This window comes from Anabrus simplex, chromosome 1 (genome assembly GCF_040414725.1).
Source record: "Anabrus simplex isolate iqAnaSimp1 chromosome 1, ASM4041472v1, whole genome shotgun sequence".
Taxonomy (NCBI): Eukaryota; Metazoa; Arthropoda; class Insecta; order Orthoptera; family Tettigoniidae; genus Anabrus; species Anabrus simplex.
In genome coordinates this window covers 858164296-858236384 of record NC_090265.1, presented here as the reverse complement: position 1 = coordinate 858236384, position 72089 = coordinate 858164296, and the positions used below count along the sequence as shown (strand labels likewise).

Below are 72089 nucleotides of genomic sequence, written 5' to 3'. Positions count from 1 at the left end.
GGAACAGTGTGAGTCTAGGCATGCCCCCAAGTTCAGTGTGTGAGTGAGAGCGTCACAAAATGGAAGTCAACAAGCAGGAGCAACGGTCGTGTATTGAAATAGCACTTCTCCGCGGCAGAAATGCACGTCAATGCCATGCAGAGCTGCGGGAAGCATTAGGAGTGGATTCCATGCCCTATAGAACAAAGCCATACTCCTAACCGATAACGCGACAGCTCACACAACAGCTATCGTTCAGCGTCGCTTACAACGGTGGGGATGGGAGGTTCTTCTACACCCGCCTTATTCGCCTGATCTGAGCCCATGTGACTATGATCTGATCCCCAAAGTCAAGAAGCCATTACATGGACAACATTTTGCTAACAAAGAGGACATGGTAACAGCATTCACATGTTAGCGATACACGTGCAGCGAATGGTTTTCAACGCCTGCCCCATCGCTGGCAACGCACATTGGAAACCTTGGTGATTATTTCGAAGGTCTGTAACCAGTGCAGACCTGTCCTTTGAAGGTAGTCTTGTGTATTTGCTGTCTATACCAGTATAAAACAATGTTTACCAATGGCCTGTGTTATGTCACTTTCCTACGAGAATCTCCTGAAGTCAGAATTTGTCTTCAGGCACTATGCATAAGTACATGCCCTGTATTTCCAAATGCATATCTTAGATTTTCCGTGTTGCCTCCTGTTCGCGAGAAAAAAACAGTTGCCATGACTTATGACTCGACCCTCGTATTTATTTTCATGTCGTATTCCTTCTCCAACACTGTGTCCATACCATTCAGCATTTTTTCTAGATCTTCTGAGGATAGATCATGTGAGATTACTGACTAAAATGAGGGCTACAGGACTAGACAAATGAGTGGTTGAATGAGTGGTACTAGAAAATAGAACTCAGAGAATTAGAGTAGGTGAAGCGTTATCTGATCCTGTAATGATTAAGAAGGGGTGTAACATTTTGATGGATACTGATAAATATCATAATAAAATATTTAATCGAAATAATGTATCGAAATGTCCGTAGTATGGGCGCCAGAGTTCACCAGAATGGATCCCTCGAATTTTGATAGAGCATGATAAACTTTATATCCCAGGGTGTGTACATAATGCTGCGTACTGGTACATCTGCTGCAGGCCTTACCTAACCTCCTGAAAACGACTAAATTGGTAGGAACTGCACCTAGGTTCATCAATAACTCCACTGATTCTAAAATAGCTAACTATATTCTTAACAAAATCCGTGCATGAGCACCTCATCAACACACAAAATTATACATATAATACACACATAAAATATTGCTGGAAGACCCCATATTTACAACAACAATGAAAACAGTGGGAAAAAGAAAGCGAGAACTAAGCTACCATTTGTAGATAGTCCGATGAACAATGCACATGTATGAAGACAAATACTCTTCACTGTCTCTGCATCAATACGACTTGTCAATTCTCACAATCGGCATTTATGACATCACACAGATACTGTACCTCGTAACACTGTGTTCACAGACTTTAACACTTGTAAAGATATATACATTTTAGTAACACACGCTTGTCGATCCTCAACATAATTTACGGAAAGTCTGAGATAGCTTTCACCAACATGTAATGCCAGACCACCACAAGTACTACAACACTTAATGCGTACGCCCTCCACAATTTGTTGATCAGCCACTTTCCACGAACGTAACAAGACTACGCTCCACGAACGTTTGAAGTCCAGTCCATTGCAGCCGTGCCACTCGAATACCGTATATCCAGCACTACTTCCTTCTCGTACAGTGTGTCAGTTGTCCTTCTTGTCCGTACCGAGTGGTTTTCTTATACAGTGTTACTGCTTGTAGTTGTAGTAGTAGTGGTTCTGTGGTTCCCGCCGTTTGATCAACCTTTATAGACATCAGCATTCCCCTCCTCTCAGATGATACGTCTGGATTGGTGCTTGCCAGCCAATCATGAGTGAACCTCTTGTCAAGACCATGCCCTGAACTTCTCCTTGCTCCCAAGAGATAAACAAACTCTGGGGTTTATTACATGAGTCAACGAACTTCCCTAATACAACAACAAGCTCATCTCATCAGGCTGGGATACATATATGACTCATGGAATTTCCCGACACAAGTACATAACAACAAACACTGGGGTAGCCACATGACTCATCCAAATTACCAGAGTTATTAAAGCAATGTTTTCCCACTCGTGCAAAATAAATTACTCATACCTACATATGTGGATATCTTCCAGCTTACAAATATAAATGGAAAATATACAAATGAAATACTGATAATAATAATAATTATAATAATAATAACAATAATAAATCGAATACTGACAATAATATTTCTAACTTCTACATATAATTCGGGGGTGTGATATATGTACTATTACAGGGGGTCCCGCAGGGAAGTATATTGGACCTTTATGTTTTCTTATATACGGTATATAAATGATATGAGTAACGATCTGGAATCACAGATAAGGCTATTTGCTGGTGATATTATACTGTATAGAGTAGTAAATGAGTTACAGGATTGTGAGAGACTGCAGGGGGACTTAAACAATGTTGTGAGATGGACAACAGACAATGGTGTGAATGCAAATGGGATGAAAAGTCAAGTTATAAGTTTCCTAAGATGAAAAGTACTCTTATAATTAATTATTGAGTTGATGCCATGATAATAACTCATGGAGAACAATATAAGTACGTAAGGTGTTATATAAGAAATTATCTTCGTTGGGGTAATCGTATTAACGAGGTTGTTAAGAAAGGTTACAGATCTCTTCACCTGGTTATGAGTTTATTTAGGGGTTGTAGTAAGGATGTAAAGGAGAGGGCGTATACGTCTCTGGTAAGACCGCAGTTAGAGAATGGCTCCAGTGTATGGGAACCTTACCAGGACTACTTGATACGAGAACTGGAAAAAATTCAAACGAAAGTAGCACGATTTGTTCTGGGAGATTTCCGACAAAGGAGTACATACATACTGTCCCCTTCAAATTTGGCCTACAATAAGCATTTATTGTATGTGCGTGTGTGAGATTTTATTTCATTAGCGCGAGAGATATTCTCCAGCCTTGTATTACAAAGACAGCTCCAACAGTTCGAAACCGGTCTTATTGGCAGGGGAGAAATGTATTTTTTTTTCTCTGCGGAGATATCAGCTGGCCCACTTGACACACTGAGGGAGCAGGCCAAGGTCGCCTGGACACGCGGACAGCACATGTCAAATCTCAGGCAGGAGTACTTTCGAGAATTGAACGCTAGACGTCGACCAATTACGGACAATTATAGTGCCACGCCCCTTTCCCTGGATATGCATAAAAACCCGTGTTTCCAGAAGAAACTCTCTCTGCTCTTCGATTCTTCGTCTGTGCTCTTATCTTGCTGTGTTGCGCTGCGAATTTCGACGTGATATTCACTGTCTACTCCGGGATGGTTACTTCTTAAATCAATTATTTGACAGTAAAACCAGCCATCCTGCGCTTATAGTTGGATCAACGAGCTTGGCAGAATTCTTTACCTTAAGTTACGTATCTTTCCATCATTAATTTCATCACGCGTGTGTGTGTGTGGAGCATATCTTAAAACTGTTTGTTAGTTTCAGCCTCTACTCCTCGAGAAGAAAGAAGAAAATTGTCATGTGTTGGAACGAGTGTCTCAAGATGCTGTTACATTGTGAAGAGGAAGCATGCCGCAACTTTATTTGGAACATCGAGGCTACGATGACCTGCTAAAAATGTAGGCAATCTCCGGCATGGGGAGATAGCGACACCGGGCAGATAACTGACCACATATTCCAGACCATCGGCGAAGATCCAGTTCCATCATTCATTTAAGTACACTTTAATAATGTTTATCTGTTCATCTTTGTAGAAATAATGCTTTCTTATTCATTAGTGGTAATATTTCTTCTAGTCTTGTAGTAGATTTGAATATTTACACTCTTCTTTCATATGGGAGATGGTAGTTTGCCATTTATGTGTGTGGATGATTATTGATCTCTATTAGTTTCGCTAGAACGTGTGTGTGTCTTCTACGATTATTCTAGCTGTCCCATTTAATAGCCTAGTGGGTTTAAAAATCATTGCCCTCACCGATAATTAACAATTTAATTTTAAAAATATTTTTTGGAAGTCGTGTGGAACAGATTTACGGCATGTTGTGTTACGCCGGATTTCTATGTAAGAGTTTCTTCATGTGTGATTTAAGTCGTGTTAGTGTCATCTGACATATTGTCGATCCCCAGTTTCCGCGAATTTGAGATCTCGCACATCTAATAATAATAATAATAATAATAATAATAATAATAATAATAATAATAATAATAATAATAATAATAATGAATTTTCATCTCGGGTTAAATAAATGAATAAGGGTCATGAGTTTAAATATTGCTTGATCTTGTGGGTAGGATGTTAATGTGTGCTCAATTAGGGTGAATATGAGCCTGGAATATGGCAGATTCTCGTCGGATCATTTATTATATTTTATTGACTTGAGGATGGATTATGTACTGTGTGTTTGTAACTTGTGAATCCATTTATTGAGTCTTATTTTGGAGAATACGTGTCGTTGAACGTAATTTCTTCAGGTGGAGCACGTGTTAATTGATAGACGTGGAGTTGAGTAATAATAATGTCGTGACTCATGAACCATGAAGGCTAATGCTTGTATTTGACGTGTTCTATGTGCGTTTTTGTAGTCGACAAATTTCTTCAGACATCAACCGCCGCTATTATCATGATCAACGTTGTTAATTTCATCTTCTTTAATTAAGTGATTATCCAGACTTCATCATATTCCTGAGGGACGTAAACTATTTTTCTTTGCCCGATACCGTCATCAAGAAATTTCAAATATTAGAACTAAAAATCAAAAATTAATATTCAAAGGCTAGAATTCGTTGTAAATAGAGCAAATAATTCTCGTGCGCTTTAATGTGAATGCTGTGTGTGTGATTGACATTATTTCAATGCATTGTAATATTTTCTTTGACCATGATTTTGACCAGACCACGTGTTCGTTACGCTGAGATCTAATTGTCAGCGTCGTTGTTTGTTTTGGCATAACTTTTTGAAATTTAAATCTTTAGTGAATTTTATTTGGTATTTAAGTAAAGGAAGGTTCAGAGTATCACACGGTAATGAATAAGGAAGGATCATTTCCGTAAATCATTTTGTAAAGCCTACGATGTTAAAAAAATTTCTTTAGAAGTGTCAAATACCAAAGAAAGACTTTACGTTTGTCAGACGAAATATTAGAGGAAGATTAAGAGGAATAATTATTGTACAGGCACAATGGTGCAAAATATAATTCCAATGGAGACATTTTTGAGTAATATTTTGGATAAGATTTTGGTTTAATTAATTTTCAATTTTATTGAGATAACGCTTTATTCAGCATATTAAGGAAGGAAGGATTTAATTGAGATAAATGTTAAAATGAGTAAATCTAGTAATTACCGGGCGAGTTGGTCGTGCGCGTAGAGGCGCGCGGCTGTGAGCTTGCATCCGGGAGATAGTAGGTTCGAATCCCACTATCGGCAGCCCTGAAGATGGTTTTCCGTGGTTTCCCATTTTCACACCAGGCAAATGCTGGGGCTGTACCTTAATTAAGGCCACGGCCGCTTCCTTCCAACTCCTAGGCCTTTCCCATCCCATCGTCGCCATAAGACCTATCTGTGTCAGTGCGACGTAAAGCCCCTAGCAAAAAAAAGTCTAATAATTCGACATTCAAGATAAATAAGAATCAGACAATTTTCACTTTCTTTTAACTTATAAAGAATAATATCATTATTGAGAGGAGGTCCGCCTACAGAAATTTTATTTTGTTATTATTTCGTTGAGCCAGAAGTAGGCTAATAAAGGTTATGTATACTTGCAGAAATATTGTCGACCGAGAATAGTGGAGATTATATGCAGTTAAGAGGAACTGGCAGAGAAGAAATTTAATTTCTTATCAAGATTGTTAATTAAATTTGTTATTGTTAAATGTGTTAGGTTACAATAAATGTCAGGACCTGTTGTTTTATATTATTGTGTTATTGTTCCTAGTCCTTGTCTCTTACCCTGCCTTCGAAAATAAGTAAAGCCAGACAACGAACGGTTCACCCTCGGGACTCTCGTTCTCCGGCTGAGCTATGCCCGGTAAAAAGGGGCAATACATACATACATACATACATACATACATACATACATACATACATACATACATACATACATACATACATACATACATACATACATACATACATACATACATACATACATACATACATACATACATACATACATACATACATACATTATCATTATAGACTGTTATACCTTTCAGCGTTCAGTCTGCAAGCCTCTATGAATTTACTAAACGTCGCCACAATCCTCGATTTGAAACTAGTGTTGTGGCCTCTTAGTTCTATACCTCTTGAAATCGTTAGAAACTGAGTCTAACCATCCTCATCTTGGTCTACCTCTACTTCCCTTACCCTCCATATCAGAGTCCATTATTCTCACATGACCCCACCACCAAAGCCGGTTTATGAGTTCAGCTTAATCCATCGAGTTTAACCTAAATTAGCCTTTATCTCCTCATTCCGAGTACCCTCCTGCCATTGTTCCCACCTGTTTGTATCAGCAATCAATCTTGCTACTTTCATGTCTGTTACTTCTAACTTATGAATAAGATATCTTGAGTCCACCCAGCTTTCGCTCCTGTAAAGCAAAGTTGGTCTGAAAACAGACCGATGTAAAGATAGTTTCGTCAGGGAGCTGACTTCCTTCTTACAGAATACTGTTGATCGCAACTGCGAGCTCACTGCATTAGCTTTACGACACCTTGATTCAATCTCACTTACTAATTACCATCCTGGGATAACACACAACCTAAATACTTGAAATAATCGACCTGTTCTAGCTTTGTATCACCAATCTGACATTCAATTCTATTGAATTTCTTACCTACTGACATCAATTTAGTCTTCGAGAGGCTAATTGTCATGCCATACTCATTGCACCTATTTTCAAGTTTCAAGATACACTGACTGACAGAGCAAATGCAACATCAAGAAGGAGTGATTCGAAAGGGATGAAAGTTGGGGAAAAAACAGAGACGGCACGGACGAATAATTGATGTTTATTTCAAACCGATATGCAGGTTACACAATGCGCACGGCATCGACTCAGTAGGATGTAGGACCACCGCGAGCGGCGATGCACGCAGAAACACGTCGAGGTACAGAGTCAATAAGAGTGCGGATGGTGTCCTGAGGGATGGTTCTCCATTCCCTATGAACCATTTGCCACAGTTGGTCGTCCGTACGAGGCTGGGGCAGAGTTTGCGAACGGCGTCCAATGAGATCCCACACGTGTTCGATTGGTGAGAGATCCGGAGAGTACGCTGGCCACGGAAGCATCTGTACACCTCGTAGAGCCTGTTGGGAGATGCGAGCAGTGTGTGGGCGGGCATTATCCTGCTGAAACAGAGCATTGGGCAGCCCCTGAAGGTACGGGAGTGCCACCGGCCGCAGCACATGCTGCACGTAGCGGTGGGCATTTAACGTGCCTTGAATACGCACTAGAGGTGACGTGGAATCATACGCAATAGCGCCCCAAACCATGATGCCGCGTTGTCTAGCAGTAGGGCGCTCCACAGTTACTGCCGGATTTGACCTTTCTCCACGCCGACGCCACACTCGGCTGCGGTGACTATCACTGACAGAACAGAAGCGTGACTCATCGGAGAACACGACGTTCCGCCATTCCCTCATCCAAGTCGCTCTAGCCCGGCACCATGCCAGGCGTGCACGTCTATGCTGTGGAGTCAATGGTAGTCTTCTGAGCGGACGCCGGGAGTGCAGGCCTTCTTCAACCAATCGACGGGAAATTGTCCTGGTCGATATTGGAACAGCCAGGGTGTCTTGCACATGCTGAAGAATGGCGGTTGACGTGGCGTGCGGGGCTGCCACCGATTGGCGGCGGATGCGCCGATCCTCGCGTGCTGACGTCACTCGGGCTGCGCCTGGACCCCTCGCACGTGCCACATGTCCCTGCGCCAACCATCTTCGCCACAGGCGCTGCACCGTGGACACATCCCTATGGGTATCGGCTGCGATTTGACGAAGCGACCAACCTGCCCTTCTCAGCCCGATCACCATACCCCTCGTAAAGTCGTCTGTCTGCTGGAAATGCCTCCGTTGACGGCGGCCTGGCATTCTTAGCTATACACGTGTCCTGTGGCACACGACAACACGTTCTACAATGACTGTCGGCTGAGAAATCACGGTACGAAGTGGGCCATTCGCCAACGCCGTGTCCCATTTATCGTTCGCTACGTGCGCAGCACAGCGGCGCATTTCACATCATGAGCATACCTCAGTGACGTCAGTCTACCCTGCAATTGGCATAAAGTTCTGACCACTCCTTCTTGGTGTTGCATTTGCTCTGTCAGTCAGTGTATTACACTGCAGGCTTTCGGCACAATCTGCCATTAAGACCAAGTCGTCAGCATAGGCCAGACTGCTTACTACATTTCTACCTAACTGAATCCCTCCCTGCCATTTTATACCTTTCAGCAGATGATCCGTGTAAACTACGAACAGCAAAGGTGAAAGATTACAGCCTTGTCTAACCGCTGTTGACGTACTTGTGGTTGTAGCTTCAACTTTGACGTTCTTGTAGTTGTAAGCTTTAACCTTGACGTGCTGGCAGTTGTAAGCTTTAACCTTGACGTGCTGGCAGTTGTAAGCTTTAACCTTGACGTACTTGTAGTTGTAGCTTACCTTGACGTACTTGGAGTTGTAGCTTACCTTGACGTACTTGCAGTTGTATAAATCAATCAATCAATCAATCAATCAATCAATCAATCAATCAATCAATCAATCAATCAATCAATCAATCAATCAATCAATCAATCAATCAATCAATCAATCAATCAATCAATCAATCAATCAATCAATCAATCAATCAATCAATCAATCAATCAATCAATCAATCAATCAATCAATCAATCAATCAATCAATCAATCAATTAATCAATCAATCAATCAATCAATCAATCAATCAATCAATCAATCAATCAATACTGATCTGCATTTAGGGCAGTCGCCCAGGTGGCAGATTCCCTATCTGTTGTTTTCCTAGCCTTTTCTTAAATGCTTGCAAAGAAATTGGTAATTTATTGAACATCTCCTTTGGTAAGTTATTCCAATCCCTATCTATAAACGAATATTTTCCTCAATTTGCCCTCTTGAATTCCAACTTTATTTTGATATTGTGATCTTTCCTACTTTTACAGACACCACTCAAACTTATTCGTCCACTGATGTCCTCCTACATCTCTCCACTGACAGCTCGGAACATACCACTTAGTCGAGCAGCTCGTCTCCTTTCTCCCAAGTCTTCACAGCCCAAACTTTGCAACATTTTTGTAACGCTACTCTTTTGTCGGAAATCGCCCAGAACAAATCGAGCTGCTTTTCTTTGGATTTTTTCCGGTTCCTGAATCAAGTAATCCTGGTGAGGGTCCCATACACTGGAACCGTACTCTAGTTGGGGTCTCACCAGAGACAAATATGCTCTCTCCTTTACATCCTTACTACAGCCCCTAAATACCCTCATAACCATGTGCAGAGATCTGTACCCTTTATTTACTATCATATTCATGTGATTACCCCAATGAAGATCTTTCTTCATATTAATACCTAGGTATTTACAATGATTCCCAAAGGGAACTTTTACCCCATCAACTCGGTAAATAAATCTGAGAAGACTTTTCCTATTTGTGAAAATCACAACCTGACTTTTATACCCACTTATCATCATACCATCGCCTACTGTCCATCTCACAACATTATCGAGGTCATTTTGCAGCTTTGACCTTATCGTACATGTAGTTTTAGATTACCTAGGTGTACTCGCAGTTGTAAGCTTTAAGCTCGACGTATTTGTAGTTGCAGATTGAACCTTGGCGTACTTGTAGCTTACTCGGATGTACTTGTAGTTGTACCTTTAAGCTTGATGTACTTGTAGTTGTAGCTTACATTTGTGTACTGTAGTTGTATCTTACCTTGACGTACTCTTAGTTGTAATCTTTACCCTTGACGTAATTGTGATTGTGGCTATTACCTTGACGTACATGCAGTTGTAAGCTTTAACCTTGACGTACTTGTGGTTATAGCTTTAACCTTGACGTACTTGCAGTTGTAAGCTTTAACGTTGATGTACTTGCAGTTGTATGATTTAGCCTTGACGTATTTGTAGTTGTAGCTTACCTTGACGTAATCGTAGTTATAAGCTTTTACCTTGACATAATTGTGGTTGTCTCTTTAACCTTGACTTACTTGTAGCTTTATCCTTAACGTACTTGTGGCTTACCTTGACGTACTTGTAGTTGTAGCTTTATCCTTGACGTACTTGTAGTGTAACTTTAATCTTGACGTACTGGTAGCCTGTCTTGTTGTACTTGTAATTGTAGCTTATGTTGACGTATAATACTTGTAGCTGTAGCTTACCTTGACGTACTCATAGTTGTATTCTTTAACCTTGACGTAATTGTGGTGGTACCTATTACTTTGACGTACTTACAGTTGTAAGCTTTAACCTTGACGTACTTGTGGTTGTAGATTTAACCTTGACGTACTTACAGTTGTAAGCTTTAACCTTGACGTACTTGTGGTTGTAGATTTAACCTTGACGTACTTACAGTTGTAAGCTTTAACCTTGACGTACTTGTGGTTGTAGCTTACCTTGACGTACTTGTGGTTGTAGCTATTACTTTGACGTACTTACAGTTGTAAGCTTTAACCATGACGTACTTGTGGTTGTAGATTTAATCTTGACGTACTTACAGTTGTAAGCTTTAACCTTGGCGAACTTGTAGTTGTAGCTTACCTTGACGTACTTGTAGTTGTAGCTATTACTTTGACGTACTTACAGTTGTAAGCTTTAACCTTGACGTACTTGTTGTTGTAGATTTAACCTTGACGTACTTACAGTTGTAAGCTTTAACCTTGGCGAACTTGTAGTTGTAGCTTACCTTGACGTACTTGTGGTTGTAGCTATTACCTTGACGTACTTACAGTTGTAAGCTTTAACCTTGACGCACTTGTGGTTGTAGATTTAACCTTGACGTACTTACAGTTGCACCCGCTCTTGCAACGGTCAGTGCAAGATTATCCCGGTAGCTCATTAATTCTTCTCAGGGTATCCTTTTTCCGCCCATAAAATCTGAGATTTTATATGTAATTATTTAACGTGGTTCCGGAAGAGAAATTGGCCGCTGGGCTACTCGTGATGGGAGTATCAATATCCACGAGAATGACGACCGATATCTAGAAATCATCTCGCATTTCGTTTGTAAGAACTTGTCGATTGCTTACATCTAGAAAACTTAACAACTAACTTAACTCTAAACGTTACCAGAACAGAAATCATAACTCAGTCACATACTAAAGAAAATATATAAGATTATTTATTAACAAAAATTAATGTTCGAGATATAGTGAAATCTGGGTAGTATTAATTCCGTGTTATCTCATCATTTGAAAATAAGAGTCAGCGCTGGCTCATTTAAGATAAAATAGTGGAACTTAAAAAAATGCTAACATTCTCTCATTTATAAGTTCAAATTCCAATAAATACACATGTGAACCTTCGTAGCCATGTTCCGAAAGTATTACATTTTTAAAAAATAATATTTGCGATCATTGAGCATTCAAGGAATCAAATAAAATTTTCATATTGTAAATACTGCTCTGTTAATTATTAAAGTTATCCTCACAACATATGAGACATGTTTCCCAAGTATACACTTTCGCGTGTATTAAATTGTGGCAGTGTTCACCGTCCTTCAATTCTTAAGTTAAAGTCTTTCATAGGTTTGAACTCCGAGTGTTAGGTAATATCTTTCTAGTGTGAACAAGTAACGACTTACGAGCTAAAGCAATACCACCCTCGTGCCTACGATATCTGGCTCCTAACTAACCATTGCAATATTCTTCATTTTTATATACTGAGTTAAAATCATATTTATCTGAGTAGAAATAAAAAAAATCTAACTAACTCTTCGAATAGTTTCTAATCTACACACTCATCTATTAGTGACTCAATGTACTCTTATGATCTGCACTGTCTCAATATTTCATTTATATACGTGCTACTGAACGTGTATGAATAGTATAGAATGCAGGTATTTCATATCAACCTGTAAGATCACCGCTCCATGAAATACTAGATATATAATCAATCATGAGTCTATTGCATCATATATAAGAACACTCTCTCTTACGCAGTACCTGTTATTCACCCAAGTCAATCACAATATCACTGTCACGATACACAATTCTACATAATTCATGTTTACCTTACCTTGAAATGGTCATCTGCGCGGAATTCTCTTCTTGACGTATATTTACAAACATGGCATAGAAACTCACCTTATATTACTAATAAATCATTAACACGTCAAATTGCAATTCTTACACTTCCCGTAGAACATAACTAAATCTCTCCACTTAAACCATTCATCAATATATAATCACATTTCAATACACTACCGTCGATACTTTAACATCCTATCGGCTTCCATTTAGCCGCATGCATATAGCCATAACTCCGAAACCATATGCTAAATATTCAAGAATTGCTTAGCAAAATACGCAGTCAATAACCTCTATTTTTAATAACAGTAATATGAATTCATATGCCCTCTTTCTCTGACGAAAGGAATACTTAATTTGTCAATGATCATCGTATTGCGCAGGTAATTCGTGACGTAAACTATACTCAGGTAAAACGAGATTAATCGAACCTTTACTAGTAACTTAGACTCATTGATTCTAGCTCTACTCAAGTAACATACCTTTCTCTTATCGGATATTATTTCCACTGTCGATGTGCTAGTGCAGTATCCAGTATATGTCATATTGTCATTCTAATTCATCACTTCCATCTAATTTTAAAATCTTAAGTATTTCACACATTACTTATATTACACACGCGTTCTTAATTACTTCATAAATCACCAAACTCTCAGCACATGCCAAAATAGATTGAGGGTGCAGATTGCAAGAAACTACTCTACTATAGAAAAGTATGGACTTAGCTCGTCAGTTGCTACATCTGGTCTGGTGGTTGCTCCGTCCTTCACTTGCTGCTAGACCCTCAGATTGAAACTGGATCTCTGTCTGAACTTGACATTCGCGGTCATCTGCTGGTTACATAGCTCGTCAGACCACTTCGTATCATCCGGTCTTTCGGCTGGCCGATGCTCATCCAACGTCATCATCTCCACTGGTTGGTCTGTCCAATAATCTCCGCCTGGTCATCTGATTCGACGGTACATATCCCCAGTTCGGTCCATCTTGATGAATTAGCAGACAGTCATCATCCTGTATCTGTTGACAATGAAAAGAATTCCCTGTGCGCAGTAATTAGTCATGATATTCTGCATTTTCTATTATTTAAAATAATCGTTAAAGTTTTTCTTTCTGTAAAAAGTTTTCTCCGTAAATAATTATTATTTTTTACTGCTACGGTAGTTATACTCTTCTCGTGTGTAGATATTAAATATTTCAGAATGGCGAATTCCGATTCTTTCGATCGTTACGTTGCTACTTGATATTCCAAATCCGTCGTATATCACCAAAATTTATATATTTATATTTTTTTCTCGGCTCATCTACTGGCATACAGCGATGAATACTTTAATTATATGCTGTCGCGAATATATATAATTAATATTCTTCTTCAGTAGGCAAATCTATTCTTGGAATATGTAGATCTGTTCGCATCTGCGTCTTGTCTACATGAAAGTAATTTTTTAGAGTCTCGTTAAACAATTCACCCGCTGCTATATTTTTTTTAAACAATTCAAATGAGCCTCTACTGTTCTCCAGTGTCTTCGAAACCTATCCTTTCCGTGACGCACATAGCCTCCTATACGTTGCATTGATACGAAGTTCATTGCCTTAGTAGATCGCATGGGCCATACCTTCCTACGCCGCCATTTTGTTGTTGATCTACGAGATGCGAACGGGCACATTTAATCCCCCTGGCATGAAGAAAATATATTGGTCACGATATATTTTCTCATTGTTAACTTGAATCTCAAATGTGACTTTGCATCTCGTATATTCTCTGCCATTGCGATATTATCTATTCGATTATCGAATATCAGCAGATTGATATCGATTACGTCCTAGTTGCATTAATTTGTTTACATGTCCCGTAACCATGTATTTGGCAACTGCTTTTTCTTCATTCTAGTGGTCGTAATAAAGATATTTATTCCTTCCTCTTTGCGCATTTCACAATGGTAGGTCATTTAATGGCTTTAGACTTTCTTATCTCTTAAGTTCTTATTACATTTGCTGATTCTCTTGGAAGTACAACTTGATATTGCATGCATTATGTACGTTACGATATTTGCCATTTAAACTTGCTATTTCGTACGCATTATTCCCAAGTACGCGTCGATTCTGTAGGGACCATTGTATAACGGCAGAAATTTAGCACATATTTTTGCTGGTGCATTTGATATTGGTGCAGTCTTAACCAGAACTAGATCTCCTTGTTTGAAATGTGGATGGAACTTCTTATTCCGTAGTCTTCTTAACCGTTTTTGAGACTGATCCTTGAGTCTCTGTTGGATCTTTAGATTTATTTCTTGAGGATCTGGCTTTTTCTCTAGCTGCATAGTGAAAATGCTGTCCCATGTTCTCTGTGGGTGAACATTTTTATGGGCTACGCTAGGAATTTGGGCTATTGATTGATTAACCGTGTTGTTTAAACTTTCAGCTATGATATCTAGCATATCTATCCATTTCCAATGTTGTTGACTACAATATATTCTCCCGAATTTAGCGATCTCCTTCATATATCTCTCTACGGGATTAGCTGCTGGATGACGAACTGAGCATAACGTATGCTTGATGCCCTCATTTCTTATTCGTTCGCGGAACATAACTGAAGTAAATTGTGTTCCTCTATCAGTAAGGATCCTCTCAGGTTTTCCCATTTCAGGAAATGTCTTATTAATGAGGCCGTGTAAAACTTGTTTAGTATTGACTCTCTGTATGGCTTGCAATGAAATATATTTAGAGAATATGTCGATAACCACTAGTATATATTTCTTTCCCTTCCTAGCAGTGGGCAACTTTCCAAAAATATCTATTGCATAAATTTCCTGAGCTCTAGATGGTATAATTGGGATCGGTTTATGTCCGCATGTGTAATTGTTATGCTTTACTCTCTGACACACATCGCATGTTTTTGCTATGTTTCTTACTGATCTTCGTAATCCATTCCACGTGAATTTCTCCATTATCGTCCCTATAACCTTGTCTATACCAGCATGTCCTGTCATCTTATGAGTATGCCATATTAATTCTCTTTGTAGCTCTTCCGGTATTACAATTCTTTTGCTGTTACTGATCTTGTCCACTACTTTCAATAGTATTCCGTCTACGATTTCATATTTCTTTGTGAGTTCTGGCGTTGATTCCCTGTTAACCAAATTATCGATGATGATCTTTAATTTCTGGTCAGATTCTTGAAATTCTCTCAGATTCTCTAACTTTCTTAGTAGTTGTTCGTCTTGAGTATCCAGTTCGATTGCTAGCACATGTTCTTCACCTTCATGTGGGTTTCTACTTAACGCATCAGCTAAGATGTTTTCCTTTCCACTGCAATGTTCAATCTTTAGGTCAAACTGTTGCGTGAATAACATCCATCGCGTTATCCTTTCGCTGATCATGACGGCTTTTAACCCAAAAGTCAACGCCTTGTGGTCTGTCCGTATTGTTACTGGGTAGCCATAAATTATACGTCTCCAATGTTGTAATGCGTGCACTATTGCGAGTAGTTCAAGCTCAGTAGTAGTATAATGTTGCTCATGTTTTCTAAGTTTCCTACTGGTAAATGCCAAATAAGTTCGTCTTTTGGTTTCATTATCTTCTTGATATAGGCATGCTCCTACACCAACGTGTGATGCATCAGCTTGAATTATGAATCTCTGTTGATAATCAGGATACCCCAGTTTGATACTTTTCTTCATCAGCTCTTTCATGTTGATGAATGCTTCTTCTGCCTCATCATTCCACTTCCATTTATTGTTGACCTTTAGCAAGTTCTGTAACGGTGCAGCCGTATCTGTGTAACCTTCACAATGGTCTGAGAAGAATCCAGTCAACCCAAGAAATTGCCTTATATGCTTTACTTTAGTCGGCCTTGGGAAATCGCATATTGCCTTTATTTTTACGGGATTTGGTCTTATCCCTTCTCCATCGATCACGTGACCTACAAAAAGTACTTGACTTTGGCAAAATTTAGATTTTGATAAATTTATTTTGAAGCCAGTTCTCTGTAAATTACTTAATAGCTTTTCCAATTTGACACAGTGTTCTTCGAAGGTAGTGCTCGCAAAGACTAGATCATCAACATAACAATTTACAAAGTCCTTTACTTCACTCGTTAGGCTTCTGTCTAGTGCCCTTATCAATACTGCCGAACTGACCTTTAATCCGAAAGGCAACCGACAATAGGCATATGTTTGGTTATTAAACATAAAACCTGTTAATAACCGTGACTTTTCTTCAAGTACAATATGGTGAAATGAAGCTGTGCAGTCCATACTCGTAAAATATTTCTGACCTCGAAATGTCTTCACAATGTCCTTAATTTTAGGGGCCTGACTATACTCTGGAATCAGTCTGGAATTTAGGACTCGCGCATCGAGGCACAAACGCAGTTTTCCGTTGTTTTTCTTTACAATTACTATAGGGTTCAGAAATGGAGTGGTAGTCTTCACGATCAATCCATCAACTAACATTTCCTCGATGATTTGTTTAACTTCAGTGAAATACTTCTCTGGCAGATCATATATTTTTCCCCTATATGGCGTCCAGTCAGTAACTATCAGTTTGTACTTGTAGTTAGGAATCTGCCCAGGTTTATCACTAAAAACTTCAATATATTTCTTTATGATGTTGTACAATATTCGTTTTTCTTCTGCAGATACCGCAGTTTGAGTAATAGCCTCCCAAATTTCAGATTTTTCATAGCTCTCCTCTTCGATTGCAACGATTTCCTCAATTCTCATGATTCATTCCGGCTCTATTTCTGTGCTAAGATCTTTTTCTTCTAGTTCTTGGTTCTCTCCGTCCAATAGATCCACTTCTTTTCCCTCGATCTTCAACCATTCGTTTTCTTCAAGTGTGCTACTAATTTGAACTCTTTCTACAGTTCTATTTCCATCATTTTCTACCACTGGAAATCGAATTTCACCCTTATCCATATCAATTGTCATCCTAGAGCTTATCATGAAGTCTATTCCAAAAATGACGTTGTATTTTATTTTCTTCATAACCATGAATGGATGCTCAAATTCATATTTTCGGATCTTTATACTTAAGTAGGCTTGTATCTTGCATTCAACAGACTTGTCTGGAATTATGCCTCGGATTTTTACACCAGATACAGGTATGATTGGTATCTGTATTTTCTGATTTAGCTCTTGGAATAAGGTATATGACATTACACTTATGCTAGCTCCAGAGTCCACTAAACAGTACAATCGGGTGTTGAACACTCTCACAACTATTACTGGTAACTTGAATTTAGGTTGAGTTTCGTGACAAGTATCTTCTTTAATTAAATCTTCAGGTTGAATGTCCCAATGATCTATTTGTGCTACTACCCAACTGCGAATTTTGACAATATTCACTAACGGTTTAATATTTACAATTTCGTGTTTAACTAGTTCATCATCGGCGTTTTTTTTTCGCTCAGATATTTGGGAAATTTCTGTGTTTCCATGATTTTCATGCTCCTTCCAACCTTCTTCCTGTCTTCTTCGTTTATAATTCTGAAGTTCGAGACTTTCTGCGCCTTCGAGGTCGCCGTTTATATCCTTATTTTTGATGGCTTCCTCCCACCGGCTCCTATTTTGTCTCTCTTCTCTTAGCTCTTGAAGATATCGCCTATTCTCTTCATTTTGATTATATTGTGCAGATCTTCTCCTCTCATCGTATCGCCTTCTGTTCCTGTGATATGGTCGACTTCTATTGTTCCCATATCGAATGTTACTCCTATACTGGAAACTGTTTCTATTTCCAATTTGCCCACATCTTCCGTGCTGTTGACCACTATACTGACAATAACATTTTCTTGGTTCTTTGTTTTGGGCTCTAACACAATCTTCTGTCCTAATTTCATGACCCTTATCTAGTCCTTGGTTAGTGATTTCGGAGCTGAGCGTATTGACTGCTTCTATTTGTCTTATATTTCTGGGGTTCCTCTCTATTAAGCAGGATGACGTTAGGTCGATCTGTCTTAATCGTCTCTCCATGTCAATAGCAGTTTGTATATCAGAGGCTGCTAATAATCTTTGTATTTCGAGTGGTAATTGCCTCTGAATAGTTTTAATTGCCTCCAGTTCGCTAGGTGGAGAATCTAAGTCCTGAAAACGATGAAATTGTAGGGAGAAGAAATCACTAAAGCGAGTTTGGCCTGCAGTCGAAAATTTCCTTGAATACAGCTCTAATCTTAGCTGTTGCTGGATCTCAGGATCCCAGAACTTCTTCAGGAAAGCTACCTTAAACTCGTCATAGTTATGGAATGTGTACTTGAAAGCCTGGAACCAAATATTTGGGTTCCCGTCCAGATGTTTTTCGATAATTCTCAATTTCTTTTCCTCCTGAATTTTTCCTTCCCTAAAATATTCCTCTATGTCCCTAACGAATTGTTTCGGTGAGGTCTTAGCCGAACCGTCGAAATGTTTCGGGCGGTCATCGTAATTTTTAATAATATTAATTATCGTACTTCCTTCACTCTGATTACTACCGTTTAATATTTCTATATCTCTTCTACTTGGGTCGCTTATCCCTGAAGGTGTGTTCTCTCTCTCATTAATCTGTACCTCTACTGTTCTCTGCCTATCACTAGAGCTTGAGCCCATTGATTTTGCCGTGTGCGATTCCACCTTCATCTCCTGTATTTCCCTTCTGATCTGATTCACCACTTCTTCCGTCTTTTCGATTTTTCGTTCCGATTCCACCTTGTTATCTTCTATTTTCTGCTTCAATTCATCAATTTTCTGTGCTACTTTGCTCGTAGCTTGGTCATATTTCTCATCTAAGTCTTGTTGCCTTAGATTTAATCCTTGCATACCAGCTGTTATATCATTTATTTTCTCTTCTTCCAATTTTCGGATCGTTTCCTGGCTCTCTGTTACCATCTCATTTATTTTATTTATTTCCTCGTGTATTTCCCTGTTTCTATTCTCCATGGTTTCAGTCAACCTCGTCTGCATGTTTTGGATTTCGTTCTTAACTTCATATACTTCCGACCGTGTTTTCGCTGTTTCTTCTGTTATTTCTTCTTGTTTCTTGCGTAGCTCATCGATCATCCCTTTGTGTTCATCTTCTATTTTTCTAACGAATTCTTCTAAAGATTCTTTCTGTTTTAGCTGATCCTCTCTTCTTTCCTCTCTCATCTCAATGATGCATCTCTGGAATCTTGATTCCCGTTCCTGTTCTTTCTCTTCTTGTTTCTGTTGCCATTCTTCTTGTTTCTTGTGCAATTCTTGCATCAACTCATAATGCTCTTTCTTTCTTTCTTTCTTTCTTCGCGTTGTTCTTGTTGCTTTCGTTCCTTTTCTGTCCGTCTTCTTTCCTTCTCTTCTTCCAGCTTCCTCTCTTTTTCTTCACGCTCCTGTTTCTCCTTCTGTCTTTCTTCTTCCAGTTTCCTCTCTTTTTCTTCCAGTTTCCTCTCTTTTTCTTGTTGTTGCTTCAAATATTCGAGAAACCATAATGGCGCTCCCTCTTGTTTCTCTTGAGCTCTTCTCATCTCCTCTTCTTGTTCTCTTCTTGTCTGAACTCTACCCTGTGTTGCCATTTTATGTCGTTTTCTATATATTCGTTATAATATCTCAAAGTTTATATTAAGCTCTCTATTTTGTTAAAAATCACTTATTTGCCTAACAGTCCTCTAAGTTCACAAAATATTAAATATTATATCACACACACCACAATAACTTAGTCTACAAGGTTTAAAAATAGTTCAAGGTTTGCACTATATGCACTAGTTTGAAGTTTTCTCTTCAGTAAATAATAATATTGATGGACCTTCCTGGAGATCGGCACCATCTCACCAGATAGACCAACAACAACCAGACCAAGAGTTCAAATCTATGATTTCGTTCACATTTCGGAACATGTTACGAAATAAATAAATTAAAATTCCGTTATGCTGCATTCCATATTTATATGTATGGCCATCAGCCTATACCATAATTAAAATTAACTAAGTTTCATTTCATATTGACTTAAAATCACCTTACCCTAGATTATTATTATTAAAAAGAAGCATTCATCTAATAAATACAATAATTCCTTATTAATATATCTTCACAGGTTCAGCCATGTGGTAATAATTAATAAATTACTCAATACATTAGTGACATGTTTTCTATACCCGATACCTACATTTCGAGCTTCGTCACATGATTGCCTATTAAGTAATATAAATTATCAGACTATTTTCATACACTCCCGCGATGTGTTTCTCTTCAGGCGCCAACCATTAATGCGACATTTAATTTATTTCAAAGTGAAGACCGTTTCCAATACTTTTTTCACTTTATTTGGCGTTCCCACGGTGTATTTCTCTTCACTCGCTCCACTGTTGCGGCATTTTATTCTTTGGCAACCAACAGTTCCCACGGCATCTTTCTCCATTTTAAATCACGTTATGATGTCAAAAATTACCTCTGGCAACCAATATTCAATGATCCCGCGGTGTCTTTCTCTTCAAATCGTCACACATTGCGGCGTCATTTTAATAACTTTCCCACGGTGTGTTTCTCTTCAATTGCCCCACAGTTGGGCAGCCATTTTAAATACTTGCACCCGCTCTTGCAACGGTCAGTGCAAGATTATCCCGGTAGCTCATTAATTCTTCTCAGGGTATCCTTTTTCCGCCCATAAAATCTGAGATTTTATATGTAATTATTTAACGTGGTTCCGGAAGAGAAATTGGCCGCTGGGCTACTCGTGATGGGAGTATCAATATCCACGAGAATGACGACCGATATCTAGAAATCATCTCGCATTTCGTTTGTAAGAACTTGTCGATTGCTTACATCTAGAAAACTTAACAACTAACTTAACTCTAAACGTTACCAGAACAGAAATCATAACTCAGTCACATACTAAAGAAAATATATAAGATTATTTATTAACAAAAATTAATGTTCGAGATATAGTGAAATCTGGGTAGTATTAATTCCGTGTTATCTCATCATTTGAAAATAAGTTAGAGTCAGCGCTGGCTCATTTAAGATAAAATAGTGGAACTTAAAAAAAATGCTAACATTCTCTCATTTATAAGTTCAAATTCCAATAAATACACATGTGAACCTTCGTAGCCATGTTCCGAAAGTATTACATTTTTTTAAAATAATATTTGCGATCATTGAGCATTCAAGGAATCAAATAAAATTTTCATATTGTAAATACTGCTCTGTTAATTATTAAAGTTATCCTCACAACATATGAGACATGTTTCCCAAGTATACACTTTCGCGTGTATTAAATTGTGGCAGTGTTCACCGTCCTTCAATTCTTAAGTTAAAGTCTTTCATAGGTTTGAACTCCGAGTGTTAGGTAATATCTTTCTAGTGTGAACAAGTAACGACTTACGAGCTAAAGCAATACCACCCTCGTGCCTACGATATCTGGCTCCTAACTAACCATTGTAATATTCTTCATTTTTATATACTGAGTTAAAATCATATTTATCTGAGTAGAAATAAAAAAATCTAACTAACTCTTCGAATAGTTTCTAATCTACACACTCATCTATTAGTGGCTCAATGTACTCTTATGATCTGCACTGTCTCAATATTTCATTTATATACGTGCTACTGAACGTGTATGGATAGTATAGAATGCAGGTATTTCATATCAACCTGTAAGATCACCGCTCCATGAAATACTAGATATATAATCAATCATGAGTCTATTGCATCATATATAAGAACACTCTCTCTTACGCAGTACCTGTTATTCACCCAAGTCAATCACAATATCACTGTCACGATACACAATTCTACATAATTCATGTTTACCTTACCTTGAAATGGTCATCTGCGCGGAATTCTCTTCTTGACGTATATTTACAAACATGGCATAGAAACTCACCTTATATTACTAATAAATCATTAACACGTCAAATTGCAATTCTTACACTCTCCGTAGAACATAACTAAATCTCTTCACTTAAACCATTCATCAATATATAATCACATTTCAATACACTACCGTCGATACTTTAACATCCTATCGGCTTCCATTTAGCCGCATGCATATAACCATAACTCCGAAACCATATGCTAAATATTCAAGAATTGCTTAGCAAAATACGCAGTCAATAACCTCTATTTTTAATAACAGTAATATGAATTCATATGCCCTCTTTCTCTGACGAAAGGAATACTTAATTTGTCAATGATCATCGTATTGCGCAGGTAATTCGTGACGTAAACTATACTCAGGTAAAACGAGATTAATCGAACCTTTACTAGTAACTTAGACTCATTGATTCTAGCTCTACTCAAGTAACATACCTTTCTCTTATCGGATATTATTTCCACTGTCGATGTGCTAGTGCAGTATCCAGTATATGTCATATTGTCATTCTAATTCATCACTTCCATCTAATTTTAAAATCTTAAGTATTTCACACATTACTTATATTACACACGCGTTCTTAATTACTTCATAAATCACCAAACTCTCAGCACATGCCAAAATAGATTGAGGGTGCAGATTGCAAGAAACTACTCTACTATAGAAAAGTATGGACTTAGCTCGTCAGTTGCTACATCTGGTCTGGTGGTTGCTCCGTCCTTCACTTGCTGCTAGACCCTCAGATTGGAACTGGATCTCTGTCTGAACTTGACATTCGCGGTCATCTGCTGGTTACATAGCTCGTCAGACCACTTCGTATCATCCGGTCTTTCGGCTGGCCGATGCTCATCCAACGTCATCATCTCCACTGGTTGGTCTGTCCAATAATCTCCGCCTGGTCATCTGATTCGACGGTACATATCCCCAGTTCGGTCCATCTTGATGAATTAGCAGACAGTCATCATCCTGTATCTGTTGACAATGAAAAGAATTCCCTGTGCGCAGTAATTAGTCATGATATTCTGCATTTTCTATTATTTAAAATAATCGTTAAAGTTTTTCTTTCTGTAAAAAGTTTTCTCCGTAAATAATTATTATTTTTTACTGCTACGGTAGTTATACTCTTCTCGTGTGTAGATATTAAATATTTCAGAATGGCGAATTCCGATTCTTTCGATCGTTACGTTGCTACTTGATATTCCAAATCCGTCGTATATCACCAAAATTTATATATTTATATTTTTTTCTCGGCTCATCTACTGGCATACAGCGATGAATACTTTAATTATATGCTGTCGCGAATATATATAATTAATATTCTTCTTCAGTAGGCAAATCTATTCTTGGAATATGTAGATCTGTTCGCATCTGCGTCTTGTCTACATGTCTCGTTAAACAATTCACCCGCTGCTATATTTTTTTTAAACAATTCAAATGAGCCTCTACTGTTCTCCAGTGTCTTCGAAACCTATCCTTTCCGTGACGTACATAGCCTCCTATACGTTGCATTGATACGAAGTTCATTGCCTTAGTAGATCGCATGGGCCATACCTTCCTACGCCGCCATTTTGTTGTTGGTCTACGAGATGCGAACGGGCACACAGTTGTAAGCTTTAACCTTGGCGAAATTGTAGTTGTAGCTTACCTTGACGTACTTGCATTGTAATCTTTAACCTTGACGTATTGGTAGTTATAGCTTTCCTTGACGTACCCGTAGTTATATGCTTTAACCTTTACGTAATTGTGGATGTAGCTTTAACCTTGACGTACTTGCAGTTGTATCTTTAACCTTGACGTACTTGTAGCTTTAACCGTGACGTACTTGCAGTTGTATCTTTAACCTTGACGTACTTGTAGCTTTAACCTTGACGTACTTGCAATTCTATCTTTAACCTTGACGTACTTACAGTTGTATCTTTAACCTTGACGTACTTGTGGCTTACCTTGACATACTTGTAGTTGTAGCTTTAACCTTGACGTACTTGCAGTTGTATATTTAACCTTGACGTACTTGCAGTTGTATCTTTAACTTTGACGTACTTGCAGTTGTATCTTTAACCTTGACGTACTTACAGTTGTATCTTTAACCTTGACGTACTTACAGTTGTATCTTTAACCTTGACGTACTTGTGGTTTACCTTGATATACTTGTAGTTGTAGCTTTAACCTTGACGTACTTGCAGTTGTATCTTTAACCTTGACGTACTTGTAGCTTTAACCTTGACGTACTTGCAGTTGTATCTTTAACCTTGACGTACTTGCAGTTGTATCTTTAACCTTGACGTACTTGCAGTTGTAATCTTTGACGTACTGTGGTTGTAGCTTTAACGTTGACGTTCTTGCAGTTGTAAGCTTGAACCTTGACGTACTTGTAGCTGTAGCTTTCCTTGACGTACTCGTAGTTGTAAGCTTTAACCTTGACGTACTTGTGGTTGTAGCTTTAACCTTGACGTACTTGTAGTTGTATCTTTAACCTTGACGTACTTGTAGTTGTAGCTTTAATCTTGACATACTTGTAGCTTACCTAGACGTATTTGTAGTCGTAGCTTTAAGCTTGACGTACTTGTAGCTTAGCTTGACGTACTTGTATTTGTAAGCTTTAACCTTTGCGTACTTTTATTTTTAGCTTTAACCTTGAAGTATTGTTGTAGTTTAACCTTGACGTACTTGTAGTTGTAGCTTTAATCTTGACATACTTGCAGCTTACCTAGACGTATTTGTAGTTGTAGCTTTAAGCTTGACGTACTTGTAGCTTACCTTGACATACTTGTAGTTTTAGCTTTAACCTTGACTTGTAGTAGTTGTAAGCTTCAGCCTTGACTTACTTGTAGCTGTAATTTTTAACCTTGGCTTACTTGTAGTTGCAGCTTACCTTGACGTATATATATCTTACCTTGAAGTACCTGTAGTTTTATTTTTAACCTTAACGTACTTGTGGCTTACCTTGACGTACTTGTAGCCGTGTCTTTAATTTTGATGCACTTGTAGCTTTAGCCTTGACGTACTTGTATTTGAAGCTTGAACCTTGGCTTACTTGTAGTTGAATTATTGTTATTATTGTGGTGATTATTATTATTATTATTATTATTATTATTATTATTATTATTATTATTATTATTATTATTATTATTATTATTATTATTATTATTATTACTATAATTAACTAGAGGCTGCCTGGCCGAGGCGGTAAAGGCGTGCTCGGTGTACCCGAAGGACGTGGGTTCGATTCCCCGTCAGGAAGTTGAAAAATTTAAGAAACAAGATTTTCACTTGCGGAGGTGCACATGGCCCTGAGGTGTACTCCGCCTACACCAAAATTGAGTACGAGGTTAATTCCTGGGGGCAAAGGCGGCCGGGTTTAGGGCTAACCACCCCACCCAACCAAGTGCCGAGGTTACGGATAGTGGAAGCCTTCACCTTCCACCACTCCAAGGGCCTTCATGGCCTGTGCGGAGATGACTTTGCTTTGCTTGACTTTTGCTTTACTATAATTAATTGGATATTATTGTTGTTATTATTATTATTATTATTAGTGGCTAGTGGTTTAATGCCGTACTAACACGTCGTAGGTTTTCGGCGACGCATGTTGGGAAAGGCTAGGATTGGGAAGGTAGCGGCTTTGGCCTTAATTAAAGTACAGTCCCAGCATTTACCTGGCGTGGAAATGGAAAACAATCTTCAGGGAGTTGAACCTTTAACCTTGACATACTTGTAATTGAAGCTTTAAACTTACCATTACGGTTACATCTAGTCGACATTTTAACTTTTATATTCTGTATCATGAGATGGAAACTCTTCCTAGACGTAGAGTTATTTCGGTAACATGTAGGTAGATATACATTCTTTCCTTGACTAGCTGTTTATCCTCGCACTAAAGCAGGTAAATTTGTAGTGACATTTGGATGAAGGGAACAGGAACGAGGAAGGTCCCTGTAAGAAAGGTACAGCCCCGACATATAGGCTATCTCACGTGACAATGGGAAGCCTCAAGAAGTCATCTCAAGGACTGTTGACGTTGGGCCTCGAACTCTCCTTTGCCCGAGTGTAACATTAAGACTCCACGGCCCGTATCTCCTAGGTAACTCGCTTGGTAGATATAAATTCATGCAATAATACACGATGAAAGGGAAAAGCGAATTTATTTGACTCAAACCATAACATTTCCTTCTTCAAACAACATCAATGGTTTAATTACGTAATTGTGTTCTCTGATGGAAGATCAGCTGTTATATGTATCTCTATTCCAAAATGATCTTCTGGTTCTGAAGGACTGCATGTCATTGCTGGAAAGTATCTGATAATTTGAAGATCTTTGATGTCGCCATGACATCTCTGTACGTAGAGATGCCCTCCTGGGCGTAAAAAAGCGCCTTGGCCTGATGACCTGCCTTTGACGACAACGTTCCCAGAACATCTCCAGTAGCATGGTCACCGCTGATGTCCCCATTCCCATTACCAGCAATAGAAATAAAGACGAGACAGCATCGAACGTCACAACTCTTAGATTCTTGGCAACAAGTTCCTGATCTTGTTTCCATGTGCGAAACTGGAGCATTTGTAGAATTCCCTTCTGTCGCAAACATTCTACCCTGGTGAAAATAAGTGAATATTAATACAAGAAAGTAATAATAATAATAATAATAATAATAATAATAATAATAATAATAATAATAATAATAATAATAATAATAATAATAATAATAAAGGGACTAGATCAGATTTCAACAGTTCAACAGTCAACCGTTAATCACCAAACATGGAAAAATGGATCAAGTAGATAACTTTAAGTATCTAGGTGAAATTATTGAACCAGCAGGATTAAATAAGCAACCTAACAAAGAAAGAACTGCAAAACTCCAAAGAGTATACAAAATTCCTTGGAACAGGTACAATAACAGAACTACTATATTAAAAAATTACGACATCATGACACGGTATTTAAAACAGAAGCACTTTTTGCATTTGAAACTACCGTATTATAATTGGTGGCAAATCTCGAATAAAGATGATCGGAAAACAAGAAAGGAAAATCCTCAGAAATATCTTAGGTCCAAGATGCGAAAGCGGAATTTGGATGAAAAAATAATCACATAAAATGTACCAAGTACAGAAAAAATCGCAGGTACCATGAGGAAACGGCGATTACAATGGTATGGTCACTTATACAGAATGATTAATAACAGGCTAACAAAGATAATTTTAAACTTAGCTTTATCAATGAAAAATGATAATAATTGGCTACAACAGAGAAGACCTAAACGAAGTTGGCATTACTGAAGAAACCATTCAAGATAGAATAAAATCGGAACCTTAATTCAGAAACACTGTTTTCTGTAAAGCTCACCCGACTAAATACAGGATGGGCGATCAACGTGAAAAGGAACACAGCGAGAGGAGAAGAGGTATTGGGAAGAAAAGAAGAAAAAACAAAAAAAGTGCTAATCAGTTCAAACGTGCTGCTTAGTCGGTCATAACGAATAATAATAATAATAATAATAATAATAATAATAATAATAATAATAATAATAATAATAATAATAATAATAATAATAATAATAATAATAATAATAATAATAATAATTTCTTCGCTCCAGCAAGCCGGTTGCGGTTGTGTACGAGCCTCCTCCAGTTTGTTCTATCCATCCACAGACGCTGCTCATATATGCGATACCAGTTCGCATCTCTAATTTCAAGGTCCTTCATTATCTGTTTTTCCCAAACATCACGAGGTCTTCCTTTTGTTCTCTTCCCAGGAACATTGTGGTCAAAGTATGTTCGAGGAGTCCTGTGAGGGTTCATTCTTTTTATGTGACCATGCCATTGCAATCTCTTCACTTCTCGAGTCTCCAGCAAGCTTCTTTCCTATCCAAGCTGCTGTCGGATATCCACATTCCTTATTTTATCCGTTTTTGTTTTTTGTAGACAAGAACGGAGAAACTTCATTTCTGTTGCCTGAAGACGACTCTTTGTTGGTCCAGTAAGTGTTGCTGCTTCCAGGCCATATGTCAGTATAGGTACTAGATATATTTTGTACAAGCTGATCTTGGAAACTAACGGAAATGTTTCATCCCAAAGTATTTGACGTACAGCGTGATAGAATTTGGAAGCCTTCTGTATTCTGTTACTATCTCTTGATGTATGGTATTGTCTGATGACAGAACACTACCTAAATACTGGAAGTTGTCTACAATATCCTGATGACAGAACACTACCTAAATACTGGAAGTTGTCTATAATATCCATCTCCTCATCTCCAATTCTTAGATGAACAGTTGGAGAGTTTTTACTCATCACCAAGCCAACTGTCTTAGTTTTGCTGATTTTGAGACCAAAGGTTGTAAGAGTTTCATGCCAGAGATCTAGTCTAGTTTGTACTTCCGCTTCTGTCTCACCCCATACCATAACATCATCAGCAAAAACCAGGGCATTAGTTGTTGGATCCTTTCTCTTAACCGCTTTTAAAACTTCATCCATTATGATTATGAAGAGAAGTGGTGAAAGACAACTTCCTTGCTGGACTCCACTCTTCGTTTCAAACCAACCTGATCTTCCATCCTGGACCTGGACACAACACTTGGTTTCATCATATAATCCTTGTACTCGTGCTATGATGTCATCGGGCACTTTCTTACGTCTCAAACATTCCCATATATGCCTGCGTGGTACATGGTCATATGCTTTCTCGATGTCCAGAAAAACAGTTATAAGTGTTGATCTATGAGGTCTAAATCCATGCTGTTCCTCCTCAAGTGTAGGTTCAACATATTTTCTAATCCTGCTCTCAAGGATGGATTCGTAGATTTTGAGGCCATGTGACAGCAGAGTTATACCTCTGTAGTTGGTACATTTCTTTTTATCACCTTTTTTCAACAATGGGATGATGACTCCTTGCTTCCAGTCATTGGGTATTACATTCTCTTTCCAGATTCTATTTAGTACCCATTATATCCACTGTTGTCCTACCTCTCCTAGTGCTTTGATCATCTAAACATTTAATTCATCTGCTCCAGTTCATGTGTTGTTTTTCAACTTTAGATATTGCTGTCTCTACTTCCAACCATGTCAGATTAGTGGTATTTGTGCTGCCAAAATCATAAGGTTCGTCGTCTAATGGGGTGACATTTTCATAACAGTTCAGCAAAGTTTCAAAGTGCCTTTGGAACTCCTGTAATATTTTGGTCTTATCCCTAGTCACCTCACCAGAAGTTCTACAGATTGGATAGATTCATTTTGAGTTCTTCTATTCTTAACAATACTGTATAACAGTTTTTTATTTCCATCCTGCGTTATTTTGGTAGCCAGATCTTCCTTGCATTTCTTTTCAGCTACAACCAACTGTTTGACGTGTAATTTTTTCTTTCTGTAAAGTGATAGCTTCTCCTCTATTTCATGTTGATATCCTCGCGTTCTTGCTTGATATAAGGATCTTCTTGCACGGTTTCTGTCATTGATAGCCTTTTTAATATCATCATTCCACCAGGCAATTTCTTTAGGTTTTCTTATTTGACTCTGTCGTCCACATACTTTTTCTGCTGTACCAACCACAACCTTCTTTAGCGTATCTCATTCTTCATCTACCAATTTCAGTTCTTCTCTTGGCAACAACCTACGGACACATTCCCTGAATTCTTCCTTTACACTTGGCTCGGTTAGTCGCCAAGTTTTTATTTTTGGGACTCTTTTGTTACAGACTTTGTGAGGTCTTTCCTCTGCAGTAACTGCAACCAACAGTCTTAGATCTCCATCAAGGTCTTCACTTGGAATGACCTTAACATCATTGACATTTTCCCATACATTTTGATCTATCAGAATATAATCTATTACTGTACCTATTTTATCATCCCAGCTATATCTCGTGATTTTTTGGGAGTCTCTTTTCTTGAACCAAGTGTTACTCACTATCAGGTTGTTTCTCATGCATAGATCTAGCATATATTCTCCTTCTTCATTTCTGTTTCCCATTCCATGAGGGCTCAGTATGGATTCATATCCTGTTCGTTGTGAGCCAACTTGTGAATTAAAATCACCCATTACAATTAGATTGTCATACTCAGTGTGTTCTTCCAAGTTATTAAGGAAGTTGGCCTTTTCCTCTTTTGAGCATCCTACCTGTGAAGCATAGATTTGGATCACATTGTACTTTTTCCTCCTAAGTTCACAGATAACTTAATTATCCTTTCACTAACAAACTTAACTCCACTACAAGCATCTATGTCTTTATGTATTAAAAATTCTACTCCATTCTTAGACTCTACTTCATTTCCAGACCAGTAGAGACTATAGTCCAATCTGATATTCATTTTCCCAGTTTTCTTCCACTTTGTTTCACTCAGTCCCATGATCAGAAGTTTCGTCCTTTCCATGAGGTCGATCAGCTCTTTAGTTTTGTTTGTCTATGTCAGGATATTTAATGTTCCCACTCTGATACTTTGTCTTCGTTTGGTTTGGGTAGCTGGTGTAACATCGGGCTGTAAACCGTCATTCGCACCAAACTGATGTCGTCGTCGTGAATTCCTACATCCGAGGCTCGTATTATTCTTGAAAGCAACTTCTTCAGTAATCCCTCTGTTGATCTGGTTAGCCTAACACAGACGGAGATTTTCTTTCAGGGTTTTCTCCCTTAGCCTTTGGTGTCCAGTCACCTCAACCTACAAGGCAGCAGGTTGTATTCATATTAATCCCTGAATACAGGGCTGCCTCTTCCGCCATCTCCACCGTACCGAAGTCCACCTTCTCCGCTGTAGAACTCGTTGAGGTCTTCACTCGTAACCCTGAGGCGGGACCCTTACCAGATGTTACATACCGGGTCAGTATGCTCTGGGAATCACACCGGCAGGAGCGCCACTCCCTGGGTAGGGCTACCTCCGAAAAGGGTCCCTACCTGCTACCCCCAATAATAATAATAATAATAATAATAATAATAATAATAATAATAATAATAATAATAATAATAATAATAATAATAATAATAATAATAATAATAATAATAATAATAATAATAATAATACAGCTCACAGCTGTATATTAGTTCAGTGGTTCAGTATGTACAGTATATATATAGAGGTTGGAAGAAAACCGATGCACCAAATTAACACACGTACCGGGCGAATTGACCGTGCGGTTAGGGGCACGCAGCTGTGAGCTTGCATCCCGGAGATAGTGGTTTCGAACCCCACTGTTGGCAGCCCTGAAGATGGTTTTCCGTAGTTTCCCATTTTCGCACCAGGCAAATGCTGGGGCTGTACCTTCATTAAGGCCATGACCGCTTCCTTCCCACTCCTAGGCCTTTCTTATCCCATCGTCGCCATAAGACCTATCTGTGTCGGTGCGACGTAAAGGCAATTGTAAAAAAAAACTAACACTTTTGGGGAAAGGATCAAATTGTCATAAGTTTCAGGTCTGTAGCTTGCACCATTCTCGAGGAAATTCGTGTTTTGTGAATTGGAAGAATTGCAACGCAGCACATCACGGCTACTGATGAGGCTGCTAGGGCACCTGTAGAAGAGTTTAAACAGGTTCCTGACTGCTATTGGATCTTCAAGGTCGAGCATCCTCTGTCAAAAGAACAGTAACAACAATTCTGTTGGAATCCGGCCAGAGGAACGACTACAGTAGCACTAGTGCACTGACCGAGTTTTGTGACAGTACAGGGCGTAACTTCACGCTTTAAATTTGACAAACGTAATGAACATTCGGCAACTATTCAACAATATGGCATTAAATATAACAGTGATGATGATTCCTGTCTCTTATTTATACGCTGAAGGTGAAAATGGGAAACCAAGAAACACTATCTTCAAGAAGACCGGCAGTGGGATTCAAACCACTCACCATCCGATTGCAGCAATCTCACGGGAATAGCGTGCCACTGACAACTGCGCCATGCTGCTCGCATTGGCCAGCCCGTTAATAAATAATGCCATAATGAGGACACAACTCTCCGGCTGCATATCTGAATGGCTAGCGTACTAGCCTTCCGTCCTTGAGGCCTCGGATTCGTTTTCCGTCCTGGCCCGGGATTATTACATTAAAAAGTGCATTCTATCGGCTCGGGGACTGTGTATTTCTGTCGTCTTCAACACTTGTACGCAGCACACAACAAGACATGACATTCATGACACAGCATTTCTTTTCTAATTGTTGGCGTCAAGAAAAGCATCCGGCCGTGCCAAATCTCCTACAACCACTGGTCCCGCAGGAAAAAAAGGGATAAAGTGGAGTGATATAGAAATAATTCCAATAGCATCGCTGCTCACTTCTCACCAAGGCAGTCCGTTTTGATTCCCGGTTAATGCATTTTGGATATACGAAGGGAAATTTCATATCCTACGGGTCGGATTCCACCAGAATTGTCGTGGGAAATGATGTACTTTGTAACAGCAGGTGTTCGAAATGTCCACCATCGGTGTTAAATACATACTCAGCACCTTCAGAAGAAATTATCTTTAACCCGCCTCAGTATCTTCTGGTTGTGATTGATGTTCTGAACAGCTTTCAAGACACGTTCCCGGAGCTCTTGCAGGGTTTCCACTCTTCTGCGATACACCTTAGATTTTATGTACACCCAAAAGAAGTAACGTAAGGGTTTGGATCAGGGCTTCTTGTGGGCCAGCCGATAGGGACCAAACGCCCAACCCATCGCCGCAGATGGGTGGCGTTCAGGTGGCGGCGCACTGCGTTGGTAATGGAAGGGAGTGCTCCAACATGTTGGAACAGCATATGCCGTCGAGTATGGAGTGAAACATCCTTTGGTAATAGTGTTGTTATTACTTAGCAATAGATACATTTATTGACCCAAATCATGCATACATTTCAGTTTGATCAACAAGCATAGAATCTCTACATTGTTTTTAATCCTTCTTTTGGAGTGCATTGTCATGGCCCTCTGGGTTCCTGTTAAGGCTCCTATGATGATCTCTGACATTTCCTCCTCATTTCTTCGTTGTGGTTATCTTGCAGTCTCTGAGCCAACTTGGAGGTTTACTCTGTCGTTTGGAATGTCGGAGACTTATCTCTCAAGCAGGGACATCCCCGATTTCGCTGTGAGGTAGGCCTACTGGACGGCGACGACCACCTCTTAACCATTTATTGCCTGCTCTTCTAGTTGTGGTGCTGTAGCTATAGTCACCTCATCCTCATCTTTTCTCGTAACAGTTTCTTGAAGTAGGTCGAGCTTGCTCCGGCATAATCTCTTCGAACTCACTCTGTATTATGATGTGTTCTGACAACCGTACCTGGTAACCATTTATTTCCTTTGCCATAATTGCGGAAATATACTGTATCTCCTATTTCAAAGCGTTTTAATTGTCTATTTGTTTTTTTCATTCACTGATATCTCCCACTCCACTTCAGCAGTTGTTATCGAGTCTGGGTGAAGTTCATCCAACATCGTCCTCATACGACAACCTATCAGCATCTCAGCAGGTGAGAGGCCAATTGCTGCACATGGTGTAGTTCTCATGGCCAGCAATATATTTGCCAGTTCCTACTTCCAATTAGATGATTAGATTTAACTGGCTCTTCACTGTTTGTACCACTATTTCCGCCAGACCGTTACTTGCTGAGTGATACGGGGCAGTATAACAATACTTTATTCCATGCTTTTCAAGGAATGTTTGTGATTCCTGTGATTTAAATGCAGTTCCATTATCTGACACTAAAGTGTTGGGAATGCCATGAGTGGAAAATGCATTTCGTAGGGAATCTATTACCTTATGAAGCTATCATCATGCCTCCTGTTTCACGAACCTCTGGCCATTTCGAATAAGAATCCACTAAGATCAAATATATATTCCCATTTGTTGGTCCACAGAAGTGGACTATATGTAGTCTGAACCAAGGCCTTGACGTTCCTTTCCAAGGAATAATTTTGGCCTTTGGAGGTTCATTCCGTCCTTCCACACACTGTGGACAATTTCCTATCACAAACTCAATATCCTGATCCATACCAGACCACCAAACGCAACTGCCTGCGATGGCTTTCGTTTTAGAAATTCCCTGGGGAACCTTAGGAAGAAGTTATACCTTGGTGAACCTTAGAAAGATGTTGAAGTTATTGAGTTCTGTATTTCTTCGGAACTACAACTCGATTACCCCGAAGGAGACATCCTCAATGAATTGATAGAGCTGCCTGTCGAGATTTCAACACCGTAATTTCTGATGACTGATTGGCAGATCTTCTACCGTTCCCAGAAGTACTGCCCTAGTGACTCTTGATAGGAACAAGTCATTCTTTGTACCTTTCGCTATACGTTCGGCTGTTGGTAGGCAGGCTGGTGGAGCTTCCTCCAGCAGCAAGACATCTGCTGTTTCTGGGTAAGATTCCCGTGAATCCAGCAATGGCAATCTGCTAAAAGCATCTGTGATTTGGTGCTTTGATCCAGGACGGTACTCCAAATGATTGTCATACTTTCCTAAAGTCAAATTCCAACGTAGCATTCTTGGAGACAATACACGATCCTCTCTGACAAGTGCCTTCCAGAAACTGCAGACAAGATACGACTGTCAGTCTATGAGGTAATAGCACAGGTCCTATGATAATGCCTCACAACATCCCCGTCCAAGCAATAATGCAAAATCTAGTCTGGTCGTGGGGACGTCTCATAGCATGGGGATTGTTTTCCCACCACATGTGCGTGCTGTGAAAGTTGAAGATACCACTCCTTGTAAACGAAGCCTCGTCCGTGAACAAAATATGATTCACGAAGTCGAAGGACCCGTTCACATAAGACCATGTTCAGTGCATAATCTCTTCGATAAGTGCTGAACATGCTGCAGATGACAGATTTTGCCGGTCTCCCCGTAATTTTCGTAGGACGGGTACTCCTGCCGAGGTCCTCTGCAGTAAGTTATAGTATGTGGTTTTCTGCACGAATATCACGTCTAGGCCCACTAGCGTCACGCCTGGGCATGACATGTCCAGTGTCAGCTATTCTCTGTATAGATGCTACAAGACAACCTCTCACTAGAAGTGACGAGTGTGAAGTGAAGATTTTGGCCTAGAGTGGCCGGGGTATGTACCAGGATAAACAACTTCTCACTAGAAGAAACGAGAATGATGTGAAGCTATTGACCTAGAGAGGTCAGACTAGGATCGATGACCTCTCAATAGAAGAGATGAGACGAAGTGAAGTTGCTGACCTAGATAAATCGGACTGGGTACCAGAATACACAATCTCACACTGGAAGAGACGAGAATGAAGTGAAGCTATTGATGTAGAGAGGTTCTGTTTTTTTTGTACAAGTAGTTGTGAGCCCCAGAGCGAAAACTGTGCTCATTTTACTCATCTGTTCGTATGGATTACTGATGAGTCGGAAAATCACTGTTTCCTGCACTGGCGGGGGATAAAGCGATCTGTTTTATGGTTGGGGTCCCTAAAACCCCCTCATCGCTGAATAATTGTTGTAAAGACTATAAAAACGGATCGTTTCAGGGTCAATTTCTATTTTATTTAGTGAGGGTGAAATTCATTGGGAATAGGCCAAAAGTGTATTACGGGTTATAAGTGAGCCACGGGCTTCTGAATTTATAACAGGTATTAGGCTTCTTGGTCCTTATAACCCGTTTTAGCAGAGAGACGCCTGAATCTGTTGACTGGGCAGAGAGTATTCTAGACTTGTCCATCCTAATAATTTTGTTAATTTAAAATCGAACAGTTGGGATACGTAGATCTGCTCCGATCTTCTTGTTCGACCTCAACAATGGAGCTTTAATCATTCTCTTTAACGTTTTGTTCTGGAACGTTTGTAAACATCTTAGGTGGACTTTAGCAAGGTAGAGAGGTACTGACACGAGACTGGCGTTTTTGAACACCTTCAAATACCTTCAAATGTCCACGGAATCTGTACCATCTTTGCATAGGAACTGAATCACAGAAATCACAGCCCTTGTAACATCTTGGGTTAATCTCTATGCATCCTTAGGAGGGAGTTGCTATCGCGATTGCTGACATTTTATCCAAACCACTAGGCCAGGAACTACAGCGAGATGTTGCTGATGTGGGTGACCACATTGTCAGCCAATGCAAAAGAGTTTAAAATGCTTTTTGTTTTATACAATAATATTCGGCACGAAATGGAGACTGAAATCGATAGTCATTTATTTTTCTTCGCTTCTAATTCAGTATTGCAAGCTGAAACAGTGGGACACACATGATAAAGGTCGGACACTCGCAAATGGAGCAGCAATTTGCGTGGAAGGGGTTCAATGACTTTTTTGTAACCATGGGATTTTGGGGAGGAACAACAGATTATATGCTCATCGGAAAGTTACAATGCGATTAAACTCTCTACAAAAAGAGGACGACAGAATGCACAAGTACTGTACAATGCGCAATAAGATGAGAATTATGAAGTCTTCTTCTTATTATTATTAATCTGTTTACTCTCCAGAGCTGGGATTTCCCTCGGACTCAGCTAGTGATCCCAACTTCACCGCCTCAAGAACAGTGTCCTGGAGCGTGAGACATTGGGTCGGGGGATACAGCTGGGGAGGATGACCAGTATCTCGCCCAGGCGGCCTCACCTGCTATGCTGAACAGGGGCCTTGTGGGGGGGGGGGGCGAGAATGGGAAAATTGGAAGGGATAGACAAGGAAGAGGGAAGGAAGCGGCCTTGGCCTTAAGTTACTGTAGGTACCATCCCGGCATTTGCCTGTAGGAGAAGTGGGAACCACGGAAATCCACTTCCACGATGGCTGAGGTGGGAATCGAACCCACCTCCACTAATTTGACCTTCCGAGGCTAAGTGGACCCCGTTACAGTCCTCGTACCACTTTTCAAATTTCGTGGCAGAGCCGGGAATCGAACCCGGGCCTCCGATGGTGGCAGCTAATCACACTAACCACTACACCACAGAGGCCGACATTATGAAGTCACTAGTGGAATACTTTATTTGGCAGCAACGATTTTTTTAAATCATGTCATTTATTGCGTTAACCTCAAACATGAAACTCATATGGGTACAGGAGCCATTTTAGCTATAAGAACTACCTTGTGTGTCCGTAAACGGGGTTTCGACCAATCTAATCTCGTTTACCTGAAAAGCGGTGTAATGTCTACTTCTGCCACGCGTCATCTGCACGAGCATTCAGTCATAGGTGCTGTTGTGACATTTAATCGCGCGGATTTTACGTGCGTATCTGTGAACCAAAATGAGGAGGCTTTGGAAAATGCTACAAGTAAAGTGCAGCAAAACGTTCTTGTATTTCATAAAATAACACATCCTGATTTCTACGTTACTTAGTGACAATGGCTTTCACTTTGAAAAAAGCACTGTATGAATAATTGTAAACGGAAATTCTCCACCCGGAATAACCTGTTGCGCAAGTTGGCTGGATCGAAGTGGGGTAGTCAGTCACAAACTATTCACACATCAGCAATGGCCCTATGTTAGTCCGTTGCAGAGTATGCATGTTCTGTTTGGTGCTCATCATCTCATGCCAAACAGGTGGATGTACCCTTCAATGATACCTGTCGGTTGGTGACAGGCTGTTTAATATCTACTCCGGACGACAATCTGTATCTACTTGCATGGATTGCACCACCACCCATTCGAACAAGGAGATGACACGAGTCGTGCGAGAAAGTGCTCATCCAGAACATGGTCATGTACCCCCCTCCAGCTCACACTGAAGCCCAGGAACAGTTTTTACGAACATCTCAGGAATTAATAGGATCAGCCGAAAAAGGAAGATTACAATTATGGACAACAAGGTCTCCCAACATCCGTGGACAAATAACAATAGCTGAATGCGTACTACCTGACTATAAAGAGAACTGGACAATCGAAAGCGACTTTCAACCTATTAGGTTGTGTTACGTACATTTAGTACGTGATGAAGAGATGTTAAGTACAGAACAAAAATGGACAACCAGACACCAGTGGGATCCAAACCCACAACCTCCCGATTTCGATCTCTTCATCACGTACTAAATGTACGTAACACGACCTAATAGGTTGAAAGTCGCTTTCGATCACAATGTGGTCGTGAAAATTCAATATTCATAGATCTGGACAACGTGGAAGTCCTTGAATAGGTTGAGCTCAGGTGTGGGGAGATCCAAAGTGACTTTAGACAGATGGCGTTGCATCGATGCTAGCAAGATCAAGTGTGAATGCGGGCAAGATCATATTCTAAATCATATGTTTCAATGTCCACTGCGCTCATCCACCTGTACTGAAGATGAACTGTTTCATGGTACACATAATGTAACCAAGTTTTGGTCTAAATGTGTGTAATGTAAATGAGTACAATTTTAACTGTATATTCTATGTGCATCTAACACGAAAATAATCAAAAGTGATGATATTGATGATTAGAGAAGAATAAATATGACAATGTCACCAGTGGAGTCCGGCAGGCTGTTCACGCATCAGTCATAATATAAATCGAGTCGGTGGTTAATGCTTCAACTTCACAAGATTAACTACAAATTCTTTTCTTTTACAACCTTAGTGAATGCATGTGCTCATTATCTGGAAACGTAGTCACTAATACTGGCGAAGTTACCAAAGCTGTTACCACTCTGGCTGATATTTATTTGCCTTTCGAATCGACACGACAGTTCTGTTACAAATATATTCAAATTAACATTATGGTGTCAGAATATCTACATTAAGTTGTATCGGAAAGAAACAGTTTCTCACAATCTTGATAGTATTTTCGTGCCAGTGTATGTTTCATCTGTAAAGCTTCATACGATGTCCCAAAGCTCAAAACAAATAACAATAATAACGGGACACTCTTTGGTAGGTGTTCTCACGGATACTTACTTGTAGGCGATGATCCCGCGGTATGGACTACGTTTCGGGTGCAGTAGTCCTAGGGCAGCGCTGAGAGCTGTCCGGGGAACTTTGACCACTTTACACGGTAGATTCTTAACGCTGGGTTTAATTACATCCTCGGTGGCGAAGTAGGAGTACTGAGGTCGAGAACATATCATGTTCAGCCCTTCTATCTGGGTCTTCGGGAGATCGTCTTCAGCAGGAGCTATCAGCTTGTGATAAATTGCTTTGTAAGGAGGTAGTTTGGCACCCTATGTAAATAATACACTGTATTAGTCGAGTGAGAAGTTGCCCTGTGAAGTGAGCACAATTATAAATAAATTGGTTATTTATAAAACCATATGAGTTACAGAAAGTAAATTTTGAGAGAAACAAAGGAAACCTGTCTATAGAAGATGTTTTGATGGTAGGTGCTCAATTTATTTACAGAATAATTGTGAACTACTGATGTTCTTGTGCAGATGACTGTATTATCTAAATTCATATTTGTAAATTGTAATTATTATTGTTAATCTGGGGTTCTTGGCTCTTCTCAAGAACCCAAAAATGAATATCTCAATACTATACTTTCGTGCTTTAATGCCTCATCACACAATATGATATTACCTATTTGGAGAGCAATTTGTATTCGTAGTAATATTTTTTTTGCTACTTGTTTTACGTCGCACCGACACAGATAGGTATTACGGCGACAATGGGACAGGAAAGGGCTAGGAGTGGGAAGGAAGCGGCCGTGGTCTTAATTAAGGTACAGCCCCAGCATTTGCCTGGTGTGAAAATGGGAAACCACGGAAAACCATTTTCAGGGCTGCCGACAGTGGGGTTCGAACCTACTATCTCCCGAATACTGGATACTGGCCGCACTTAAGCGACTGCAGCTATTGAGCTCGGTGTTCGTAGTAATAAAGAAGACTAACTCCTACAAAACGTTTACAAGTCAAAATCCCTTTCCCTTCGCCTCAAACTTCAGTACTATGGGACCGTAGTAAGGTCTTCGGTAATATATGCCTCAGAATGCTTGAACATGGTCAAAAGGGGACAGCTCAGGAATCTGTAACTGAAAGAACGAAAGATCCTGAGGAAAATCATGGGTCCTATTAAAGAGGGAGGTGAATACAGAATCAGGTACAACGAGTTTTACCAACATTTAGAGAGCATAACATCAGCCATGAGAAAAAGGAGACTTATCTTCTACGGTCACATAGTCAGAATGGACAACAAGATACTGACCTCAAGAATCTCCAACACTATTTCTGGAGGCAAGGGGACAAATGCTAAAATGCTAAATGGACGAAATTGGTTAGAAAAGACACGGAATTTTTAAAAATTGATCCCAAGGATATATTTAACAGGAACAAATTTAGAATGCTGATCCGACACTCTCCAGTCACTGACAGCTAAAACATTGCGTCCTGGAGTTGGAGTGAAGCAGTGGCGTAGCCAGGATCGGCCGATGGGGGTGTGGGGGAGGGGGTTATAGTTGCAAAATGATGATAGAACACAATAAAGGTGCTTGTGCGTGTGTGGTGCGCGTATGCAAAACTTGTCATTATAAGGGCACTGGTACAAGTATTATGTTGATATTCAGATTGCAGTACGGTACACTATAAAAATATTACATTAAAATACAGAACAAGAACAATACTATCAAGGACAACATTTCTACAGCGAATTGTATGTATCGTTTACAATATAAAATCCAACTTGCGAGGCTTCTTAGAAAATAGATTTAACTGATCTGTTGGTTCTACAATTATGTCTCCGAATATTTATTGTTTATTGTCAGTTCTGTTTATTCTCTTTTTGTAAACTTTCCATGAGGGAGGGGGTTCTAACCCCCAGTAACCTCATTTTGGCTACGCTCCTGGAGTGAAGTGGACTCAGGAAAGCTTACACCCACAAGATGTAGATTTTCACCCATACCAGTGATCTTTGTACTAAAGTACTTTCTGCATAGTCCTACGGTTTAATCCATACATGATCATAAACAAGTGGTTCCTAGATTCCCCAGTTTTAACACCTGTGAGATAAAGTATTTATTAGTCACCATAACTAAATGTTTCTGAGTGTTCGAAAGTGTTTCATTATTTTATAAAGTATTGGAACTGGGTGTTAGTTAAATACAGAGCCCAACCAAATATCAAGAAGAAGAAGAAGACTCAGGAAAGGAAAGCAACCCACAGTGCAAAGATGAAGGAATACTGGGCTAAGAAGAAAGCTCGCCAGAGTTAGGAACCACGTGGTTCAAGCGGCCTCAACGAAACAAGAATAAATAAATAAATAAATAAATAAATAAATAAAACAGGAAAAGCAGGTATTATTATTATTATTATTATTATTATTATTATTATTATTATTATTATTATTTAGTAGTTTTATGTTTTCTGTTCTTATTCATCGTCCATCACCTCTTCTTCCACAGCGTTGCAATGTGTGGGTCACTGCATCAATCCCGAGCTATTATTTCGTGAACATTTCTTCTAACTTTGATCACTAATAGCCACGAGTAGTAACAGTTTCAAGCTGTTCCCGCGTGGGCTGGGGAGCACATCATGCGCACTGGAGCTAAATGGTGTCAGTCCACGAATATAATTTTTGTACTAGGTTAATATCTATCTCCTTTCCTCCGTGTTGATAATAACGAAGACTTTTTGTGGTTACTTCCACAACATTAAAAAGCCAATGAACACCATACAGTTTGTTCAGTTTCATTAACAGTTTTATATTTTTCCACGACGCTGAGGTGGTAGGATTTTGTCCTGTTGGAGTTCTTTTACATGCCGATAAATATACCGATACGGAGATGGCGTATTTGAGAATCTTTGATCAATCAATCAATCAATCAATCAATCAATCAATCAATCAATCAATCAATCAATCAATCAATCAATCAATCAATCAATCAATCAATCAATCAATCTGCATTTACTGTTTCCATCCAGTCGACAGATTCCCTATCAGTTGTTTACCTAGTCCCTTCTTAAAGAACTTGGAAATTTATTGAACATTTCTCTTGATAAATTATTCCAAGCTCTAATTCCTCTTCCTATAAATGAATAATTGCCCCCATTTCTCTTCTTGAATTCCAACTTTTTCTTCATACTATGCTCTTTTCTACTTTTAAAAACTTCACTCAAGCTAATTTGTCTACTAATGTCACTCCACGCCATCGCTCCACTGACAGTTCGGAACATACCACTTAGACGAGCATCTCGTCTCCTTACTTCCAAGTCTACCCAGCCTAAAGTTTGCAACATTTTCGTAACACTACTCCTTTGTCGGAAATCACCCATAACAAATCGTGCTGCTTCCCTCTGAACTGTTTCAAGTTCTCGTATCAAGTATTCCTGGTGTTGGTACCATTCACTGGAACCATACTCTCATTGTGGTCTTACGAGAGTCTTACACGCCCTCTTCTCTACATTGCCACTACAACTCCTCAATACCCTCATAACTACGGCTAGGATTATGATGACCTAATCACTACCAAAAATGCAAAATTAAAAAATGCATTTGTGACCTAAACATATGCAGAAAATGACCTAAAATAAAAAAATGACCTTTGATTTCCTATGATTTCTGTATTGTTTTATTCTTGTGTGGTAAAAAAATGAATTCAAGCTATTAATATTTGCAAAACAGACATTTTGTAATACATTTTCGAGTTATGAATTTTGAAAATAATACATGTTTACAAAACAGACATTTTTCAGTCATAAATACCCCAATTGTTCATTCCAAAAATGTATGAGTTGAAATGAAAAACGAATACATGGTGTAGAGTTTAAAATGAAAATAATAATAATAATAATAATAATAATAATAATAATTTCGTGTAGCTATCTCTAGACTTGTAAGGCAGACCTGCGATGAGGGTGGGCGGCATCTGCCATGTGTAGGTAACTGCGTGTTACTCTGGGGTAGGATAGTGTGGTGTGTGAGTTGCAGGGATGTTGGGGACAGCACACACATCCAGCCCCAGAGCCATTGGAAATAACCTATGAAAGTTAAAACCTCAGATCCGGCCGGGAATCGAACCCGGGACCCTCTGAACCGGAGGGCAGTACGCTGACCATTCAGCCAACGAGTCGGACTCAAATGAAAATGATTGTCTATTATCAGCCAACAAAGCTTTATACACAGCAAAGCTCCTTTATACCTCCACCGACACAACAGAAACATACTTAAAGCAAACGATGTAACATGAATTTAATTCAGTGTCGTCAACGTCACAAAGAGAAAATGTTTCATCTGACAAAATTTTAGCAATATTGAATACATTGTCTGATACCCTTTATTTTTTTCTCCAAAACCTTCTTCATCTTCTCAGACACAGCTTGTCCCACTTTGCCACACGCGCGATCTAAATCATTCACCACTTTCAGTACAAGTTGTAACTGCTGTAGTAGCGGCACTTCCGACTTTCCCAGAGCGGTTACGGCAGTAGGAAGAAATCGAAAATTTGCTTTTATGTAAGCAAGTTTCCCTGCCGTCCACCTCTGTGGTGTAGTGGTTAATGTGATTACCGGCCACCCCCGGAGGCCCGGGTTCGATTCCCGGCTCTGCCACGAAATTTGAAAAGTGATACGAGGGCTGGAACGGGGTCCACTAAGCCTCGGGAGGTCAACTGAGTAGAGGTGGGTTCGATTCCCACCTCAGCCATCCTGGAAGTGGTTTTCCGTAGTTTCCCACTTCTCCTCCAGGAAAATGCCAGGATGGTACCTAACTTCAGGGCACGGCCGCTTACTTCCCTCTTCCTTGTCTATTTCTTCCAATCTTTCCATCCCCCCACATGGCCCCTGTTCAGCATAGCATGTGAGGCCGCCTTGGCGAAGTACTGGTCATCCTCCCCAGTTGTATCCTGACCCAGAGTCTGAAGCTCCAGGACACTGCCCTTGGGGCGGTAGAGGTGGGATCCCTAGCTGAGTCAGAGGGACAAACTGACCCTAGAGGGTAAACAGATAAAGAAGAAGAAGTTTCCCTGCAATTTCACTATCTGTTATAAGTTTTTGCGCTGCTTTTATTGATGCGGCTTCAGTGCTGTCGAATGAATCCACGATTTGTTTCACTTGTAAGTTCTCGCTATAATACGTACAGGCTTCAATCCAGGTTCCCCATCTTGTAAAGACGGGAGGAGGAAGTGGAATGCTGGAACCTCTGACTTGAAAGTTGAAACTCGAGAGTGTGCCTTCAAGAACACCTTTTTCACACATCCTGTCTATTGGTCAACTTCTGGAAAATGTCCACGAACCTCCTCCGCGACTCGGTGTAATGTGTGGGCCAAACAAGTTAAATGCACCATTTTAGAGTAAAGAGTATGAAGTGAATTAGCAAATTTAACTATGTAAGGGGCAGCATCCGTTACTAAGAGCAACACATTGTCATGCCGATTGCCATCAGGCCAGAACAATGCCAACGATTTATCAAGAACTTTGCTGACTGTTGAGTAGTTCACTTTTTGTAAATGCTTACAATAGAGTTCCACAGGAACATCCTCGTCCAGTGTTCCTACTACCACGTTAGCTATATATCATCCTGAAGAGTTTGTCGTCCCGTCCATCGATACCCATATATTTTTTTATTTCCAACTCTTTTCCTGATCTCTTTCAAAGTTTTTTTCACAGCATCATCTAACATAGATTTTCCTTAACGTAGAAAAATCCGGTATGGATTTGTCCGTGTGCTTCTCTAAGAAATTGTGCAGTTAAGGGTGGTTTAACTTACTCAATGGGATATCGGCACAATCGGCACAAAGAAACACTCTACACAGTTCTTCAAAAAATGGTGAAAGGGGTGAATGGGTTTCTCCAAGAAGCTTCTGTTGTAGTAATACTCCTCCATCCTGAAGTCGCTGCAGACCACGTTTGTTTTTCTCACGCGATACATGTTGTTCCACCGTAAACCTTTTTACAGCGGCCACTCCACGTCACAAAGTTTGCAGTAAAGTATTGTGCCGTCAGTGGTGAAGACCCTTTGTCCATATTGCGAAACAAATTGCCTTAGCTTAACAGACACATTTTGCGTCAATTTAGGCATATCGTAACTTCGCGTCTAATAGAATAGCACTTCCGTCTCGAAGAAATATCACAAACTCAATGACTCATTGTTAGCTGCAGCCTTCTACCTACGCGAGAGGCTTATGTACTTCCTTGTATGGACGAGACCATTATACGCATACTTTTGGAAAATATATGTTATGCTTGTATGAAATCCAACAAAATATTCAACACGGAAATTTAGTAAAATTAAAATAGCTAAACAAAATAATAATCCTTCTTTCTTGAAAATAGTAGAAAAATGAACAAATTGACCTAAAATTTCCCCCCAAAATACCCTGTCCCTTAAAAATGGCAAAAATGCAAAAAACCTAACAAATAGACTTCATTGAACTCATTCTTTCACGAAACATCTATATTTATAAAATAACATGTCCTGACTGACTGACTGACTGACTGACTGACTGACTGACTGACTGACTGACTGACTGATTCATCATCGCCGAGTCGAAACTACTGGGCATAAAAAACGAAATTTTGGGGATACAATTATATTAGAGTGCAGACACTCACTAAGGAAGGGTTTTTAGTTATTCCGTTGCTAAGGGGGTGAACGTGTGTGTGTGTGTGTGTGTGTGTGTGTGTGTGTGTGTGAATTGTTTAAATGGCTATAATTATATATCAAAAACTTAAAGTTTACAGACGTAAACATTGGTATTTGGAATGTCCTTTAAAAATAAACAAACACGTATTTATTTTTGTTTTTGGAAAGTACCATTAATGGGGTGAAAAAGGTGAAAAAGAGGTTGAATAACATTTATGAGGATACTACTATATCTCAAAAACTGAAGATGTTACAGCCATGAAAGTTGGTATTTAGAATCTCCTTTAAAAATAAAGAAACGCCTATATTTTTATTTTAGTAAATCCAATTAATGGGGTTGAAAAGGAGTGGCAAAAAGGGTGAATTTTTAAAAAGACTGTTTCTACAGTATATCTCAGAAACGTAACATGTTACAGACGTGAAAATTAATATTAGGAATCTATACTAATATTATAAAGAGGAAAGATTTGTATGTTTGTTTATAACGAATAGACTCAAAAACTACTGAACCGATTTTAAAAATTACTTCACCTATAGAAAGCTACATTGCCAGTGAGTAACATGGGCTGTATTTTATTTTCAAAACAATTTAAGGTGGAGGACACGGGAGGGGGGGAGATAATAAAAATAATAGGCAAAATATCGAATTTGTCGTATAAGGACGAGACAAAGCTCAATTTAATCCTCTTTACGAAAAAAAAAACTCGGTAAGCCCTACGGGCCAGAATATCATGTTTTAAGGCCCTAAAACCAACCGTTACGGAGATGTTGGCAGCACACTACCCCCGCTCTAGGAATCGGATAAAGTAATGAACTGTCGTAACCATGGCAACGTCAGCTCCAGGATTCTACAGCAGCGAAATTATCTACATTAAATCACAAATCCTAACATGTTACAGATATGAAAATTGATATTTGGGATCTCCTTTAAAAATAAATGAACACAAATATTCATTTTCAGAAAATCCACTTGAAATGAAGTGAGGAAGGAGTTGAATTATTTATATGAGGATACATATATCTCAAAAATGAAGATGTTACAGACTTTAAAATTGGTACTTGGAATCTCCTTTTAAAATGAACACACTCTTTTTGAAAAATCCACATAAGGGGGTGAAAAGAATAAAATGCGGGTGAATTTTTGAAATTTGTGTCTTCTTCTTCTATCGCTTTACCCACGCCTGTGGGGTTGCGGGTGCGAACTGTGTAGCGCATGTGGATTTGACCCTGTTTTACGGCTGGATGCCCTTACTGACGGCAACCGTATGTGTAGGGATGTAATCTATACTTCTATACTAATATTATAAAAAGGAAAAAAATGTATATTTGTTTGCAACGGATAGATTCAAAAACTACTGAACCAATTTTAAAAATTACTTCACTGCCAGTGAGTAATATAGGCTGTATTTTATTTTCAAAACAATTCGAGGGGGCGATGGGGGGAGATATAAAAATATTATAATAGGCGAATATAGGCGAAATAGAATTTGTCGTACAAGGACGTGACGAAGCTCCTTTTAAGCCCCTTGACGCAAAGAACAAAACTCGGTAAACCCTTCGGGCCCGAAAACCATGTTTGAAGACCCTAAAACCAACCGTTATGGAGATATTGGAACCACACTACCCCTCCTCTAGGAATCGGATAAAGAAATGAAAAGCCGTAACCATGGCAACGTCAGCTCCAAGCTCCAGGATTCTACAGCAGCTAGATTATGCATGTAGCATGTACATTTGGGCATAGCTGCCAACCAAAATTGATACACATATGACTTACTATCTGGAAAAAATAAACTGTTGTGTAAGACGCTCATAGCACACCTTTGGGAGGGGATGAAAAGGGAGTAAAGTATAAAAATAATAGCCCCGGAGATCTCCGTAGTACAGCGACCAGCGGTTGCCGACGGGTCTCCGTTTTTACGTACTGGCTTAGGTTTCAGCATTTTGCGGAGTCTGTTACCTATAGTTTAAAGTATTTTCTATGAAATCATGGAGTAGTAGGACCACTGATGTTATTAGTGCCGATATTTTGGTCCACTTTTACGATCAATGTAACCATGGAAACAACCTATATACTGTACACAATTGTCAAGACTGCCCATGACTTGAAAAAATTTCTCAACATTTATACTCAGATTCATTATATGATGTGCGACGTGAGTGACAAGCCCTGAGAATTGTAATTCTCGATAATTATAGTAGTATCTTTTATGCATCGTGTATTTCCTTGATCAATTGTAATAGTTACGAAATGTCGGATTAAACAAATACAGTACATCTATAGTAATATTATAAAGAGGAAAAATTTGTTTGTTTGTAACGAATAGACTCAAAAACTACTGAACCGATTTTAAAAATTACTTCACCTATAGAAAGCTACATTGCCAGTGAGTAACATGGGCTGTATTTTATTTTCAAAACAATTTGAGGTGAAGGGCACGGGGGGGGGGGGGGAGATATAAAAATAATAGGCAAAATATCGAATTTGTCGTATAAGGACGAGACAAAGCTCAATTTAATCCTCTTGACGCAAAGAACAAAACTAGGCAGGCCCTATGGGCCCAAAAACCATGTTTTAAGGCCCTAAAACCAACCGTTACGGAGATATTGGCACCACACCCCTGCTCTCTAGGAATCGGATAAAGTAATGAACTGTCGTAACCATGGCAACGTCAGCTCCAGGGTTCTACAGCAGCGAAATTATCTATTAAATCACAAAAACCTAACATGTTACAGACATGAAAATTGATATTTGGAACCCCTTTAAAAATAAAAGAACACAAATATTCGTTTTCAGAAAATCCACTTAGGTGTGGGGGGGGGGGGGAAGTGAGGAAGGAGTTGAATTATTTATATGAGGATACATATATCTCAAAAATGAAGATATTACAGACTTTAAAATTGGCACTTGGAATCTCCTTTTAAAATGAACACACTCTTTCTGTCAAATCCACTTAAGGGGGTGAAAAGAATAAAAAAGTGGGTGAACTTTTGAAATGAGTATCTTCTTCTTCTATCGCTTTATCCACACCTGTGGGGTTGCGGGTGCGAACTGTGTCGCACATGTGGATTTGACCCTGTTTTACGGCTGGATGCCCTTACTGACGGCAACCGTATGTGCAGGGATATAATCTATACTTCTACACTAATATTATAAAGAGGAAAAGTTTATATATTTGTTTGTAACGGATAGACTCAAAAACTACTGAACTGATTTTAAAAATTACTTCACCTATAGAAAGCTACATTGCCAGTGAGTAAAATGGGCTGTATTTTATTTTCAAAACAATTCGAGGGGAGGCGACTGGGGGAGATATAAAATAATAGGCTAAAAAAGGCGAAATCGAATTTGTCTTACAAGGATGAGACAAAGCTCATTTTAAGTCCCTTGACGCAAAGAACAAAACTCGGTAAACCCTTCAGGCCCGAAAACCATGCTTTAAGGCCCTGAAACCAACCGTTAAGGAGATATTGGAACCAGACTACCCCTGTTCTAGGAATCGGATTAAGAAACGAACGGCCGTAACCATGTATGTACGTTTGGCCATAGCTGCCAACCAAAATTGATACACATATGACTTAATATCTGGAAAAAATAAACTGTTGTGTAAGACGCTCATAGCACTCCTTTGGGCGGAGGTGGAAAGGGAGGGAAGTATAAAAATAATAGCTCCGGAGTTCTCCGTAGTACAGCGACCAGCGGTTGCCGACGGGCCTCCGTTTTTACGCACTGGCTTAGGTTTCAGCATTTTGCGGAGTCTGTTACCCATAGTTCAAACTATTTTCTATCAAATCATGGAGTAGTAGGATCACTGATGTTATCAGTGCCAATATTTTGGTCCACTATTACGATCATTGTAACCATGAAAACAACCTACTGTATATACTGTACACAATTGTCAAGATGGTGCTTCTCAACATTTATACTCAGATTCATTATATGATGTGCGACGTGAGTGACAAGCCCTGGAAATTATAATTCTCGATAACTATAGTAGTTTCTTTTATGCATCGCGTATTTCCTTCACCATTTGTAATAGTTACGAAATGTCGGGTCAAACAAATACATTAACTAATATTTATATTTGTGGTACTATCTAGCGGAAGTATACTTACACTAAACCTGCAACTTTGTGAAGGGAGCAGGTATATCTAGGTGGAAATGAGGGAGAAACATGGTAGCAAAATATCTTAGAGGTTCGACGCTAATTAGGACTAATATTTAGAGGCCCCCATGAAGAAAAGAAGAAGAGGATACACTATAATTCCAAACATGACAAATCATTTCTACGTACTTAAGTAAATGCACCAGTGATATAAAGATCTAATGAAGTCAGTCACACCGATAGTATGAGTAACTAAAGCCAGTTTCTGTTAACCTATACGCAGAACGGGTACTTCTTCTAGTCTCCCATAAAAGCAAAGAAACATAGATAATTTGTTTTCGGAAAATGTACACAATGGGAACTGAAAAAGGAGGTGAATTTTCAAAATTTGCATATCTACAGTATATCTAAAACTTAACATGATACAGACGTGAAATGGCATTTTTAATCTCTTTTGAAATTATAGAAATATTTATTACTTTGTTTTCTCAAAAAAACGTTAAGGGGGTAAAAAGGACTGAAAAAGGGCAGGGGTAAATTTCTATGGGCATATCGACAGTATATCTCAAAAACATAACATGTTACAGACATGAAATTGGTATTTGAAATCTCCTTTAACAATAAAGAAACATGCATTTTTGGAGGGGAAATGAACTTAACTTGGCGAGGGGAAGGAGTTGAATTATTTTTATGATGATACTTATATCTCAAAAACAGAAGATGTTACAGACGCGAAAATTTCTCTTTTGGAATATATGTTTAAAATAAAGAAACAGGCATTCTGCTGTTTTCAAAAAATCGACTTAAGGGTGTGAAAGAATGGAAAAATTAGTTGAATTACTTTTTATGTGGATGCTTATATCTAAAAAACTAAAGATGTTACAGACGAGAAAATTGGTATTTGGAATCTCAATTATAAATAAAGAAACACACATTTTTGTTTTCAGAAAATCGACATGGGGAGGGGGCGTGGTGAAAATAAGTAAAGAAGGAGTTCAATTCTGATTTTTTTTTTTGCTATTTGCTTTACGTCGCACCGACACAGATAAGTCTTACGGCGACGATGGGAAAGGAAAGGCCTAGGAATGGGAAAGAAGCGGCCGTGACCTTAATTAAGGCACAGCCCCAGCATTTGCCTGGTGTGAAAATGGGAAAGCACGGAAAACCATCTTCAGGGCTGCCGACAGTGGGGTCCGAACCCACTATCTCCCGATTACTGGATACTGGCCGCACTTAAGCGAGAGTTCAATTCTGCTTATGTGGATACTTATATCTCAAAATCTGAAGATGTTACAAATGTGGAAGTTGGTGTTTTGAATCTCCTTTAAAAACAAAGAAAACACGTATTTTTTGTTTACGGAAAGTCCACTTAAGGGGAGGGGAGTGGAAAGAAGTGGCGAAGAAGCTGAATTCCTTTTATGAGGATACTTATATCTCAAAAACTGAAGATGTTACAGACGTGAAAACTGGTATTCGAAATCTCCTTTACAAATAAAGAAACACGCATTTGTTTGTTTTCGAAAAATCCACTTAAGGGGCTGAACAGAATTGAAAAAGCGGTATATCTACTGTATATGTAAAAAAAAACTTAACATGTTACAGGCATGAAACTTGTATTTGGAAAGTCCTTTAAAAATACAGCAACATGCATAGTTTTGTTTTCGGAAAAGGCACTTAACGGGGGGTAAAAAAAGAGTTGAATTATTTTTATGAGGATACTTGTATATCAAAAACTGCAGATGGTACAGACGTAAAAATTTGCTATTTGGAATCTCCTTTAAAAATAAAGAAACGTTTTCCGACTTGAGAGTAGACTGTTGAAAAATTCTGTCACATGGTCATCCTAGCCTCAAAAGGTAATACCACAAACATAGTTTACAAAGAGTTTCTGGGGTAAATGAAACTCAGTTTTTCGGTGAGGTTTTATACTTTAGGGATTTTCAGATAATGTCTTAGTACAGTACCGAGGAACGATTACTTTTATCAAATTACGAAATCCACGCGAGCGAAGCCGTGGGTAACTGCTAGTGTATATTTACAGTATATATATAAAATAAGAGTTTTGTCTGTACATTGCTCAGAATTTGAAAAGAATGGTATTTCTGTATCGGTCATGTCCACAGTAACAAGGAAATGCACTTTTTACTTTTCCGTAATTTCTGTCTGTCTGTCTGTCTGTCTGTCTGTCTGTCTGTCTGTATGTATATATGTATGTATGTATGTATGTATGTATGTATGTATGTATGTATGGACACTGACTGAAAGAGCAAATGCAACACCAAGAAGGAGTGGTCAGAACTTTATGCCAATTGCAGGGTAGACTGACGTCACTGAGGTATGCTCATGATGTGAAATGCGCCGCTGTGCTGCGCACGTAGCGAACGATAAATGGGACACGGCGTTGGCGAATGGCCCACTTCGTACCGTGATTTCTCAGCCGACAGTCATTGTAGAACGTGTTGTCGTGTGCCACAGGACACGTGTATAGCTAAGAATGCCAGGCCGCCGTCAACGGAGGCATTTCCAGCAGACAGATGACTTTACGAGGGGTATGGTGATCGGGCTGAGAAGGGCAGGTTGGTCGCTTCGTCAAATCGCAGCCGATACCCATAGGGATGTGTCCACGGTGCAGCGCCTGTGGCGAAGATGGTTGGCGCAGGGACATGTGGCACGTGCGAGGGGTCCAGGCGCAGCCCGAGTGACGTCAGCACGCGAGGATCGGCGCATCCGCCGCCAAGCGGTGGCAGCCCCGCACGCCACGTCAACCGCCATTCTTCAGCATGTGCAAGACACCCTGGCTGTTCCAATATCGACCAGAACTATTTCCCGTCGATTGGTTGATGGAGGCCTGCACTCCCGGCGTCCGCTCAGAAGACTACCATTGACTCCACAGCATAGACGTGCACGCCTGGCATGGTGGCGGGCTAGAGCGACTTGGATGAGGGAATGGCGGAACGCCGTGTTCTCCGATGAGTCACGTTTCTGTTCTGTCAGTGATAGTCACCGCAGACGAGTGTGGCGTCGGCGTGGAGAAAGGTCAAATCCGGCAGTAACTGTGGAGCGCCCTACCGCTAGACAACGTGGCATCATGGTTTGGGGCGCTATTGCGTATGATTCCACGTCACCTCTAGTGCGTATTCAAGGCACGTTAAATGCCCACCGCTACGTGCAGCATGTGCTGCGGCCGGTGGCACTCCCGTACCTTCAGGGGCTGCCCAATGCTCTGTTTCAGCAGGATAATGCCCGCCCACACACTGCTCGCATCTCCCAACAGGCTCTACGAGGTGTACAGATGCTTCCGTGGCCAGCGTACTCTCCGGATCTCTCAGCAATCGAACACGTGTGGGATCTCATTGGACGCCGTTTGCAAACTCTGCCCCAGCCTCGTACGGACGACCAACTGTGGCAAATGGTTGACAGAGAATGGAGAACCATCCCTCAGGACACCATCCGCACTCTTATTGACTCTGTACCTCGACGTGTTTCTGCGTGCATCGCCGCTCGCGGTGGTCCTATATCCTACTGAGTCGATGCCGTGCGCATTGTGTAACCTGCATATCGGTTTGAAATAAACATCAATTATTCGTCCGTGCCGTCTCTGTGTTTTCCTCTAACTTTCATCCCTTTCGAACCACTCCTCCTTGGTGTTGCATTGTCACTGTCAGTCAGTGTATGTATGTATGTATGTATGTATGTATGTATGTATGTATGTATGTATGTATGTATGTATGTATGTATGTATGTATGTATGTATGTATGTCTGTATGTATGTATGTATGCATGTACACGCATCACTAGAAAACGGCTAAAGAGAACTTAATGAAAATCGGTATGCGAACTCGGGAAATAAGTCGCTACAATCTAGGCTATAAATAATTTTATTTACGCTGACAGAAATTGTAGTTTAGGGGAAGGCCTAAAACTTAATTTTCAAACATTTATGTTATTAGTGGTCCTATCGTAATGACAATTGGTATTCAAAGCCGAGGAATGAATCGCTACAATCTAGACTATAAATAATTTTATTCATGCTGAGTGAAATGGTAGTTTAGGGGAAGGTCAAAAAATTTAATTCTCGAATATTTACGTTATGAGTGGTCCTATCTCAATGAAAATTGGCATGCGTAGTCGAAGAATGAGCCATTATAATCTAGGTTATGAATCATTCTATTCACACTGAGTGAAATGGTAGTTTAGGGGAAGGCCTAAAATTTAATTCTCAAATATTTAAATTATTAGTGGTCGTATCGATAAGTACTACATAACCAAAGTTATATAGAATTAAATTTTCGACCATTTATGTCTTATACATTTTTACCGTACCGACTGTGATAAAACAGATATTCATGAAATTGTAATTTTGTTGCTAAGTCCATATCAACGCCGAGCTACGAGAAAATGGGTTATAGAATTTAATAAAAATCGTTATATAGAGCCGGGGAGTAGTATAATAAGCAGGTTCTGCGGCCTCCTCCCGCGGGAAATTTGAATTCTGGCGGGAAATTTGAATTTTTGGCGGGAAATTTGAATTTTGGCGGGAGATTTGAATTTGTAAACAAAGCCACGTGCTTTTTGACAGCTGTCATCGACAACAACGCATCGCTAACCTCACTGCTGCTATCTTGACGGGCCTAAACCTCAGTGGTACCAACTTAACCTAACTAGCGCGAGGTAAACAAAGCCACGTGTTTTTTGACAGCCACGTGCTTTTTGACAGACAACAACGCATCGCTAACCTCAGTACTGCCATCTTGACGGGCCTAAACCTCAGTGGTACCAACTTAACCTAACTAGCGGAGTTAAACAAAGCCACGTGTTTTTTGACAGCCACGTGCTTTTTGACAGACAACAACGCATCGCTAACCTCAGTACTGCCATCTTGACGGGCTTAAACCTCAGTGGTACCAACTTAACCTAACTAGCGCGAGATAAACAAAGCCACGTGCTTTTTGACAGCCACGTGCTTTTTGACAGACAACAACGCATCGCTAACCTCAGTACTGCCATCTTGACGGGCTTAAACCTGAGTGGTACCAACTTAACCTAACTAGCGCGAGATAAACAAAGCCACGTGCTTTTTGACAGCCACGTGCTTTTTTGACAGCTGTCATCCGCCATCTTTAAACTACAGAGCACCGTGCTGCCCTCTTTATCGCAGTAGCTGCAAATTCGTCACCTGTCATCGGCAGTGCTGCCATCTTGGCGGGCCTAAACCTTAGTGCTACCAACTTAACCTCACTAGCGCGAGATAAACAAATCCACGTGCTTTTTTGACAGCTGTTGAATTTGTAAACAAATCCACGTGCTTTTTTGACAGCTGTCATCCGCCATCTTTAAACTACAGAGCACCGTGCTGCCCTCTTTATCGCAGTAGCTGTAAATTCGCCACCTGTCATCCGCAGTGCTGCCATCTTGGCGGACCTAAACCTTAGTGCTACCAACTTAATCTCACTAGCGCGAGATAAACAAATCCACGTGCTTTTTTGACAGCTGTCATCCGCCATCTTTAATCTATAGAACACAGTGCTGCCCTCTTTAGCTACTTACCTTTGAAATGTGGTGGCGGATAATTTGAAAAATGCTTTTTGACAGCAGCCATCTTTGAGCACCGTGCTGCCCTCTTTAGCTAGATACCTGTGGTGGCAGACAATTCTACGTGACAGCAGCCATCTTTGAGCACAGTGCTGCCCTCTTCGTGGTGGCGGGAAATTCCACGTGCTCTTGTTTGGAAACAAACTCTCGTGCTTTTTTCTGACAGCTGTCATCCGCCATCTTGCGTCACAAACCTCAGTGCTGCACTCTTTAGCTAGATACCTTTGAAATGTGGTGGCGGCAATTTGAAAAATTCTATGTGCTCTTGTTTGGAAACAAAGCCACGTGCTTTTTGGACAGCTGTCATCCGCCATCTTTAATCAATAGAGCACTGTGCTGCTATCATGCGAGCAATTTCGTCAGCTGTCATCCGCCATCTTTAATCCACAGAGCACCGTGCTGCCCTCTTTATGACATGTAGCAGCGGGCAATTTGAAAAGTTCTGTTAGCTGTCATTCGCCATCTTTAATCAAGAGAGCACCGTGCTGCCATCTTTAGCTAGACACCTTTGAAATGTGGTGGCGGCAAATTAAAAAATTCCACGTGCTCTTGTTTAGTAAACAAACTCACGCGCTTTTTGTCAGCTGTCATCCGCCATCTTACATCGCAAACCTCAGTGCTACACTCTTTAGGTACATACCTTTGAAATATGGTGGCGGATAATTTAAAAAGAAAAATTCTACGGCAGCCATCTCTCGACGCTAATTGCACAAGATGGTGGCTATACATGACTCCTTAAGGGTGCTTACTCAAGATGGCCGCTATACATAGGTTCTTATGAGACGCCCTTGGGATGGTTGCGCAAGATGGCGGTTGCTCTTATGAGGTGGCTTAAGGGTCCTTGCACAAGATGACTAGAGACGCCCTAAGGATGCTTGCGCAAGATGGCGGACGCAAGATGGCGGCTATACACGACTCCTTATGAGACGCCTTAAGGGTGCTTGCGCAAGATGGCTGCTACTCTTATGAAGAAAGCTAGCTTAGAGGCTAACGTGTCATGCTAGTTCGATTCATTAAATTTGGTGGCTTAAATGCAAAATGTTAAATATCTCGAAAACGGTGCATCGTAGAGCAAAACGGACAAATTTTTTTCTGCCCAATACCTCGGTTCGCAGTACGAGGAACAAGAAAAACATAGTCTAATGATGAGATCAACGGTTCGGTTCCTAATTAGGCCCTTTGGAATTCGCTCTGTTTTAGTTTGTATTGAAGCAAGTCTTCGTAACATGATCAGGTCTAGCTATGGTAGAGAGTATAACGTGCCGTGCAGGTTCGATTCATTAAATTTGGGGCTTAAATGCAAAATGTTAAATATCTCGAAAACGGTGCATCGTAGAGCAAAACGGATAAAATTTTTCCACCTGATACCTAGGTTTGCAGTATTAGGAACATGATAGTATAAGAAAAACATAGTCTAATGATGAGATCGACGGTTCGATCCCTACTTAGGCCCTTTGGCTTTGGCAGCTATCTAATTCTACAAGATGGCGGCTATACATAGCTTCTTATGAGGCAGCTTAAGAGCGCTTGCACAAGATGGCTGCTGCTCTTATGAGACTCCCTAAGGGTGCTTGCGCAAGGTAGCAGTGACAAGACGGTGACTATACACAGCTCCTTATGATACGGCCTAGAGGTGCTCACACAAGATGGTGGCTGCTCTGATGAAGAAAGCTAGCTTTGCATCGTGCAGGTATCTTTACAGCACTAAACCTCATACCTTTGAAATGTGGTGGCGGGTAATTTGAAAAATTCTACGTGCTTTTTCTTAACAGCAGCTATCTTTAAACAATAGCGGCTATACATAAGCTGTTAAGGCCTCCTCTTATGTCAAGGCATAGCTCTATCGAACAAGTTTAAACCTGCATCGGGATAGCTAGAGTAAGCACGTGCTGCAGTGATGACGTCATTATGCATGTTTAGACTTACAAATCACTAAAGAAACATAACAAGACTAGAATCGAACACTGCACTCTATGCCGTTAACTTTATCATGTGATCGGAACATTGATTGAAGTGTTTAGAACACTAAATAAGTGATCAAGACTAAAATAGAACACTGTACTCGATACAACATGTGTTTAGAACATGTCAGGGGATACCTTTGTTCTAAGAAGATTAGATTACCGCACATTCCTTGTAGGGCTAATAGGCTAAAAGGCTAATGGGCAAAAGGGCTAATGGGCTAATGGGCAAAAAGGGCTAAAGGGCTACAGGGCTAATGGGCTAAAGGGCTAGGGTGCCTTTCCTCTCTTTATCCGGGCTTGAGACCGGCTCTACAACTAGAGGCGGAGTTAACACCCTAAGGAAGGGAGAATGTTGGGAAATAATCTATACGAATATAGCTACTCGATCGACTATATACTACAGATGGATGACTTAGGTGAGGGTAAGCGCTTACTTAATAATACCTACACGACGTAATTCATGCTCTATTTCAAAAATATCTTCTTTGTACTGTGTGTAACCAGCATCATGATAGGCTCTTAGCAGCTGTAAACGTTTTACCAGTACGTTGGGGTCTTTACAGTAGCTTATATCTACATAGGGTAACAGAGGCTCGTTGTGAACTTTGAGTCTATATGCAGACAGTTGATGTGTAGGGACTTGTTTTGATGTAATACGTGCTTCAGCTGTAGCGTTTCTAGGTACAAACTTAACTTGTTTCGATAGCGATGAAGCGTAGAAATTTCCTTCTTCTTTACCTTGCATCTCTTCTTGAGATGTTTGCACTGCGACAGAACGTGTAGTAGGCTTAGGAAATGAAGTAAAATCATCAAGCTGTAATAGCAATGAAACATTAAGATTTTCTCCTTCTTCTACCTTCCCTTTACTACTGTTTTGATCAACATCATTATCCTTATTATCATAATCATGATCTTGCCTCTCTTTATCTTGAAGTTTGTGCTTAGTAACAGAACTTGCAGCAGGCCTAGACAACAAGGGAGAATTAAAAATCTCTCGCAGAGTTGTACTTTTTAAACATAAATCAGTGTTCGCTGGAATATGGTTGAGCTCTTTGTATTTTGTTCCCGATGAAGCTACATTACACGCAGCTTCATGACGTTGAGCGTTGTATGCGTTCTTGAACTCTCTTCTACAATGTTTGCATTGAAAAATTGTCCTACATGATATCTCATGACGTCTCCTGTGATAGCTTCGGGAAAATGCTTTTCCACACTCTTCGCAAATATACCTAGAAATAGGTTTTTCCATGACGGACTTTTATCTTCTGCTAACAGATTCTTCTTTGAATCTACTTGACATTTGTTACTCTCTACTTCGATGATGCGAACAGCTTAGCGATTAACAGTAAACTAACACAAAAGCGTATAACCAAGGTAGCAACAGTAAGGTTTAAGCCCATCAAGATGGCAAGAGTGAGGTTAGCGACGTTCTGTTGTTGGATTTTAAATTCCGAGCTATAACATGCATAAGGTGGCAGCCTTGAGGTTTATCGCCGTAAAGATGGCAGCAGTGAGGTTAGCGACGCTCTATTGTCCTTCAATGTGAGGTTAGGGTCCGTCAAGAAGACAGCTGTATCGGGCACTCCTAGGAAAAAGATTAGGAGAAGGGCATAGTTTATGCCGTGGGAGTCTCCACTATTCGACCCCTTCCCTGCCGAAAAAAACGAAGGGTGTTCACGGATCACGGCTATCTGCGGCTTGGTCATTCCAGCTCTGGAACTTTGGACTGTTAGATCGGCAGTGTAGTCTTGTTCGTTAAAAGTGAGAAAATGTGCGGTTTTTCATTTAATCGAGTATTTTATATGATATCATTGCTTTTAATCGCTACTTTCCTACCGACGTTTTTGTAATGACCTATTTTGACTTCAGTTAGGAAAACCACACGGTCAATCTCTCTGAGAATTCAATCAATTCAATTCAATATTATATATATATATATATTTGAGCTACGTGGCAGTCTTTCAAAAAATAATAATGCAAAATCTTCAGAATCCTAGCCCTACTCATTACCATTTATGAAGAGATCTGTAACCTTTATTTACAATCCCGTTTGTGTGATTTCTCCAATGAATATCTCTCCTCATATTAACTGATGAATACCTTCAGTGATCGCCGTGAGGAACATTCACACTATCGACAAAGTCATTAAAACTAAGAGGTTTTTTCCTCTTGGTGAAAATTACAACTTGAATTTTCATCCCATTTACCATCATACCATTGTCTACTGTCCATCTCACAACATTGTCGAGGTCTTTTTCCAGGCGCTCACAATCCTGTAACTTATTTCTTATTTTTCTACCATGTCTGATTTCAGTTCTTTACTCATATCACTTATATACATAAACAATAAAGTTACAATAATACTGTCATGTGTGACCACCTTCTTAATAGTTACAGGATCAGATAATTCTTCACCTAATCTAATTCTGTAAGTTCTATTTTCTAGAAATATAGCCACCCATTCAGCCACTCTTTTGTCTAGTTCAACATCCTTCATTTTCATAAGGATTCTTCCTTGATCCAAGCCTACGCTATCAGAAGGCTTGGGTAGATCAATAACGACACAGTCCATTTGACTTCCCGGATCTAAAATATCTGTTGTACCTCGCAGGAATGCCACAAGTTGAGCTTCACTGGAATACATTTTCCGAAACTGGAACTGCCTTCTATGAAATCAATTTTTTTTTTTTTGCTAGGGGCTTTACGTCGCGCCGACACAGATAGGTCTTATGGCGACGATGGGATAGGAACGGTCTAGGAGTTGGAAGGAAGCGGCCGTGGCCTTAATTAAGGTACAGCTCCAGCATTTGCCTGGTATGAAAATGGGAAACCACAAAAAACCATCTTCAGGGCTGCCGACAGTGGGGTTCGAACCCACTATCTCCCGATTACTGGATATTGGCCGCACTTAAGCGACCGCAGCTATCGAGCTCGGTCCGTTTTATTTTATCACTCTGCGTTGAACACTATATTTAACGTAATTTATAGGAATACGACAAAAAGTCATAGGACCAAAGTTGTTACTATAGCAACTCTCCACACATTTAGTAATAGCTCTTCATGAAAACGCTAATTGAATATATAAATATTTTAGATATGGAAATATATCCCATCACATGGCCTTTGGAATATCCCCAGAAATCGTACCAACCCCAGCTGCGTTCCTAATTTTCAACTTTTGTGTCTTTTTGTAAATATCTGTGTTATCATAGATCAACTTCAATACTTGGCCAGTATTAGTAACCCCCTCTACCTGGACATTATCCTTATATCCAACTATATTTACGTACTACTGACTGAATTCTTCTGTAAGTCCTCACATATACACTCCTCTTGTCATTAATGATCCCTAGAATGTCCTTCCTAGAACATGTTTTTGCCTTAAAGTACCTATGCACCCCCTTTCAATTTTTAACTAAAACGCGTATGGCCGCTAATTATGTTTGTCATCATGTTATGCTTAGCTGACTTTTTCGATAAATTCAGTTTTCTATTAGTTCCTTTAATCTATCCTTACTTCCACAACCATTCCTAACCCTAATTATTTCTAACCTGCACCTCATTCTTTATCCCTTTATTTATCTGTTATAATATAATAACACAATACTGAGCAGGAATCGAATCCAGCAACCTATGACAAACACTCTAGTGTCAATCACTCAGTCCAGCATTAGTACTTCTGAAATTAAATCATATCATGATTCCTAGGGAAGTGAACATGCCTGCGTACATTGCTCAGTAGACATCGGATTTGTTTGCCGACATGTAGATCTCCAAAACCGACAAGGAAGTGCGTTTGAAGGTGAAATTGGACGAATTGTTAAGTTTAATGGTGCATGTAAATGCATATATTCATATATTTGAGATTAGTGGATAAATTTCAAATTTCGGATTTATTGCGCATGTTTTCGACTTGTATTACACATATTTTAACATGTTTTACAAGCAGTCTTCAAGAAAATGTAAAGTAATTAATGCCGTGAACTCTTCTGGCAATGAAACGGTTCAAAGGGAACTGGCACTTATCAAGGCACACTTCCAAATCATACAAGAATCAATCAGGAAGCTAGAAATTTGTGGATTTCGTCTTGGTGATTCGGTGGAAATTATGGAGAACGTGAAGCGTGAACTGGAAGGTATCGCAAGAAACCTTGGACTCCGTCTGCAAAAAAAAAAAATATATATATCGTGATTACCTTTAACGAAATCCGGGATACGACATCATGTTAGCTATAAACAAATATTTGTCTGGATCTCCTAGAATGTTTAACACGTACACTCGCTCCCGAATTCAAGTACTGTCCTGTCACATCCGTAGATGTAGAGAGATTCTTGTCTGCACTGAAGCTAGTTTTTAAAAAAAATCGCCACATATTTTACCAGAAAACTTGGGGAAATAGTTGTATGTATACTGCAAATCAAATTAACAGGAAAAGTAGGGTGTGCAGTGTAAAATGAAAGAGGTATGTGTTTAAGTGTGTTTCTTCAACTTTTTGTTGTTTACGCGGTTTTATCACAACCTTACTAATATGTTTATCGGTATTAATTAACACGCCGTGTCTTGTCTAGGAGACGTGTGCATATTGTTTAAACAGTGAACACTGATAGATTGACACGTACCACAAACTGTGCACGGATTGTTTGTGCAAGTGGAACAGCTGCAGCTGTAATTAGTATGATTTTTTGTTTTTCATTCAGTTGTTTGTTCACGATCATGATTTTATGTATTGATGTGTGTGGATCGCGCGAGTATAGTAAAGGAATGTTGCATTTGCATTTAATACAAGTTTAATAGCATGATAATAAGTGCATGCTTAAATGCATATTTTTCACGTATTGCAACATAGTTGCATGTTTATATTGGGGATTTATACAACATATACTGTTTGTTTATTTATTTATTTATTTATTTATGTACATGGCGGGGCTCAGGTTATGAAGCCTGCTAGTATGCCAAACGATATAATTGTACACCTGTGTAAACAGAACATTATAACTACTTAAAATTAAAAATAAGTTTAATATAATTTAAAATTAACGTGAAATGTAATTTAATAATTTGTTTTTAACATTTTAAAATGAATTTATAGTATTTACTATTATTAAAACTATACCTCGAAAATTGTCAATGTTACTAATCTTACATTTACATTTTATTCATTTGACTTAATCTAACATTTGAGGGTACTTCTTGGAGTAAATTCTTCTGATTGTAGATAAAAGTTCCAACACATTCTTTTGAATACCTTTAGGTTGCTTATGTCTCTAATTTCAGCCGGGAGGGAATTCCAGGAACGTATGGTCCCCGGTACAAATGAGTTGTTATACATCCTACTGTGGTGAATGGGGATGGACAACAGGGATCGTGTTAATCCGATGTTATCATTTTCTTCTTCCCAGTCTTTTCCCCAATTTCTTTCAGTCGGCACTTGTGTTTGTTTTATTTTATTTGGCTCATTTTTCGGCATCAACCCTATGAGGAAGGATGAAATCACTACCGTGGGTTTCTGTTTTTTTTTACAAGTTGCTTTACGTCGCATCGACAATGATATGTGTTATGGCGACGATGGGACAGGAAAGGGCTAGGAGTGGGAAGGAAGTGGCCGTGGCCTTAATTAAAGGTACAGCCCCAGCATTTGCTTGGTGTGAAAATGGGAAACCATGGAAAGCCATATTCAGGGATGCCGACAGTAGGGGTCGAAGCTACTATCTCTCGAATACTGGATACTGACCGCACCTGAACGACTGCAGCTATCGAGCTCAGTGTGGGTTCCCGTGGTAGTTGGTATTGCGAAGTGCTGTATATAAATCAACATATGTGTTAAGAAGGACATAAACACCCAATCACAGACCTAGAGGAATTACCCGTGTGAAGTTCAAATCCCCGACTCGACCAAGAGTCCTCTAAACCGGTCACTACGGCGACATCTAGGAAGCCGGACAGGCCTGAACTAATATATAACATTGTTGTTGTTGTTGTTGTTGTTTGTTTGAGTCCTTAGTGCATAGTCTGGGTTGATGCAGCTCTCCATGCCTCCTATCCTGTGCTAATCTTGTAATTTCTATGTAACTACCACATCCTACATCTGTTCTAATCTGCTGTCATAATCATACCTTGGTCTACCTCTATCGTTTTTACAGCCTACACTTCCATCAAAAACCAACACAACAAGTTCTGGGTGTCTTAAGATGTGTTCTATCATTCTATCCCTTCTTCTTGTTAAATCGATCTCCTCTCATCAATTTGATTTAGTACCTCTTCATTCGTGATTCTATCTATCCATCTGACTTTGAGCATTTGAAAAGATTCTATTCTCTTTCTTTATGAGCTAGTTATCGTCCATGTTTCACTTCCATACAATGCCACGCTCCAGACGAATGTCCTCAAAAACATTTTTCTAATTCCTATATCAATGTTCAAAGTGAACAAACATCTTTTCCTAAGAAAGGTCTTCCTTGCTTGTGCTAATACAGATTTTATGCCCTCCTTACTTCGGCCATCGTTAGTTATTTTACTACCGAAGTAACAGTATTCATCTTCACTTCCTAATCTAATACTTCCTGCATCACCTGAATTCGTTCGACTGCACTCCATTACTTTCGTTTTGGACTAATTTATTTTCATCTTGTACTACTTTCTCAAGACTCTGTCCATACCATTCAGCAATTTCTCCAGAACTTCTGCAGTCTCAGATAAAATAACAATATCATCGGCAAATCTCAGGGTTTTGATTTCTTTTCCTTGGATGTTGAAACCCATTCTAAATTCCTCTTTCATTTCCTTTACTGAATGTTCTATATAAACACTGAGAAGGAGGGGGGCATATTGCAGCCTTGCCTCACTCCTTTCTGGATTGATGTTTTTTTTCAAATCCCTCGATTCTTACCACTGCAGACTGATTTTTGCACAGATTGTAGATAATTCTTCGTTATTGGTATCTGATACCGATCACCTTCAGAATCTCAAATAGCTTGGACCAATAATCATTTTCGAATACTTCTTCTAAATCTACGAACGCTATGTACGTGGATTTATCTTCCTTAATGAATGCGATCCTCTAAGATCAGACGTAAAGTCAGGATTTCTTCACATGTTCATACATTTCTTCTGAAGCCAAATTGATTATCTCCCAACTCGGTTTCAACATGTCTTTCCATTCTTCTGTAAATAATGGACTACGTGTTCAAATTTTGCAAGCATGAGATAATGTACTCTGGTGGATTGTCAGCTGCGTCATTCAATTAGAATTATTAATTAAACGAATACATTTCATATTTACTGTGCCAGAATATCAGATATTATATATTGGAGGCCTACCGGCCAGTTCGGAAGGAAGCCTACACAGACTTCTGTCTCCACTAGAGATTATGAAACACAATGGCCAGAAAAATATCAGTATTCCCCGAACTATTGCCAAATTGGAAAGAGAAAGGAAGGGATATTTCCAAACCCAACCAGGAAATACATTGCCCAGGGCTAGCCGATCTACTGAACGAAGGGAGCACGTCATGCAAGATTCTCGGAAATGACTTAATGGAAAATCCAAGGTTGGAGACGGGTTTGAAGCTTGCGGATTAAATTTATAAAGGAAAACTGAAATTTTAGAAACATGTACCAATATTATAAGTCATTAATTAATGAAGATTTACTGTCATAGTTCTTAGAAATTAGTGACGTTATTCGCTGATTGGTTGAAGGCAAGGGACGTGGAAAATGGCGCGAATGTGCCCGCCAAGTATACAGGAGAAAAAATCTTAATTATCATAATTACCAGCGATCGAAATCAGTTGAGATTTGACATAGAGGCAAGAATCATATAATACATCAGTTGACCTCAAGTTCAAGCCACCGAGAAGTTTGCATATAGTCAAATGGGGAAATTAGAACTGCTCACTCTAACGTGACCTCTCGTGAACTCGGAGAGGGGATGAAACTCACATAAATACCAGTTCATGAAACTGATATGACACTTGGTAAAAGTTCATCGTGCAGTTACTACGTTCAAATACGTGTAACCATAGCACTTGTAAAAATTTGGTCGAGCGACCACGATGTTTGTACGTGTACACACTCTGTGAAAGTTATTAGAACCGTCACTACGTAAGTACGTGTAAAACACTCTGTGAAACCAAAATTTATTGCATTAGGAGCGATGAAAGGTGATTCTGGAACCATGAAGTTTCTCCTGTGGACTTTCAGATACGGGAAGTATCTGGTCTGTCTTGCGGACGTTGACATTACGGAAGTGCCGCGTTCGGACAACGAGTGCGTGCCGGACCGATAAGGTGATCGCGATATATCACCGGTTCCTAAAGTGCCGGGAGGAACGAATAATGAATGTGTAAATTAGTCGGGTCAGATAGAAGGCCAGAAGTGTTAATTGTTATTTAAAATAGCTCTGAGTGTAAATTGTCAAAATATTAAATATTTAATAAGTAAAACATATTTGTGAATTTCTAAAGCGCACTGGATTACTATTTCAAGCTGACATGAAAGCTACCAGGATGCAGGGCTAAGCCGGAAAGGGCCATGAGGCTCTTCGTCCGGCATAGCCAACAACAGGCAGGGATAAGTAGCAATCCCAATTTATTTATGTAGATTTGTTAGTGTTAGAGGGGGAAAATCATATCATTTAATATAGTAACTTGAACGTCACGCAAGCCGCTTCACGGGTCGTATAATTCAGATAGACAAAGGAACAAATTGTTATGTAAATAATTGTATTAAGCACTTTTTTTATTCTTGTGTAATTTAGTAGAGTAGATTAGGGTTGGTTTTGTGTTTTCAAGTGCTTGATGTGTTCATTATTAATTATGAAGGAGCATGATTCACTTAAAGAGAAATTAAGATTCATTTTAGAAGTGCTCCAGAGATGTTTGTCTGATTTAGGCCAGTTTCTGGAAAATTGTATAGATATTAAGGCATGTTGTAAGTTTATCCAGAGGTACAGGTTTGCCACTGAATTTCAATATTGTGGGACTGGATTGAAGCCCGATTTTGTATGTAAAAATCAATGCTTATGTGTGTCGTGACGTTTCGCCAGTGGATGTCAAATAGAATAATCATTAGAATTTCCGGAGTGAAAAATGGACGGGTTATGTCCAAATGATTGCTTAATAATACTGCTTTGTGAATAAGGCACGGGCCTGATTTTATAAATGACTGCAAGTTAAAGTTAAATGTGGAGATACCATGGGACACGTGGAAGCCTTTAATTTGGACAGTAAACTGGATTTTAATATTATTTGTTGATTTAATGTTTTGAACTCAATAATAATCAAAATAATTTGTTTAGAAGCGATAGAGGCACTTATATATAATGGCCACAATATGTTGAAGGCCCAGAGTGGGTTAAGCCCATTTTTTGTTTTGGAAGTCGAGGGGGAACAAAAATCCGGCATGAGATAAAATTAAGTCGTACTGATGTTAATGAAGAAATAGATGAATCTCGAGGCCTACGTCGATGTTATATGTCGATTCCGGTGTTATGAGTGGCAGAAGAGTCCGCGCACCGAGGATTAATGAATAAAATGTTTTGAAGAGTTCCAGTGGAATAAATGGATTTCAAATGAGAAGGAAAGAATAAGTTAGCACTCGCAGGGACTGGATGGAGATTCCCAGCCGCAAGGTGCCATGGGATTTGAGATTTGTCTTGGGATAACATGGTGTCCCATAAATTAACGACAGTACGAAATGAAGTAAGGTTGCGGTTCAACTACCGTTATTGTGACCGGACGGATATGAAATCGGATCTTGGTTGTTCAAATGGAATTTAAGATATGTGACTAAATTCTGAAGATTGGAAATTAACATTTCAAATTAATAATAATAATATTCCAAGTAAATCGTGTTTTAACTGATCGCTTACTGCCAAACAAGACCGTAACCGTAAATTATTATGCATTAAATATAATAATAGTTAACTGCCGTGTAACAAGTGAAATTAATTTATCATAATAAGAATTTGAAGAAGCATAAGAAGAAAAATTTACGATATTACTCTTATTTCGGAGCATAATAATAATAATGGTGAAGATGAAATTAAAATATTAAAATAGGATGAATAAATGTTACGATAATGATGATCTCCACTAATGATAATAATTTTATTATGGATTAATTCGGATGATGATGTTGACAGAGAATAGGGAAGTCAGCTGGCGAAATGATGTAATTATGTCAAGATGTTGTAAATAGTAAGCTAAGTTTATGATGATAAATGCGATGGAATATCCCTACATCTGGACGTTTAGGTTAGAGTCCCTTTGTCGTTTTCCTTCCGCTAACAGTAGCATATCTTGGGCAGGAACCCGGGATGGTATTGTATAATCCCGGGTTAGTCTCACCTCGGGAAAAGTGAAGGCGACGGCATATTATGTGCTCGCGCTCACCTTTCTAACAGGTAAGGGTCTCGACTACATGTTGTCGTGGTATTATCACGAGGGTCGTGGTTTCAATCCTCGGCAATCAACGGTTCAACCATCCAAGTGGATGGGTGGTATACAGTGTCAAATGTATGTATGTAACATTTCAGGAATGATTTGCCAAATAATAGGCAAATATGAATTTACAGTGCCAAAACTATTTATGTAAAATTTTAGGAATTATTTGCCAAATATGGGGCAAATAAGGATTAACAAATTTTGTGTATGTTCCAGTTCTTTAAATAAAATGCTCCTAAGTATTTGGAAGGAAACAGTTCCAATTTCTTGTTCTTGTTCTTGTAGAATAGTAAACCCTTGGTGACCGTTTAAAATATCCGTCCCTTTTCCTAGGACGGACCATCCAATTTTTCCTATTGATCTGTTTTAATGTATTTTTGTTTGGTTTTTATGATGAGCCTTAAAGTTAATAATTTGAGTGCCCCGTTCAACCCTGTATAACTATTTAGATGGCGCCCATATATTTAATTGGAGATTCCGTATATTCATACTTTTTTGTGGTTGTTTATTATTTGCGTGAGATTCGAATCGTAACACCCGTAAGATAAATGCTCGTTGGGACTTAGGGTTTGAGCGGGTGCAATACTAAAGTAATGTTGCGGTAGTTTTCACCTTTGTCAGCACCGGATTTATTTGGAATAGGTATCCTTATGAGTTCATTAATCGGAAGACCAAGAACGAAATTTTCCAAAAGCTGTAGTTTAAATTTTCTACCAAGTATTTTCGTGTAGACGACAATACATTACCTGGAAGAAGGTAAAATGGGATCCCTGTGCTAGGACTCCCAGCTGGTAGGAGCTCTGCAGCAACTCTTCGAATGTAGTGAAGGGCAGTGATAACCTCTGAACAGAGAGGAAGGCCACCAGAGACGAGGAGTAGGCTGTAGTTATCACAATGGCGGTCAGGTACAACATCCAATGGAAGATAAGATACGGCTGTGATCGTGCTGGAACATAGTGACCTGAAATGAAGAGTTGTACTAACAATAACAATAATGTTCACTGTGAGTGAGAGGTAAAGTGTGTGTCCAACCCTTGTCCTGTTTCTCTGCTAGGTCGAGTATGAATTGAGAAGAATCTTCGCACCAAATTTTTACGACCAGATGTCCTTCCTGACATCAACCTCACCAGAGGGATTAATAAGAAGAAATGAATGACGCGATGTACTCCTTATGATGGTAGGAAGGGAGAAAGTACCTCAGTAAAAATGAACATGTGAAGAATGCCATTATATTTTTTTAAATATCACATCTTCTTTTACCACTTTTCCCACAGCTGTGGGGTCGCGGGTGTGATTGAGTAGCACATGTGAAGTTGGGCCTGTTTTACACCGGATGCCCATCCTGACCCAACCCTATGTGGAGGGATGAAATTAATATTGTGTGTTTCTGTGGTGGTTGGTAGTGTGGTGTATTGTCTGAATATGAATTGCGACAAACACGAACACCCAGTCCCCGAGCCAGATTAAACAGACGTGATCAAAATCCCTGACTCCACCGAGAATCGAACCTCTGAACCGAAGGCCTTAACGCTGACCTTTCAGCCAAGGAGTAGGACTTTTTAGGTATCGCATATAGTTAATTAATTATATTGTTAACATCCTTTCGATTACAGTAGATTTTTGGAGATGCCACCATATCCAGATTCTATCTTTCACGAGTTCTTGAACGTACTGGAAGTAAACAACATAGAGTTGTCGCTTTTAAAGACTCAAATGCCACTGACATCAACCGAGATCCAACTCTCTTTTAGAAACAGAAGGACAGTAACCAATCGACTCTGTTGGCAAAATCACACACTGTCTACAGAACAAGAAGCAACTAGAAGTACACTGACTGAACTAAGTTATTATAAACTCACCTTGCATACAGAAGATGGTGAAGACGAGGTGAAGGCACCCTAGAAGCGAATATCGTTTCTGATTTCCACCATAACGCTGTCCTAAATTGAGGAGTAACTGGAGGAAGACGGCGGCAATGGGGATTATACCAGCCAATACGAACCACAGGTAGGGATGAAAAGGGGCCAGGAACGACCTCCAACCGACACCCAGGGCCCCCGCAGGCTGCACGAATGCGTAATCACTGAAAAAAACATTCCGCTGATTAGTGATGTTAAGTATGAAAATGCTCTGTATTTGTATAAAAGCTATATGTTCCCATTTTCAGTGTAATACAAGCGAATAGAAAGAAAGAATAAATATTACAAGAATAAATTTCTCTTTAGATTATTCTCATGATGAAGCTGCTTTGGCGAATTGCTTCGTACAGACATTCTTAAAGTCATTGTTCAACTACAAAAATTTCACGATGCTGGTTTCTTAGTTTCTTATTCTACATAAAATATAAATCCCTACGTGCACTGAAGGGAGCAATATACATCTGACTACTCAGCATACATAGAAACATCAGTTCACCTCATTTACAAAAGCTGATCATTGGTAAAATCACAGAAACAACTTAATTTACAGTTCTATAGCTTATTGCAGTAAACACTCACTATTAACAATATCGGCGTATTATTTTAATCTGAACTTTCGTTTTAATTCTTTTCACATTTTAAAATTACAGGTACATATTTAGGAAGACGGTAGTTGGCTTGTGGGGTGTGCTTTTGTGGTTTTAAAGGATAACATCGAGACTGATGCTAAAAAATTCGGATTGCCTTCAGAATGTTCAATATTTCGAGCAGGACTTTGTGCTATACAACAGGCAATTGAATGGATTAAGATTCATAATTGTAATGCACGTATATAGGGCGATTTTCGGGCTGCTTTGAATGCAATATAATTTGCATACGATGGCTGTTAATATACGATCACATGTATTAGACTACAACAAGCATATCTGCATGAAATGGGTACGAAGTCATAACGGCACGGAAGGGAACGAGAGACTTGATGAACTTGCCAAAGAAGCTGCAACCACCCCGGACTCTCTGTTAATATTAACAAGTGCCCTATGCCATTTGTCAAGAATTAGTTGAAAACATATACGGAGAATATATGGAATAATCTATGGATAACTAGTTCAAGATGCCAGCTTACAAGGAACTTGTTCTTTCCTAAGATTCAGGATTGACTGGAAAGTAGATTGACACATTACCATATTTTAACACAGTTTATTTTAGGGCATAGAAAATTTGGATCATATTTCGAGAGGTTCAATATCCAGAAGCCCTACACTTGTATCTGTGAAATGCCACAAACTGTTTATCATCTTTTATTTGACTGTCCCACGTTTGAAAGAAGTACATATTATCTGCACACTTTTTATCGATAGATTTGTGTACGGGTTTGAGGAGTAAGGAGGGAGCAATTCCGGTTCCAGTAGTACTGCCAACTGAATGGAAATGAAATCAGAATTGAATCGATAATATGATCGATCGATATCAATTTGCTAAACCTTTGTTATCTTAAGCCAACAACTGTGTCACACACACATTATATAACATTATATAACATTTCTCGATGCGAATCTTATTCCTAGAGTGAATTCTATAGTTTGGCTTTGCTGCGTAAATAACAACAGTACTAGTACGTAAAGGGTACGCCAGATGTCGCACAGCGATGCATAAGCGATTCATAGTTTGTGTTTCAAAGGTTGCCAGTACGAATCTCGAAGATTGCCGAGGTCGACCAATTCAGCACTAGGGTGTAAATCTATCCAGAAAAGGTGCGCAGATAATATGAATTGGAAATGCACTTAAATTTGCGTGATATACGAGTACAATATCAAGCACCTTTTAATGCTTTCTTACGTAAACGTTGCTGTTATAATGCGTTTGCTAAATTTCTCCATTTTATTTATAAATCGTCCCAGTTTTAATTTTTAGTTGTTATTTTATATATTTATCTAGTTTTGTTATCTATATCCCTGATATACCATGTGTAAAATATTGTTTGTACTTGGGTAATCAATAATAATACTATCTACAATATTATTCAATCCGTATCAGGTTGAACTGCTGTGTTTATGATGAATTCCCTTGTAATAATTTCTATTGTACTTATGTATATAAATATTACTGGTTAATTTAATATTAATATTTCTTTTATAACCTTACATTGTATTTTCAAAATGCTAGTGTTACATGGCATTAATTACAATATATCGAAATTCTGGACCATAAAGGTTAAAAAATGCTCTGTTTGTCAATTTGTCATTCATTGAACAATTGTTGTATGTTACAGAAATTTGCATGAAATTGTACTGTCTTATTGAGTCTACAAAAAGCTTTCGAAATTGCCGTAAAGTTCCACATTTTTTTGTCTCTACCTTACGATAAAAGGTGACTGTGCTTTGCAGTAAGATCGTTCAAAATAATTTCAAATTCCGTAATTGAAGAATTCTTTTTCTGGAAAATGCATTTTTCACTTCTTCCTTTATTTCGCTATTTAACAATTTAATAAGATCATTTACAAA

The 72089-nt window shown here is 39.3% G+C and overlaps 1 protein-coding gene across 1 annotated transcript; it reads right to left on the bottom strand.

The window, feature by feature from the left end:
- Positions 1 to 26359: 26359 nt before the first annotated feature.
- On the bottom strand, positions 26360 to 69623 carry LOC136857278 (glutamate receptor ionotropic, kainate glr-3). The gene is made up of 4 exons (XM_067135810.2): positions 69526 to 69623; positions 68413 to 68627; positions 38953 to 39215; positions 26360 to 26768 (listed from the first exon to the last, which is right to left on the bottom strand). Exons 1-4 carry the CDS (start codon positions 69530 to 69532, stop codon positions 26399 to 26401), a joined length of 855 nt encoding a protein of 284 aa, XP_066991911.2. The 5' UTR covers positions 69533 to 69623; the 3' UTR covers positions 26360 to 26398.
- Between the last annotated feature and the right edge of the window lie 2466 nt (positions 69624 to 72089).

What these genes read in the sequence shown, in the direction of transcription:
- LOC136857278 (XM_067135810.2), bottom strand. An exon ending in CCCATTTTACCTTCTTCCAG is followed by an intron (nt 39,216 to 68,412) that starts GTAATGTATTGT and finishes TTATTTACATAG; the next exon opens with GGTGCCAAACTACCTCCTTA. An exon ending in CGCGGGATCATCGCCTACAA is followed by an intron (nt 26,769 to 38,952) that starts GTAAGTATCCGT and finishes TATTTTCACCAG; the next exon opens with GGTAGAATGTTTGCGACAGA.